This window comes from Cyrtonyx montezumae, unplaced genomic scaffold (genome assembly GCF_038088225.1).
Source record: "Cyrtonyx montezumae isolate F1298 unplaced genomic scaffold, pur_monq_1.0 scaffold_40, whole genome shotgun sequence".
Lineage (NCBI taxonomy): Eukaryota > Metazoa > Chordata > Aves > Galliformes > Odontophoridae > Cyrtonyx > Cyrtonyx montezumae.
This window is the reverse complement of record NW_027072046.1, coordinates 465,796-537,884: the sequence shown is the minus strand read 5'-3', so window position 1 is coordinate 537,884 and position 72,089 is coordinate 465,796.

The following is a 72,089-nucleotide window of genomic DNA, read 5'->3' as shown; positions in this document are numbered from 1 at the left end:
CTAGAAGAATGGGAGAACAATAGCTTTATTTTAGTTTAGCTCCAGTTCTTTCCTCCATCTGCCTGCCTCTGGCATTCCTCAGTTCTATAGGGTTGGAGGAGGCTGGCTGTTACACTGTTGAGATGGCTTTCATGGAGAGTAAGCTCTTTAATTCAGATGTAACTGAGTGTACTGCCAATGAAAGGTGAATGTCTGTAGCCCATTGAATATAACTCTTCTACCAAGTAAGTAGATTTTGGATAATTTCTATTTCTATAAAAGGGGAAATGCCTGTTGATGTGAACTGGTGCATCTCTCGTGGGAGCAGAACTGTAAATCAGGATTATTAACAAGAGAAATAGTAAATTTTATTTCCCTGCTTCTTTTTCAAATGTAGCTAATGCAGAAATTTCCATGGTGATAGTTGTGTGGAGGATGTGGAGAGGTCATGGCAAGAAGTTATTGATGGGACATAAAGGAGCATTAGGAACATGCCTCCTGTCTTAAATCAGGACAGTTTTTAATGACTCTTTAAACAGACTCCTTGCTTAGTCAGAATGGTTAGGTCTCTTCTTTAGGAGATTGGTGGTGGTTTGTTAACCATACTTTGTGCATTATAAGAAAGGAATATTGTTGATCTGCAGAGAACATAAGAACTCGGAACCAGAAAAGAGATGGAAGATAAGACCCTTTTCAAGTTGCTTATTTTAAAATGTATTCATGTGCAATTCATTTTCCACAGAGATCTTTGTTATTATATAGAAACTAAAGTGTCTGAAAGCATCTTTCTCTTAGATGCTCTGGGTGTGTTGGGTTTTTTTTTGATGCAAAGGTGTAATCTGACTGTTCTGTGCAACATAGCTGTGATGATAACTTCTTGACAGAATTTTCCTGGAACCACGTAGAAGAGATTTGTGGAGCAAAGAGAGCCAGTACAGTGTATGAGGCTTCAAGAGATTGTGCGATTCCAAGAGAGGACATTGCCACAGTCACTGGTTCTTGGTGCTGGAAGATATTGGCAGAGTGGCATCCTTATAAATTCAGTAACATTTGTGGAAAGTAAGCCCACAAAAGCTAAATTATTTTGTCTCATCCTGACTCTGAAAGCCTCTGCAGGTGAGGGATTACGGATTTATGCCCCTTCATCCATGTAGTTTCAGCTTCAGCAGGTTTTGCTCAAGACAGTTTGCTCATTGGTGGTTATTGAATAAAATGCCTTTTTGTGTGGACTTTCTCTTGTAAACCTTGAAATTGGAGAACCTATCTTCACCTCAACCCAACAGAAGAAAAAACAGGGTTGAGTTGAGAGTCATGTCACTGTCTGTGTCTTGTCGTACGTAGCTATGGAATTCTGTCCGATATAGTCTTCAGGCTTTCTTCTTCCATATTCCAGAAAGCTGTTAAAGATTCCATTGATGAGACCATCCCCTGCAATTGACACTACGAACGTGTGATGTTGAAATCAGTACAAGCATCATTCTCTTAGGGTCGTGTTTGGAACAAGATTCAACTAAAAAGTGAGTCCGAGCACACATTCAACATGTACCAACATCCCTTTGGAGGAATTTCCCAATAATGTTCATAAAAGTAGGATTGCCTCTATAATTCATAGTTTAATTCAGTACCTCAACAACAAGGTAATTGGACCTTTGATTACTCATGCTCTATCTTCTTCAGCTGCAACTGGCTTGTTTTTACTACAGTGAGATTTTGTACCATGACCACGACAAAACATCAAGAAAGAGAAAATAAGAAGGAGTCAGTCAAGATAATTTAAATAGCTTTTCAGGTCTGTTGACTGCCCTGACACCCAGCAGAAATATTCTCTTTAATCTGTCGGGAAAATTTCAGATCATTCTGTTTCCATGTGCATTGATAAGAAGTTGCAGTAAGGTTCTTCTTAAACAACAGAAACTGATTACATCTTCATTTTCAGAGAAGCTTGAATCAGCCTTCTTGAAAAGGTAAAGAGAAGGTAAAAAAAGAGGAACTGAAATTCAGAGCTGGCATGCAAAAGAACGTTTGAAATCAACGGCTACACAAAGGAACTGAATGTGCAAGCCATTCTGTATTTTATGATTTGATGTAATAGAAGCTGCAAAATTCCATTCCTAGGTGATCTCTTCAGGAAGCTGGTTCTGATATCTGTCTATTAAATGATGATACAAGTTCTTGAAAAGAAAACTTCCAGGAGAACCCCTGATAGGATATTTGGTCTAGAATAGTCCCCAGGCACATGAACACATGGGGTACAGTCCATATAGCTAGAAGAGGTAACCACAGGCAACTAGCATATCACAAACTATTTTTAAGTAAAACATCTTTAAAAAACCTGCATAGTGAATGCTCCACAGCTTGTTTGCTGCAGTGGAAAAAGAGAATTCTTGTTAGTTGTTTGAATCGTTTGGTATAAATGACCAGAGGAGAGAAGCTACCTGAACAGAATTAAGACTGGCTAGGCAGCTGCATATTCATCAGCTCTTAATCATTGCCAGCACTGATGGACAGTTCATAATTCAGTATCCATTCAAGAAAGCTATTAGCACTTTGAGGGGAAAAAAAAGAAATTTTCCAAATGCAGAAATAGGGTTTTCCATTTTGCATGTTTCGTGTTCAGAAGCAGGAACATGTACCCTTGGTAGGAGAAGTTCTGTTCAGAGAATACTTACATAAGCAAAACCGTGGGCCCAGATGGGATTCTTCATGCTATTGACACTGTTATTTCCTACTGCCATGGAAGAGAAGAGGGTTTGTAGTGCAGAAGCTGAGTTGTTAAGCACAGGAAGATTTGTCATCTCTAGGTACTTTTTCCTAGTTATACAGATATTTTTCTTTGCATTGTTTCACTTTGAAAGAGTGAAGGAGCACAGCTGGCATAAGTCCTTATGATTAAGTATCTAGTTGTTGTGCCCTAATTTTCCCACAGTTTGGCTTGCCATAGGAAAAACTGAAGAACATTCTTCCAATAAAGACCAAGTAGCCTCCTGTTTCTTATGGACATTTCTTTTACATAATACACATAGTCTTCGTCCTGATCCTGAGCCGAGTCCTTAGTTCAAGTGAGTGCCTTATATGCACAACATCAAAACTGAACAGCATTTCACAGAAACACAGGATGCCAGAGATTGGAAGGGACCTCCAAAGGTTATCTAGTCCAATCCTCCTGCCAGAGCAGGAGCACCTGAAATAGGTCGTATGTCCACATGGGATAGGGGCACGATGTTCCCAGTGTTACCCATCAGTCTCTTTGCACCCCTGTGTCCATAACATCACCCAGATGTCCCTGTGGGACCCCGGTGTCACCTAGATTTAGGTCTTACCATCAGCGTGGCACTCTGCATAAGCTTCAGGTAAGGCAAAAAACAATGGCAGGGATCACAGCTGCCTCTGCAAGCACTGACAAAGCAGGATGTGGTATTTCCAAACTCATTCAACACCGAACAGAGCTCAGGCCTGTATAATATACAAGACTCACTGTTTCTGCTGCAAGGTTTTGTACTTGATTTTCTCTCACCTGATACTTGTGCTGTGACTCAGAATTGTAGGAGGAAACTGTTATGTACTACACAATGTTTTGCACTGTTACTGTTCTGTTTTGGGCTGAATCTTTATTTTTTCCTCTTGCAGAGCCATAGCCCTGCCTCTCAGTGCCAAACTGGGTGTGAAGGACAAGCTGAGACCTAAAGCTCAGCCCATCTCTGTTCTGGAAACATTCTACACTACGAATTGTAAGAACCCTAAAGAGGTGAGTCTCCAAACTCCTGTTTCCTCTTGTTTGCCTTGTACAGGGCTTTTTCTTCATGTATTAGCAAATCACTGTCAGATCAGGTCACTTGGAACTGACTGCCCATTGTGAATCCTTGCAGCTTAGCACATGTGGATTGCATGATTCTTTTAGGTCTGGGAGGCAGAGCATTCTGTTGCTGTACAATCAACAGGTTTTTGGTTGGTCTTTAAGGAAGCCTGTTAAAATCTTCTCTGTCATCAGAGACACAATAAGGACCATCAGAATACTGCAAGCACAAATAGTAGGTAGTTTTCCCATGAGGGAGAAGAAGAGTGATCTTGAAGATCTTGGCAGGATAATTTGGAGTTATAATGGCTGCTGCAGAGGGAAAAAGCAGGACTGTAGATATTCTGTATTGGGATTTAACCTTGTCAGTTAAGTCCCTGGATGCGACCCTGTTATAGGTAAGGGAATCACTGTGGTTGTTTCAAATAGATGGCTAGCAAAAGTTACCCACACCACTGTCTCACTCTCCCTCATCAGAAGAATGGGAAGAGAAAATGCATCAGAAAAGGGGTCAAGGGTGAGAAAAGGACAGGGAGAGCACTCAGGAATTACAATTGCAGGCAAACTAGTCAGCGTAGGGAGATAAATATATTTTATTGCTTATTACTAACAGCATAGAGCAGGGAGATCTAAAAGCAAACTATAACACCTTTCCTCAAATAAACACTCCTCTACCTGCTCCCCCCAAGTGGCACAGGGAGACAGGGAATGGGGTTCTGATCACTCCACAACACTGTCTCTACCCCTCCTCCTTGATCATTCTCTGCCCCTGCTCCATGTCAGTCCCTCCCATGGACGCTGTCCTTCCTGAACTGACTCTGCGTGGCCTTGCCACAGGCTGCAGCTTTCCAAGCATTGCTCAAATACAGGGCTGCATGGGCTGCAGCTCCCCCAGCTGTCCTGCTGCACTGCAGACCACTCTGCACAGGTTGAGCTGCTCCTGCTGGGTTCCATGGGCTGCAGCCTCCTCCAGGCCACATCCACTGCTGCACTGTGGGCTCCATGGCTGCATGTGGAGATCTGCTCCACACGGTGCCCATGGGCTGCAGGGAGACAGTGTGCCACACCATGGGCCACTCTTGGGCTGCAGGGATCTTCTGCTCCACACCTGGATCTCCTCCTGCCGTCCTTCTGCACTTAACCTTGATGGCTGCAGAACTGCTTCTCTCTCTGTTCCTCACTCCTCTCTTTCAGTAACAGCAGTTTTTCCCTTTCTTCAGTGTGCGTAGCGAGCAGTGTTCACAGCTCAGCTCTAGCAGTGGCAGGTCCCTTTTGGAGCAGCTGGAGTTGGGGCTGAACTGACAAGGGGCAGCTGCTGGGATCTGCTCACAGAAGCCAGCGCTGCTAACAAAACCTTGTTGTGTATGCCCAATGCAGCATTACCCTTTGTCTCCTTTTTGCACGCCTTGAAGCAAAAGCTGATAGCAGTACCAAGGAGTAGGGATTCCAGTTCCACTGGACAGTCCTAGTGCAAGCAAGCTAATGCCTTGTCAAGGCTGTTACAGCATGTTTCGTACTACTGTGGGGCATATGGAACCCCAGGACATTCAGCAGCAGCTTGACAGTGCAAGAGTAGAGGCTAAAATAAGAATGCAGGCATTCATCTGGGTTGTGCAGCCAGCCTCTTTCCCTAGCAATGGGAAGGAGTGTTCTCAGGAACACTTGCCATGGTCCCTGACCTTCTTGCCTATCAGAGAAATTTGCACATTTCTCAGTAAAACTCCCATTGCAGATACAGAACTCAAGGGCTGCCTCATAGTCAGACTTTCTATGCAGCTGTCACTACACCCTGAATGCAATGAAGGAGTAGAAATCCGCACTTTTGTCCTAGAAAATCTGGGATATCAGAGTGTATCTTGGCCGTGTGATGGCCTTCTGATATCAGTGTGACACAGAGCAAGAACTCAGCAGCTGGCCAGAGCCTTACTCTCTTGTTCGTGACTTGCACCTCAGCCAGTCTTTTGGATTCCTTCCCCTCTTGTGAGCTCTCAAAATTTTGCTTATGAGGCAGCTTTTACAAGATGTAATTTTGCTGTTCTCAGCAGCCCTCACCTTGGGAGGGATATCACCCGGCGGAGCAATTGGAGAATTGAAATCACAGTTATCTGTATGACACCAGCCCAAGAACAGAAGTCACTAGGTAAAAATAGAAATAAATGTATCTGAAAATGGCTAATGGACACAGATTTTTACAACGCTCTCGGGGTATGTAAATCACTGTCACATGATACCTTTAAGGTGAACACATTCAATGAAAACCTTTACTAAACTATCCGTGATGACACTTTCAAAAGGTTTATAGAAAATGATGGACTTCCTCTGTGTCACACAGCAAACTCTTCAAGAGTTTTAAGGGCAAGAAGAAATGTAATTCCAGTATTTCTGTGAGTAATCTATTCTTTGTTTCTCCCCTTTATTTTCACTTCCAAGACTCCTTTTACTCCTCTCTCACTTCATTCCTTATAGGGTGCCTGTTTTTGACTTTGAAAGACTCCACTTTGAAACATGATAACTGGATATTCAGTATTGTTTTGCTTCCCACCGCTTCCTACTGCTTAGTTGCTACTCTTGTGACTCCAGAACAGCCTACCATTGCCTCTGTGTTTCCTTCCTATTTGCTTCATTGCAAGCTGATACCTTCTGCTGCATCTTTCCTGCAACTGTTCTCCACAGTGCTGCTTTCAAAAGTCATAGACTTGTATTCCTTGAAAGCCAAAAAATAGAACCCTTTTATAATGTCGGGCCTATGTGAAAGCTGTTCTAAGGAGGCTCAAGCAGATCTGGCAAAGGAGAACTCCACTTTTTAGGTACTTCAACTAATGCAGATTGAAGCTGTAGCAGAGCAATAGCCCCGATAGACTTGAGCTGGCTGCACACTTACGTATTCACTGCTACACTTAGAGGTGCTGGTGACCTGGCCTGTGGCAACCTGTTGCACAGCTGAGGCCAGGAGTTGTACAACTCTTGGAGCTCCATGACTGTCCATCCTTGCCCCCATGCCTAGAAAGACTTTCTTGGCTGGGACTGCCTCCTTGCCAGAATCTAGGTGAATTGTCGTCACAGCCATTTTACACCAAAAAGTCATACTGTAAAACTCTTAAAGAAACCGTTCTACACTAATGCCCACACCCTCGTGAGCATGCCCCAGCTATTCTCCTAGTCTATGTCTTTGTGATTCCTTATGGGAACTCCACTTGGTCTTCATGCTTGTGCAGAGGCTGTAGAAATCTCAGCCTGAGGTTGTTAGAGATGTTAAGATCTGAGAGGTTATGCTCTGTGACAGTACATGGCAGACCATCACTCAGCGATTGATTGCACATAAATTCCTGTATATTGGGGTTTCGTAGGAGTAGAAACGAACCCAGATCCCAGAATTGTATTTAGAGGAATACCAAGAATATTTTGGTAAAACATTAGAAATTAGCCCTCTTAGAAATGTTAGCTTTGGCTCAGCTTTCCCCAGTGAAGAACTCTCCTGAGCTTGGGTGAAATGCCTGGTTACTGAGTGTCTGTTCTGCTTGGCTTGTGGAGAAGTAGGTTCTTCCAGGAAGGCTGCAGAGATGAAAGAGAAAATAAATACCAACAGTGACATTCATCTAACTAAAAGTGTGTGTCTGTAGGGTAGGCATCACCTCTGAGCTGATCACAATCCGTTTAACATTCAACCTCTAATTCAAAACTCCTACCCCAAATGTAGAAAACAAAACAAAAAGGGTGCATATTATTTATTTATGGCATTTCAGATCGTTACAGTTAGAAAGATTTACAGAATTGTGGACAAAGAGCTGTAAAACAAACATGCTTAATTCACTTCTATCAAGATGAAATCCAAGCTCTTCCTGCACTCGGCTGCCTTGCAGTAAATAGTACCAGTAAACACTAGACAGTAAATAGGTTTCTAACTCAGCTCACTGACAGTAATGTCTTTCTGCCTGCCCTCTGTTGCCATTTGCAGTCTACAGATCGAATGCCCTTCTAACATAAAATAGTAGCTTGTCTTCCTTGGAATCCTGGGTGGTTCGTTAACAAATGGAATCTTTCAAAACATAAAGCTGCTTCCAGTTTGTTACAGATATGTTTGGTAATTTAAGAGCTGTTGTAGGCAGTTTGACTCCTTTGCAGATTTTCTGTGTTCAGTCTATTAGCTACTAATTTGTTCTTCTGGGATGAAATTTCCCTCATTTCTTACTGTAGGTGTAAATATTCAGTATGACATTTCTATTTTATACATATCTTATATGTACTTCGCTGTTGGTTTAACGTGGGTAAGTCATTAGCAGCTCTCACAGAGACTGAACATGTTTTGTTTTTTCTTTTTCATTTGCTTTACATGATAATGAACTTAGCATACCTAATCTTCAAAAGCCTAAGAAGGAGATAGGTACTGTTTGAGTTTTACGCATGCCTCTAGTTGGGCTTGGAAGGTTTGGGATGATTATCTGGGCAATTTCCAAGTAATCATCCAGAAAACGATTATCTGGGAAATGATTATCACCTAGATGGTTATCTGGGTGATTTCAACAGCCCTTGTGACCTCTGTTGAATTTGCTAACTATACAAAATCTGTTAGGATCTAGGCAAACCTTGATGTTTTTGTTTGCTTTAATGGCATAATTCTCTGAATGAGTGGGACTGATACACAGAAGTGAATCTTGGTGGTTAATGGGTTACTGACATGCTTCTTTCCTTCTTTGTAGCTGGAGGTTTACGTTTTGCGTCCTTTCGTTCTTCACTGGGCTTGCTGGACTCTACGATGTGAGTATACAAGCAGTGCCACCTGCTGTCCTATCTAGGGAGTGCCTCAGAATGGCAGATGTGGGTGCCAAACCTGTGTCTTCAAACCTGATGACTTTCCCGTCAGATATATCAGCTGCACAGCACACTTCTGAGAACACAAAAATAGGGAATCATGCTCACCTTAACACAACTTCAGCAAGAGAAGGCTGAGACTTAAATGTTATGAGTTGGAATAACTGAGACAGAAGAGGTAGTGGAAGTCATGCCATACACTCTCATCCTGACTTGATCATGAGGGGCACCTGTCCTCTGTCTGTGGGATGAAGTTTCCCCTGGCTCTTGTGCTGTTTCCTTTGCAAAATGTTCTCCCCTGTGATCTTCTGGAGTGTCGAGGAATGGGAGATCTTCAAATCTCAAGTCAGTGGGCACAGACTGTGCTAGGGCTGCTTGTTATAAAAACTGAAGAGCAACGAAACTTAACTTTCAAGGCAGAATGTAAGATACCTGACATGTATGGGGATTGCAAGATGAACTAGCATAGGAGTGGAGGCGTCTAAATCCTAACTACACTGTTTTGTGGTTCTTTACATCAAAATAGAAGGGTGTTCTGTGAAGCCAGCTCTGAAAGTTTAGAATTAATGACCTGTTCAGCATAGCTCAAGATCCCAGTGGTGACAGAAGGGACAAAATCCTGTTCTGAATGTAACCTTCCCATTCTGGGAATGAGACTACCTGTACTTTTCATGAAAGTTTTTCTTCATTCATGAGATGTTTTCCAGTTTCCACAAAATAAATTGTTTTGTGAAATACTTTGGTTTGTCTAAAAAAAGAAAAACAACAAACGTTGAAGTTTAAATTCAATAGTATATATTGTTGCTAAAGAGCTGGAATTTGGCATTCCTAAAATTAAGTTTCCTGGTTTTATTCTTTGTCCAATATCAGTCATGAGTGTGAACTCCTCCATTGCATGGTCACTGCAGCCAGGCAGCCTCCAATTCTGATGTCACCAGTCAGTTCACGCACACTGGTGAGCAACTGGTCTGGCATTGCATCACCCTTGCTGGGGCTGTCTATCACTTTACTCAGGAAGCTGTCCTCAGTGCATTCCAGGAACCTCCTGGATTGCCTACAGATCGTTATCCTATTTTTCCAGCAGATGTCCAGGTGGATGTGGTCCCCCAGCAGGATGAGAGCCCGCAATCACAATACTTCCTGTAGCTAGAGGAAGAAGGCTTCATCAACAGGCTCCTCTTGATCAGATGGCCTGTAGTAGATACCAACCACAAGGCTCCCTTTGTTGCCTCAGTCTCTAACTCTCACCCGAAGACTTTTGACTTGCCTTTGTCCCTTCTTCAAGGACAGCTCTTCACACTGTATTCCTTTTTTTTTTTTTTTTTGATGTAAGGGCAATGCCTCCTACTCTCCTTCCTTGCCTGTCCCTTCTGAACAGCTTGTAGCCATCAGGAGCCACTTTGCAATCATGGAATCATCCCGCTGCTTTCAGTGACAGCAATTACATCATGGTTTTCCAGTGGCATGGTGGCTTCCAACTCCTGTTTCTTTCACAAGCTGCATGCATTTGGTGTAGATGCAGTCCAGATGGGCAACTGGTCTTGTCACCTTGAAGGATAAGTCCTTAATTCCTTTGATATTTTTACCTTGAGTATCCTTGTTGCCTTCATCATCATAAGATGCAGAAGGTTGAGAGCCCCCACTAGCACCTTGTCCCTCTGAGCTATTCCATCCCACACCTTGTTGTGCGCAGACTTTACCCCTTCAAACCTCATTTAAAGCCCTGTGAAACTACAAGTTCTACATTACAGTTTTCTTTGAAGTGTAAGCAGCGCTTTGAAGCGGTTGTCTTTTCAGAGATTCATTACTTACAGCCTGCAGCATGAAAAAGACATATTCCTGACAGGGGTGCTTAGCCTTTTTGCAGTACTCAACAACTGTTGTACGATCCATAGCAATACATAATGACATACTTTTCAAAATACTTCAATATATTCAAAATATACCCCCTAGAAATCTTTCCTAGGCTGTTTTATTTGGAAATGAGCTGAACAACATATAACATTTCAGCTGGGCGGCAGTTCGTTGGTAGCATAAGAACAACTGCAAGCTGTGCAGTAGAAGTTTCTTGACAACCAAATTTCAGACAGCACAACCAGCACTGTGATAACATGCAGCAAATCTGTGATAGCCAACAAGTAAAAGATTTAGTTTGTTGATAAGAAAAGACTTTCTTCGGCATCCTCCCATTCATGTTGCTTTTTCTTTCCAGAAGCCTTGGCTTTGGGACCACAGAGAGTGCTGGACAGGATACCCACAACACGTGAGTCATCCAGGAGTGAAAATTGCTGTTATAAATCGTGTATTGTCCTGGTATATCTTTTGAACGTCAGATTTCATTACAGATACAAGAGGTAGTGCTGAACACAATTCAGACGGATGAGCCTTAGGAATTCAAATCCAATCCTTGTCAGTAGATAACATCTCAATATCTGTCTTAATCTAAACACGATAGGAGTCAGTATAGCAGAAGAAAACTTCTATAAGGAAGGGGAAAGTGACACTTTGGACCAGGTAAGCAAAGAACTGAAAAATAAGCATGCTCCTTGTTTAGTTTATAGAGGAGACTGAGGTTAGACACTTAGCCAAAGGAGGAGAAAACTTCAGTGTAGAGCAGAGGACATGCTCTGAGAAATACACTCCTTCCGCTACACCAAAGAATCCTGTCCACAGTGCTCTCCCATGAGCTCGTTTCCCAGAGGAACTGGCAATATGGCCAGTAGCAATAAAGCACAATTTCCATTAATTTTGGAGGTTGTTATTTTACAGTTCTACAATGTATATTCTGTGCTTTTTTCCCACAACAGCGCTGTAAGAAGCTATCCCAGGGGATGGAGAGTATGCATCTCTTACCTGCTAAGGGCAAAGTAACCTCAAAGAAAATTGTCAGTTAAACACAAAATTTGTTCCTTGGTTACCAGGTACACAAGGAGCAAGGATGGCCACAATAAAACAAGTATACTCGTGCTTATCTGCCTCCCCAGATATTCATAAGTTCCTAAGTTGAGAAGCTGAAAGAGTTAGAATGGGGCTTCACCCACTGAGCTTGTGAACCATTGACTATTCCACCCTTCCCCTTAAGTTTTTATGACTGTTCTGTAGCAGCAGCCTTCGTATATACAGGCTTGATTAGCGTTATGAACTAATTAATGAGACACCTGGGTATCATTCCTTCTCTAAGAGTGAACAATTTTTGGTTTGCTGTAGGACAGTGTCCTTGTCAGTGAAAGGCAAGAATCACCACAGAGCTGACAAAGCCTTTGCAAACTACACAAATCCCACAGAGATCTTTAATACTCCCTTGCCTTCATCTCCTGGAAAATATTTTCAGAGTGCGGTGGCAAAACTAGAGGAGTCTGAACTCATGCCAGAGCTAAGAAGAAAAAAGCAAGCACTTTCCAGTCTGTAAGTGACCAAGTGCTGGAACCCTCTGCCCAGAGTGCTGTAAGCCAACTGAACGTGGTACTGCACTGCTCTGGGTGGCCCTGCTTGAGCAGGGGTTGGTCCAGATGGCCTCCAGATGTGCCTGATAACCTCAGCCTTTCTGAGATTCTGTCAAGCGTAGTTCAGTATCTTTAGTTAAGCTACTTCTTCCTAAGCAGACAAAACCTGCCTTCTGCGTGCCAAAAGGAGTGTGTTGCCCTACAAGGGAAACCTACTGCAAGAAAAGGGTGACAGCAGCAGTCAGCTGACAAGAGGAAAAGAACAAGAGCAGATACAGCTGGGATCAGCTGAGGATTCAGGTCACCAGACAAGTCTGCAGTTAGATGACAGGTCCAAAATCAAGTGGGAGGATCCAGGAAGTAAAGTACAGCAGCACACACAACGTATCTATAACATTGTTCAACCGTCCCTGCTGGTGCTCCTGCGACTGCCCGGAGTGCCATCCGGGCCTCGTCTTTGCTCTGGGCGTTCAGTTTGGGCCTGAAAGGGAAACTGCTGCGCTGAGCTCTCCGAGTGCGTGCCCGTGACCTTTCCGTCCTGTGTAGCTGCTGGATTTCCTATGCGTTTGCAGCACTTGTTACGGTCTCCTTCTGGCTCTGGGTCCGTTTGTGGCGTCCCCATCCCCGACTCTCTGCTCGGCGTCTTTTTTTCTTTAGGAACTCTTCTTTTCCTTCTTTTCTTGAGCAGAGCGTCTCTTTGTGGCCCATAGGGGCACTGCTGACTGCCTGTGCTTCTGTTTTGGAGTGAGGATGCTCAGCTTTTGGGTGCCTGAGCCATCCTCGCTGCCCGTAATCGGGCTCTGTGCTCTGGTGATGGCCACTGGTTCTGCTGGGGTCCGGGATGTTGCTGGGACCCCGTCGCTCCTCCATGTCCTGGGGCTGGCGATGGGGACACCAAGAGCTCGAGCGTGGCCGAGTGGTGGCACTGTGGCCTGAAGGTGCTGTGTTGGCTGCATTGCTATGAAGTTGAGGAGCTCAGATGTGAAATGCTCAATAAAGAGAGGTGAAGTTTTCCGGCGCTTTCTGGCTGCGAAGGTGATGTTATTTTTCCTCTGGTACTGTGGCTTTATGTTGGGTGGAAGATGGGAGTGGGGTAGTGTCCTGCCAGCAGCTCCCTCCCTTACTTTTCTTTGGGATATTTGGAGTTCTTTTGCTGCAGCAGGGAGAACAACCCAGGCTCGGGAGTGGGCCCCCCCTTGGAAGGCACTGGCTCCCCCCTCCTCCCAGAAGTGACCCCATCTGCCTTAGAGGAAGGCTGCAGTGCCCTTCATCCTTGCCCTTGATCTGAGCTTCGCTTCTGGGCTGGGGACACCACTTTCTGTGTCTGTCCCAGCTTCCCCCCCCCACGGGCTGTTTCAACCCCCAGCAAGACGTGGAGCGGGTCAGAACAAACAACATTTATTAGGAAACGAGAAAAACTGTACAACAATAGAACACTATCCTCATCCCATCCCTTCCCTCCCCCAGTTCTGAACAAATAACAGTTATTAGGAAATGAGAAAAACTGTACAACAATATATCACTAACCTCATCCCACCTTTCCCTCCCCCCTGTCCTATAAGAATGGCTCTAACCCTTCTCTTCCACCCCACTGCTGCAGGCCCCATCGACACTAAGGACTGGAAGGTTACATCGTCTCCAGGAGAACTGAAAATACGAATTCAACGATAACGTTCATGCAAGGGACTAAATCGCCCCCTTTAAGGATAAGTGTGGATGTTACCTTGTTGCATGACTTGTATGTGTTATTATTGTAAGGAGAAGTGGTGATACCACTGCAGGGGGGGGTGTCTGCAAAAGGGAAAAATTTGCAATGAGTAATTGAAGGTAGGACGATTATATATATATATAGGGAGGGAGGTAACCGCTCAGGGAACTCAGGCTCCTGACAGAGAGGGTGAGAGCTCTTCATTCACAGGACCAAGGAACAGGAAGCAGAAAATATAGAGGACTACCAACAAAACTGGGTGCCCTGTAGTGTTCGACTTGTGAGAATACAAATTGGGAAATTTTGGGCAGGGGTGCGCAGGATATGACTGCTCGTATGGAGCCCCTGAAGACTATCCTTGCTGCCGAGAAGATGGTTTACCCCGCTGCCGGATGCAACCCGGTAGGCGGAGGAGGCAGAGGGATGAGAGAACGGTGGGGTATAGTGATGCTCTTAACCATACTGAGCTATCCTGGCAGTGGAACTGCAAACCCATGCTCAAAGTGCTACCAATACGTTAAATACGGTCGAACCACGGAATGGGCATTATCATTCCATACCCACATAAACACGGCCTGTTATGATAGGAACGCATTATAATTGCTAGGCATGACCTCTGGGTGGCAGCTAACAAAGGAAAAAGTGGATTTATAAATGGCCGTGCTTGTCCACTGGGAGAGGAAAACATCTGTTTCACTAAATCAGGGATGTGGGGATATTCTGATGGCGGGGGGGGTCCAAGATCAATACAAGGAAGAGCTAGTGAGAAATGTTACCAAGCAACTGCAGGTCAAGCAAAAAATGCAGGAAAACAAAATACAGAAGAACAAAATGCAGGAAAACAAAATACAGAAGAACAAAATGCAGGAAAACAAACAGTCACCCCTCTATGATGAGGTGAGAAAAATCCTAGGGGAATCTGGACCTACCAAGGGGGTTAACCTGTTCATTAACCTTATGCAAGAAATTGCCACTGAATTAAATATATCCTCATGTTGGATATGCGGGGGGTCTCAGATGACAGAACAATGGCCCTGGAGAGGGGAGGGACTAGAACCATGGCAATTACTAAATTGGAATCATACTCACAGGTCAACTGAAATGAGACCAGAGGGATGGATACTTAGTCATGAAGTTATTGGACAAATCTGTATATCAAGGGAAGGAAGGCAATTTAAACGACATTTGGGAGTTACCCCCTGCAAAATGGTATTAACCACAAACTCCACGGAGGGAGCGGGACATTGGTGGCCCGGCCCTCCCCAGGGATACTGGACAAATAATTGTACATCTCTTACTAAGCACTCCCTATGTTGGAAGAATGAGAGCAATGAAAATCCCTTCAGGGAAATAGAAGCCTTAAAGGAATTTTGGGAAGAGCCGGGAAGGAATGTCTCAGATTGGAGATCTCCTGACGGACTATTTTGGATCTGTGGAAGACGGGCATTTAATAAATTGCCAAAAGACTGGAAAGGCACTTGTACTATTGGGATAATACAACCAGCCTTTTTCCTATTACCTAGACAACGGGGGAAAACTCTGGGAGTGCCACTATACGAAACTCTGGCTAGACAAAAACGAGAATTAAAAATAGGAGGGACTCAAACCTGGAAGGATGATGAATGGCCTCCACAGAGAATAATAGAATACTACGACCCAGCTCTGTGGGCCCAAGATGGTAGTTGGGGATATAGAACTCCCATCTATATGCTGAATCGAATTATTAGGTTACAAGCCGTGGTAGAAGTAGTAACAAACCAAACAGCAGAGGCCTTAAAATTAATAGCCCGACAACTCTCACAAACCAGGGCAGCAGTATATCAAAATCGGTTAGCTCTAGATTACTTACTGGCGGAGGAAGGAGGGGTCTGTGGAAGGTTTAACACCTCCGAATGCTGTCTCACAATAGACGAGAGCAGACAAGCCATAACAAATATTGCAGAAGAGATAAAAAGAATTGCCCATGTTCCGGTCCAGAGGTGGAATTCAATTCTAAACGAGGATTGGTGGAATCAATTATTTGGGGGCGCGTGGTGGAAACGACTGGGTTTCATGATACTGTGTGGGATGATTGGACTAATATTTATACCTTGTATAATTCCATGCCTCATTCGGATAATACCTTCCGTGATACAAGGAATGCAGATTTCTGCAATGCCAATAGATCCAGAAGAAGCAAAGTCTGGAAGGACCCACAAATTGATGGTAGTAAAAACTGAAGCGGCTCCATTTTTGCAAGCTGCTAGGAAAGCAGTATTGAATTTAGAATACCGGACACGAATCACTGATGGGGATCAAAAAGGAAATGGGGGATTGTGAAACATGTAAAGGTGATTCGTGTCAAAGATAAAAAGTCAAAGCTGCTGACACAATACCTTCGGACTGGCATTAATTCCAATTGGTATACAAAGTTACTTGAAGGAGTAAAATGTCCTTGTGAGACATGGAAGGATAGAACTTTATCTGCATTTCAAACACCAGTCTTGTGTAACAAAAAGCGTATTCCTCACACCAAGGGGTGAAACTAACACAGACCTTGGAAGATGAGCCTGGAATGCACCGAGAGATGGGGCCAGTGGCCCTTTTCGGGGTACTTAGCTTGGGGAAGCTGATCCCTGGAAAAGGACCACATGGCGCCAAAGGTGCTCCTCCCTTACTGATTTATCTGTTGGGCCAGCTGTGTTAAGCTTATCGCTACCCCTCCTAACAAAATACCAGTGAGGGGCTCTTCCCCTTCAAGGTTTGAAGATTTACATCAAAATCAACCCTTAAGTGTAATCCTCTCTATAAATCAGAGTTTGGAATGTGATGAATATGTATGAACTATACTTTTAAATAGGTATTCTTTCTTTCTTTGCGGTGTGTCGTTGGGGGAGCGAGACTCCCCGGCACACCCAGTGCTGCTTGCTTATTGCTTTTCACCTTTTGATTATAATAAAATATTCTAAAAACTCAGATCGGACTCTGAGCGTTTATGACAGTGTTGAATGGCAGGGAAGGTGGAAAAAATTAGGAAAGAAATTAGAAGCGTGGGGACCCCCGGTGTTATGCAATTTTGATCTTGAGCACCTGTGGGACCCTGAGAAATTCAGTGAGTGTTTAGGTAAGGAGTCATGGGACTCGGGACGATCTGAGAAGGAATGTATTGTTTGGGGTCTGGCTTGTGCTTATCGAGCCATAATTGATATTCTGGAGAGAAATGGTTTCCAAACCAAGGTCCAAAGCAAAAATGAAAACCTCGAAGCTAGACCTGACCAATCACAGGAAGCACCGGTATCAGTGTCGGTTGCCCCTGTGGAAGGCCAGAAATGGACACGGCCGTCCTCGCGCCTAGAACGGAAAGAAGAAGAAGCAGAGAAAAAAAAGGAAGATCCAGGCGAGGGGCCCTCCTCAGCACCACCACCACCACCACCACCACCACCACCTAAAAAGGCCACTAAGAAAAGTGAGAGACATGGAGAAGACAGCGATGATGATGGAGTCACTGTTACCACTACTCGTCGGCCCCTAAAGATGACTGAAATACAAGGTTCAAGAAAGGAGTTTGTACGGCGCTCGGGTGAATCTATTGTCACCTGGTTGCTGCGGTGTTGGGACAGCGGTGCCAGCAGCGTGTCCCTAGATGGCAGCGAAGCCCGCCAACTGGCAAGCATTGCCCGAGACCCAGCTATCGACAGAGGAATTGGCAGATGTCTGAATGGAGTCGCTACCCTCTGGGAACGAGTACTAGTGGCTGTAAAGGATAGATACCCTTACAAAGATGATCTGGAGCCTAAGGTGGAAAGATGGAACACCGTGGAGAAAGGCATCCAGTTTTTGAGAGAAACAGCCGTAGTAGAGATGCTGTATGATCCCAATTTCGTCCCTAACAATCCACACCAGGACCGTGATCCTGATAGAGTAAGGTGCACACCTGATGTATATCGCAAGCTCTCAAAAACAGCACCAGAGAGGTACGCAAGTACACTGGTAGCAATGATCCATAGATTCGAGGATCAAGACAGAAGACTCCCAGTTTATGAATTGACTATTACACTCCAAAACTTTGAACAGCAGTTTCCACCATCACGTGCTTCCATTGCAGCTATAGTAGCAGAAGAAGTAGGTGAGATTAAGGAGACACAGAAAACTATACTGGAGGAACTGTCATTACTGATGAATAGGGATGAACCTGTGTCAGTATTGGAAACACCTGATGAAGACGAGCATGACCCAAAGAATCTGATGAAGCAATTGATCAAACTGTTGAAAGTCTCGGCCACCAAAGGCAACCGCATCTCTGCACGAGCAAATGACGGCAGTAACATCATGTCACGTGTGGCCATGTGGAGCTTCTTACGAGAAAACGGAGAGGACATGAGGAAGTGGCATAAAAAACCCACTCCTGCACTGCGAGCACGGGTGAGAGAACTACAGCAGAGATCAGCCACCAATGAAATTGCTCCCGTCACTGCAGGTAACCAATAGAGGGGCCCTGCCCTCAGCCAGGGGAGGTGTCATGGTTTTATGATTTTTGGTACTGGTATTCCACATCATAACATCATGTAGTGCATTTAGAGTTAAAGAGTTAATGCTCCAGCTCCGTGGATCATCAATAGTTCCAGGTATGCCTGTCTCAGAAGAGAAGAAGAACTCCATTCCCCAGAGGACTTTGCGATGCTTTGCGTTCTTACGTGTTTACGCTCAGAGGGAAAGATAAAAACTGTCTGCGGTCACGGGACACTCTCTTTCCTTTGGGATCGACTCAGCAGTGGGTGCTCGCTGCCGTCCGCCTTCAGCATTAGCGTAAGGCCTTCGGTTTATCGGACACTCTCTCTTGCTCATTTTATTTGATTTATTAGCTTTAATTCCAATTATATTGTATTATATTGTGTTATTTTGCTTTCTGATATCTTATTTAGTAAATTAGCTTTCCTCCTCAGATCATTGCCGCTGTTTTGTTTCTAGGCCCATCTTCCTTTTCCCTTTTCCCTTTCCCCCTTCCCCTTTCCTGGGGCGTGGGTCCGTGGGTCCCCCGCACCAATCGTCACGGAACCGGGCCGAACCTGCCCGTAAACCGTTGACATTTTTGGCGCCCAACGTGGGGCAAAACCATCTGCCTTAGCCGAGCAGAGACATACTTTTAGAGTGAATCTCTGTCTCTCGTTAGCAGGCTTATCTGTACTGCAGGTGCTGTACGGCAAAACACGACCTTGAAGTCTGGGCGTACTGCCAGTTGTCCTGGGATATTTGTAAACTTTTTGGGTACTGCCAGCTAGTTTTAGAAAAGAAAAAAAAAAATGCTTTCTCTTTTTAAACTGGTCTTAAAGGGACTGCATTTCATCGGTTTTTCCCTTGTAATGCTCAGAACGTACTGGGACTTAATTAAGTTTGCCAGTCTGATCCATGGAGCTTGGTCTCTGTATGATAAACTAAAAACACTGATGGAAATACCTACCTGGCTTTTGTATATGATGTGGCATTCAGTTCCAGAGGGAGTAACTCCAGATGGAGTTGCTAACTCTATGGAACTTGTGATTTTTAAACAGACTCCTGGCCTCTCCTTTGAATTCATTATGCGTTTTCTGAATGCCCATCCAATGCTTGTTATGATTGTGGTGTCAGTCTCCCTGAATGTACTTTTACTCAGTATTTGTATTTATAATATTTTGAGAAAACCCTCTCCAGAGCCAGAGAATACTGACTGGCAGGGAGTTTGGAGGGACTTAGGAGAGACTTTAGAGAAATGGGCATCACCGGTGTCATGGAACTTTTCTCCTGAACACCTGCAAGATCCTGAGAACTTAAGCAGATATTTGAGACAGGGATGTTGCGGCTCAAACAGATCTGAGGAGGCCCAAATTATTTGGGGTCTGGCTTATGCTTACCGGGCCTTATTCAATACTATCCCAGAGAGGCATAGAGTTTCTGAAATAGAGCGAGAGAGTCTCCGAGCCGAAAGGGACAGTCTCCTGATCCAGAAAGAGAGTCTTTTAACTGACAATCAGACTCTCCAGTCCAATCTAGACGCCCTCCAGACCGAGAAAGACACCCTCCAGTCTCAACAAGAAGTCCTCCAGGCCGAGAGAGATGCCCTCCAGGCCGAGAGAGACGCGCTCCAGATTGAGAGAGACGCCCTCCAGACCGAGAAAAACGCCCTCCAGACTGAGAAAGATGCCCTCCAGTCTTAACAAGGAGCTCTCCAATCCGAGAGAGACGCCCTCCAATCCGAGAGAGACACCCTCCAGTCTCAACAAGATGCCCTCCAATCCGAGAGAGATGCCCTCCAATCTGAGAAAGACACCCTCCAGTCTCAACAAGACGCCCTCCAATCTGAGAGAGACACCCTCCAGACTGAGAGAGACGCCCTCCAATCTGAGAGAGACACCCTCCAGACTGAGAGAGACACCCTCCAATCTGAGAGAGACACCCTCCAGACTCAACAACAAGCTCTTCAATCCAACATGGACACCCTCCAGACCGAGCGAGACAACCTCCGTTTTCAACGAGATGCTTTCCAATCCAATATGGATGCTTTTCGGTCCCAGCGAGATGTCCTCCAATCTGAATTAGACACCCTCCAATCTGACCAAAAACACCTCAAAGCTGAGTATCTTTCCTGCCAAGGTACATTACGCCATTACGAAAATGAACTGACCCATGTTCGGGCTCAACAAGACAAGCTCCAAGGTGAACTAAATTCCCTCATAGCTCAGCGAGATGAACTTCGAGCCGAGCTAGAGAGAATGATCATTAATACTAAACAATATGATCAACCACAGGTGACACCAGAATCGATGTCAGTTGCCCCTGTAAGAGGACGGAAAATGAAAAAAGTCTCAACTCCCTTAGAAGAGAAGAAAGAGGAGGAGCTGAGAGTGGAAGAAGCAGACTCTGGAAGAGAAGAAGAGAAAGTAGAGGAATCAGACACTGCAAGAGAAGAGGAGAAAGGAGGTCCAGAGGAGTGGTTCAGAACTCTAGATTTTCCAGTAGGAGGGCAGAGTCACCCAACAAGATCACGGTCACCAATGCCTAGAAGGGCAATGAGTCCTGATAGAGTAGGAGATGGAGATGAAAGAGAAATTGTTACTGATGTTACTCGACCTCTGAAAATGAATGAAATTCGAAGTTTGAGAAAAGACTTTACACGCCACGCAAGTGAACCTATTGTCACCTGGTTACTACGCTGTTGGGACAGAGGGGCCAACAGTGTGTGGCTAGATGGTAACGAAGCTCGCCAATTGGGTAGCATTGCCAGGGACTCTGCCATTGATAGAGGCATTAGTACATGCCACAACAGACCCTTCACTCTCTGGAAGCGGATGCTGATAGCCGTGAAAGAAAAATATCCCTTCAGAGATGATCTGTTGCCTGAGAAAAAGAAATGGTCTGATATGGAAAAGGGCATACATTATTTCAGAGAATATGCTGTGGTGGAAATGTTACATGACCCTGCATTCATTCATGATGAACCAAACCAAGACCATGACCCTGAGAGAATCAGATGTACACCAATTATGTGGCGTATATTCACGAGGACTGCACCAGACAGGTATGCCAGTACATTAGCAGCAATGTATGGCAGAAGACAAAGAAGACCCCTTATAAATGACCTGATTAACAAACTTCAAGACATTGAGTTACATTTAACCCCTCTACGAGCTTATGTTTCAGCCTTGGTAAAGGTAACTGAAAGACTGGACAGACTAGAGAGCAATCAAGAAGATATAATGGACGAACTGACTACTGTGCTTGATTCTGACGAAACTGATAGATTTGATGGGAACCAGGATCCCCAAAACAGTAACGTCTCAGCTATCAAAAGAGGACGTTCTCCTGCTCGAGGAAGTGACAAGAGTAAGACTATGTCACGTATTGCCTTATGGCGCTACCTACGTGACCAGGGGGAAGATATGAAGAAGTGGCATAAAAAACCCACATCTGCACTTCAGGCACGGGTAAAAGAGTTACGAAACAGATCAACCATCAGGGTGAACTTCTCCAAGAAGGTGACTGCTCCAGTGACTGCCGGACACGGCAGTAGCCGTAAAAATAACAGAGGTAACAAATAGAGGGGCCCTGCCCCCAGCCAGGGGGGGGAAAGGGATAATAGAGTGTATTGGACTGTGTGGAAAAACATAAGGCCCTGGTGGACACTGGTGCACAGTGCACTCTAATGCCCTCGAGTCACCAAGGGACAGACTTAATCTATATTTCTGGGGTGACTGGGGGTTCCCAAGAGTTAACCATGTTGGAGGCTGAAATAAGCCTCACTGGTAAAGACTGGCAAAAACATTCTATTGTGACTGGCCCAGGGGCTCCATGTATACTTGGTATTGATTACCTCAAAAAGGGGATATTTTAAGGATCCCAAAGGGTATCGATGGGCCTTTGGAATAGCTGCTGTGGACGCAGACAACGTTAAGCAGCTGTCTGCTTTGCCTGGCCTATCAGAAGATCCGTCTGTTGTGGGGTTGCTCCAAGTGGAGGAGCAACAGGTACCGACTGCTACAAAAACGGTGCACAGACAACAGTACCGCACCAACAGGGATTCCTTGCTCCCCATTCATAACCTGATTCGACAGCTAGAGAACCAGGGAGTGATCAGCAAAACTCACTCACCTTTTAACAGCCCCATATGGCCGGTGCATAAAGCCAGTGGAGAATGGAGGCTGACGGTAGATTACCGTGGCCTGAATGAAGTCACACCCCCACTGAGTGCTGCTGTGCCGGACATGCTACAACTCCAGTATGAACTGGAGTCAAAAGCAGCCAAGTGGTATGCCACCATTGACATTGCTAATGCCTTCTTCTCAATTCCATTGGCCACAGAATGCAGGCCACAGTTTGCTTTCACCTGGAGGGGCGTTCAATACACCTGGAACCGTTTGCCCCAGGGGTGGAAGCACAGCCCAACCATTTGTCATGGATTGGTCCAAACTGCATTGGAACAGGGCGGTGCTCCTGAGCACTTACAATACATTGATGATATCATTGTGTGGGGCAATACAGCAGGAGAAGTTTTTGAGAAAGGAGAGAGAATAATCCAGATCCTTCTGCGAGCTGGCTTTGCTATCAAGCGAAGCAAAGTGAAAGGGCCTGCACAGGAAATTCAGTTCCTAGGTATAAAGTGGCAAGATGGACGTCGTCACATCCCTACAGATGTGATTAACAAAATCACTGCCATGTCTCCACCCACTAGTAAGACGGAGACCCAAGCTTTTCTGGGTGTAGTGGGCTTTTGGAGAATGCATGTTCCAAACTACAGCCTCATTGTGAGCCCTCTCTATCGGGTGACGCGGAAGAAGAATGATTTTGTGTGGGGCCCTGAGCAGCAGCAGGCTTTTGAGCAAATTAAGCAGGAGATAGCCCGTGCCGTGGCCCTGGGGCCAGTGCGGACGGGACAGGATGTAAAGAACATCCTCTACACTGCTGCTGGAAAGGAAGGTCCCACTTGGAGTTTGTGGCAAAGAGCTCCTGGAGAGATCCGAGGCCGACCCCTTGGATTCTGGAGTCGGGCGTACAGGGGGTCTGAGGAGCGCTACACTCCAACTGAGAAGGAGATCTTAGCCGCGTACGAGGGGGTTCGAGCTGCTTCCGAAGTAATCGGTACTGAAACGCAGCTCCTTCTGGCACCTCGATTGCCAGTGCTGAACTGGATGTTCAAGGGAAAGGTTCCCTCTACCCATCATGCTACTGATGCCACTTGGAGTAAGTGGATTGCGCTGATTACACAGCGAGCTCGGATGGGGAACCTCAGTCATCCAGGAATCCTAGAAGTGATCATGGACTGGCCTGAAGGTAAAAAGTTTGGAACAACACCAGCAGAGGAGGTATCACGTGCCAAAGAGGCCCCACCATATAATGAACTACCAGACAATGAAAAGAGATACGCCCTGTTCACAGATGGATCCTGTCGCATTGTGGGTAAGCACCGCAGATGGAAATCTGCTGTGTGGAGCCCCACACGACGAGTTGCTGAGGCCACTGAAGGAAAAGGAGAATCAAGTCAATTTGCAGAGGTAAAGGCTGTCCAGCTGGCCTTAGATATTGCTGAACGAGAGAGGTGGCCAGTGCTTTATCTTTACACTGACTCATGGATGGTGGCAAATGCTTTATGGGGGTGGTTACAGCAATGGGAACAAAATGGTTGGCAACGGAGGGGTAAACCTATTTGGGCTGCTGAACTGTGGAGAGACATTGCTGCCCGAATAAAGAATATGGCTGTAAAGGTGCGCCATGTAGATGCTCATGTTCCTAAGAGCCGGGCAACTGAGGAACAACAAAATAACCATCAGGTAGATCGAGCTGCCAAAGTCAAGGTGGCTCAAGCAGACTTGGACTGGCAACACAAGAGTGAATTATTTTTAGCTCGATGGGCCCATGAGACCTCTGGCCATCAAGGAAGAGATGCAACATATAAATGGGCTAGAGACCGAGGGGTGGACTTAACTATGGATGCTATTGCACAGGTTATCCATGACTGTGATACATGCGCCACAATTAAACAAGCTAAGAGAATGAAACCTCTTTAAGGGGAAGGGCGATGGCAAAAGTATAAATATGGGGAGGCATGGCAGGTTGATTATATCACCTTGCCACGATCTCGCAGTGGTAAGCGTTATGTGCTCACCATGGTGGAAGCAACCACTGGGTGGCTTGAAACATATGCAGTACCCCATGCTACTGCCCGAAACACCATCTTAGGGCTCGAGAAACAAGTCCTATGGCGACATGGCACTCCAGAGAGAATTGAGTCCGATAATGGGACTCATTTCAAAAATTCTCTTGTAAATACTTGGGCCAAAGATCATGGCATTGAGTGGATTTATCATATCCCCTATCACGCACCAGCTTCTGGTAAAATTGAAAGGTACAATGGGTTGTTAAAAACCACATTGAAAGCAATGGGTGGCGGAACATTTAAGCACTGGGAGAAGCATTTGGCAGAAGCCACCTGGCTGGTCAACACTCGAGGATCCATCAATCGCGATGGTCCTGCCCAATCCAGATCTCTACCTACTGTAGAGGGAGATAAGGTCCCTGTAGTACATGTAAAGAACATGTTGGGAAAAGCAATTTGGGTCCTTCCAGCTTCTGGAAAGGGTAAACCTCTCCGTGGAACTGTTTTTGCTCAAGGACCTGGGTCCACTTGGTGGGTGATGCAGAAGAATGGGGATGTTCAATGTGTACCACAAGGGAATTTGATGTTGGGGGAGTGCGGTCGTTAATTCCATGTATATACATATATATGTTGTGTGTATTTAATGCATGTTAATCATTGTTCTTCTATACGTATATATCAAACATGATGTAGTGATGTGGAATAAGGGGTGGAATGTCATGGTTTTATGATTTTTGGTACTGGTATTCCACATCATAACATCATGTAGTGCATTTAGAGTTAAAGAGTTAATGCTCCAGCTCCGTGGATCATCAATAGTTCCAGGTATACCTGTCTCAGAAGAGAAGAAGAACTCCATTCCCCAGAGGACTTTGCGATGCTTGGCGTTCTTACGTGTTTACGCTCAGAGGGAAAGATAAAAACTGTCTGCGGTCACGGGACACTCTCTTTCCTTTGGGATCGACTCAGCAGGGGGTGCTCGCTGCCGTCCGCCTTCAGCGTTAGCGTAAGGCCTTCGGTTTATCGGACACTCTCTCTTGCTCATTTTATTTGATTTATTAGATTTAATTCCAATTATATTGTATTATATTGTGTTATTTTGCTTTCTGATATCTTATTTAGTAAATTAGCTTTCCTACTCAGATCGTTGCCGCTGTTTTGTTTCTAGGCCCATCTCCCTTTTCCCTTCTCCCTTTCCCCCTTCCCCTTTCCTGGGGCGTGGGTCCGTGGGTCCCCCGCACCAATCGTCACGGAACCGGGCCGAACCTGCCCGTAAACCGTTGACAGGAGGGAGAGGGATAATAGAGTGTATTGGACTGTGTGGATTAGATGGCCTGGCACATTAGAGCCACAAAGATATAAGGCACTGGTGGACACTGGTGCACAGTGCACTCTGATACCCTCGAGTTATAAAGGGACAGAGTTGATTCATATTTCTGGAGTGACTGGGGATTCTCAGGAACTGTCTGTGTTGGAGGCAGAAATAAGCCTCACTGGTAAAACCTGGCAGAAGCATCCCATAGTGACTGGACAGGGGGCTCCATGCATACTCGGTATTGACTATCTCAGAAGGGGACATTTCAAAGATCCCAAGGGGTACCGATGGGCTTTTGGAATAGCTGCTGTAGATGCAGACAACATTCAGCAGCTGTCTGTTTTACCTGGCCTGTCAGAAGATCCGTCTGTTGTGGGGGTACTGAAAGTGAAAGAGCAGCAGGTACCTATCGCTACAAAAACGGTGCACAGACGGCAGTACCGCACCAACAGGGATTCCTTGCTCCCCATTCCATAACTTGATCCGTCAGCTAGAGAGCCAGGGAGTGATCAGCAAGACTCACTCACCTTTTAACAGCCCCATATGGCCGGTGCGTAAAGCCAGTGGAGAATGGAGGCTGACGGTAGATTACCGTGGCCTGAATGAAGTCACACCCCCACTGAGTGCTGCTGTGCCAGATATGTTGGAGCTGCAGTATGAACTGGAGTCAAAAGCAGCCAAGTGGTATGCCACTATTGACATTGCCAATGCATTCTTTTCTATTCCTTTGGCCACGGAGTGCAGACCACAGTTTGCTTTCACCTGGAGGGGCGTTCAGTACACCTGGAACCGTTTGCCCCAGGGGTGGAAACACAGCCCAACCATCTGCCATGGGCTGATTCAAACCACACTGGAACAGGGTGGGGCACCTGAGCACCTCCAGTATATTGATGACATTGTTGTGTGGGGTGATACAGCAGAGGAAGTTTTTAAAAAAGGAGAGCGAATAATCCAAATTCTTCTGGGTGCTGGTTTTGCTATTAAACGGAACAAAGTGAAGGGACCTGCCCAATAAATTCAATTCCTAGGAGTAAAATGGCAAGATGGACGTCGTCACATTGCAGGAGATGTGATTGACAAAATCACCAGCATGTCACCACCCACTAGCAAGAAAGAGACACAGTCTTTTCTGGGTGTAGTAGGTTTTTGGAGGATGCACATCCCAAACTACAGCCTCATAGTAAGCCCCCTCTATCAAGTGACTCGGAAAAAGAATAATTTTGCATGGGGTCCTGAACAGCAGCAGGCCTTTGAGCAAATTAAGCAGGAGATAGCCCGTGCTGTGGCCCTGGGGCCAGTTCGGTTGGGACAGGATGTGAAAAACATCCTCTACACTGCTGCTGGAGAGAAAGGTCCCACTTGGAGTCTGTGGCAAAGAGCCTCTGGGGAGACCCGAGGCCGACCCCTTGGATTTTGGAGCAGAGCGTACAGGGGTTCAGAGGAGTGCTACACTCCAACTGAAAAAAAGATTTTGGCCGCATACGAGGGGGTTCGGGCTGCCTCTGAAGTAATTGGTACTGAGACACAGCTCCTCCTGGCACCTCGACTGCCAGTGCTGAATTGGATGTTCAAAGGAAAGGTTCCCCCCACCCATCATGCTACCGATGCCACCTGGAGTAAGTGGATTGCACTGATTACACAGCGAGCTCGGATGGGGAACCTCAACCGTCCAGGAATCCTGGAGGTGATCATGGACTGGCCTGAAGGCAAGAGATTTGGAACATCCCCATCAGAGGAGATACCACGTGCTAAAGAGGCCCCACCATATAACGAACTACTAGAGAATGAAAAGATGTATGCCCTCTTCACTGATGGATCGTGTCGTATTGTTGGGAAGCATCGCAGATGGAAGGCTGCTGTGTGGAGCCCCACACGACGAGTTGCAGAGGCCACCGAAGGAGAAGGAGAGTCAAGCCAATTTGCAGAGGTAAAGGCTGTCCAGCTGGCCTTAGATGTGGCTGAACGGGAGAGGTGGCCCATGCTATATCTTTATACTGACTCTTGGATGGTGGCAAATGCTTTATGGGGGTGGTTGCAGCAGTGGGAACAGGACAACTGGCAACGGAAGGGTAAACCTATTTGGGCTGCTGAACTGTGGAAAGACATTGCTGCCCGAACAAAAAGGTTGGGTGTAAAGGTGCGCCACGTAGATGCTCATGTGCCCAAGAATCGAGCTACTGAAGAGCAGAAAAATAACCATCAGGTAGATCGAGCTGCCAGAATTGAGGTGTCTCAGATCGATTTGGACTGGCAGAACAAAGGAGAGCTATTTTTAGCTCGGTGGGCCCATGAGACCTCAGGCCATCAAGGAAGGGATGCGACCTATAAGTGGGCTAGAGACCGAGGGGTGGACTTAACTATGGATGCCGTTGCACAGGTTATCCATGACTGTGACACATGTGCCATAATTAAACAGGCCAAGAGGATGAAACCCCTCTGGCAGGAAGGGCGATGGGAAAAGTATAAATATGGGGAGGCGTGGCAGGTTGATTCTATCACCTTGCCACGAACTCGCGATGGTAAGCGTTACGTGCTCACCATGGTGGAGGCGACCACTGGGTGGCTTGAGACATACGCAGTACCCCATGCTACCGCCCGAAACACCATCTTAGGGCTCGAGAGACAAGTCCTATGGCGACATGGCACTCCAGAGAGAATTGAGTCCGATAATGGGACTCATTTCAAAAATTCTCTTGTGGATATCTGGGCCAAAGAACACGGCATTGAATGGATCTACCATATCCCCTACCATGCACCAGCTGCTGGTAAGATCGAGCGCTACAACGGGTTGTTAAAAACCACGTTGAGAGCAATGGGTGGTGGGACGTTCAAGCACTGGGAGAAGCATCTGGCAGAAGCCACCTGGCTGGTCAACACTAGGGGATCAGTCAACCGAGAGGGTCCTACACAGTCCGGCTCCCTACAGACCATAGAGGGAGACAAGGTCCCTGTGGTACATGTGAGGAGCATGTTGGGAAAAGCGGTGTGGGTCCTTCCAGCCTCTGGAAAGGGCAAACCCCTCCGTGGAACCGTTTTTGCGCAGGGACCTGGGTGCACCTGGTGGGTAATGGATAAAAATGGGGACGTCCAGTGTGTCCCACAAGGGAATTTGATGCTGGGGGAATGCAGTCTGTAATTACGTGTGTATGTATATATATATATATATATATGTTTCTATGTAACTTATGTTATTACTGTTTGGTTATGTATAGATGTGTGTTAAGCATGATGTGATGATGTGGAATAAGGGGTGGAATGTTGTGGTTTTGTGGTGTTGATGCCGGTATTCCACATCAGAGCATCACGCAGCAGTGAAGGAGTTAATGCTGTGGGAGCAGCAGAGGGGCGGAGCTCCGCACCGGATGCAGGCGGCGCTCGGTCTGGGCGCGTTGCTCTGGGCTGCCGTGGAGGTTCAGCACGTGTGCTTCCCCTGCAGGTCCTCCTTAACGTAAGCTCACAGCTTTTGGGTTGGAAATTGTTATCTCTCTCTCAATTGTTCAATTTTATTAGATTTAGTAAAGTTCCCGTTCCTTCTCAGATCGTGCCGTTGTCTTCTTGTAGACCCATCTCTTCCCGCCGTTTCCCCCTCCCCCTCCCGGAGCGCGGCTCTGCTCGGGCGGCCGCGCGGCCACTGACGCAGTTTCTTTTTCTCTCCCCTCTCCCTTCTCGGTTTCCCTTGGGTCACTGTCACGGACAACACCGTGACAATTATTAGTGGTCCTCGAGGCAGAACATCACTTACTGGGGAGGGATTTAATAGTGCTATCAGGAATAAACCTTGCCATAAATGAAGGAGAGAGAGTTTCAAGACTGTGTGTTCTCACGCAAAAAGATGAGGAAGAAATCCATCCCCAGCGGTGGCACCCGAAAGGAACCACCGGAAAACTGGGAATTCCACCCATAAGCGTTAAGCTTGGGGAAGTGAGGAACTGTGTAGCTCTCCAAGAAGTTTATTTACTGTAGCTTATGAAAGTGTTGTCTTTAGCTTTCGTCTTTTTGTGTGCTCCCCTCAGCAAGAGGGAGGAGTGATTGGAACAGTATTTACATTTGCTTAATAGCTGTGTTATGCCTTCCTGGATGGGGGTGATGAGGTGTTAATTGAGCTTTTGAGTATGTCCTCTCCCTCAGTGTAGACCTTTTCTGAGTACAGAGAAATGAGCGACAGTGTAGTCACAATGAAAAGTGAAGAGGTATTATTCGACCTCTTAGAAAGGCGTGGTGCCAGACCCTCATTAACAGAGGTAGACTGGGCACGGCAGAACTGGCATAATTTGCAGTGTTTCAGACGGCATCCTGCAGAAAAACGGCCGTACCCGAGCTGGAAAAGGGAAGGTAATTATTTATGCAGTATTAGATTCGGCTCCGGTTGCAGCCATAGAATTCCGTGACCAGCAGTTGAAATCAGAAAGCCAAACTACAGAGTCACTTCAGGAATTGGTTAAAACTCTGCAGAAATAGATAGATGAACTCAAAGGACAATTAGAAAATGAAAAACATAATGCAGCTCTCTTACTAGAGGCTCTGAAGGGTAATTGTATGGATACCAGTGACTGGAAGGAATAAAAGCAAGGCTAGAAAAATTAGAAGCCCCCCCCCCAGCTCAATTGCATCCTTTAATAGAAACTGAGTTAATCGGGCAGATGAGGAGGCAAAAGGGGCAGGCTAACTAGAGAGGAAATAAGAACCCAAGATGACGAAAAGGTAACACCAAAAATCTATTCTCAAAAAGAAAGAGAGCTTTGAGAAATTAGGAGTAAAATGGACTAATAATAAGTGGATTTTGCCCGATGGCCAGGAATTATTACCCAAGAACTTTGCCCAAAGAATTGTGCAGCAAATGCACCAGAGAACCCACTGGGGAAGAAGGGCAATGGCAGATTGTTTCTTAAAATTATATGGGTGCATAGGGATATTTGAAGTAGCAAAGCAAGAAACAAGAGGTTGCTTAATTTGCCAGAAAGTTAACAAAAGAAATCTACGATGTGAAACATGTAAAGGTGATTCGTGTCAAAGATAAAAAGTCAAAGCTGCTGACACAATACCTTCGGAGCGAACTACCGGAGATACCCGCGGACAGTCCCCTGGGGTTAATGATAAAACATTGGGATGATTGTCCATCCCACGAAGGTAAAACCATGGAAAAAATGGTTTATTATTGTATGGAGGTATGGGCTGGAAAACAGATAAGGCCTGACAGTGTGTATTGGCCGATGTTCGGGTCTTTTGAGGATTGGATATGTCGTGCTCTAAACATTTACGTAACTACTACAGAGCCCTTCAGCCAGGAAGAAAGTGATTATGCCAGCCTTTGGAAGGGATCCTGGGCACATGTCTCCCTATATGCAGTAAGGGAAAAAGAGGACAAGAAGGATAAAGGGGTCTCTTGGGACCCCCTCGATAATTTACCTCCCCCATACGAGGGGAGGAGGAGGAAAGTATACCCCTTCTTACCAGGGGAAGAAACTTCTCCTTCGGCGCCACCTAATTCCCCCCCCCGCCTCCCACACTAGGAGCCGGACAAGAGAAAAGCAAAATGCAGGCACTGAGAAGGAACAGGGGGAGGGGACAGCGCTTTTACCTCTCCGAGAGGTTCCCCTTGGAGGGAATATCGGGGGGATAGGATTTGTATCAGTTCCCCTGAACACCGGGGACATAAGACAGTTTAAGAAAGAAATGGGAAACTTGCTAGATGACCCCATAGGTGTCTCAGAAAGGCTAGATCAGTTTTTAGGGCCTAACATCTATACATGGGATGAATTGCATTCGATCCTAGGAATGTTATTTACAGCTGAAGAAAGAGGAATGATTAGGACGGCCGGTATGCAAAACTGGGATAGGAGACATCAGCAAGGTCCGGCCGCAGAGCGTAAATGGCCTAATCAGAAGCCGGTCCATGATAATCAGAATCCACAGCATAGACAGGACATGGCAGATTTGAGGGAAATAATAATTCAGGGAATTCGGGAAGCTGTCCCAAGGGGGCAAAACATAAGTAAGGCTTTTAGTGAACATCAAGGGAAGGATGAAACCCCCACAGACTGGTTGGAGAGATTGAGGAAAAGTTTACAAATGTATTCAGGCGTAGACCCTACTACCCTTGTGGGGCAGGCACTATTAAAAACCCAATTTGTGGCCAGGTCCTGGACGGACATTAGAAAGAAATTGGAAAAATTGGAGGATTGGCAAGAGCGGGGATTAGATGAATTGCTGAGAGAAGCACAGAAAGTCTATGTGAGACGGGATGAGGAAAACCAAAAAGCAAAGGCCCGAATATTTGTCGCGGCGGTAAGAGAGGCAAAAAAGGAGGAGGTATCTAGGAAAAGAGAAAACCCTAGGAATACTAATAAGGGCATTAAAAAGCCTCCTCGAAAAGGATCAGAACAAGGAATAGAATGTTATTATTGTGGGAAGAAAGGACACATGAAGCGAAATTGTCTAAAAAAAAACCGACAGGATGAGGAGGCATTTAAAGAAGAATAGGGGTGTCAGGGGCTATACATCCTGGGGACGAGACAAACTAGAGAGCCCTTGATAAAGTTAAAAATAGGTCCCCAGGGAGAGGAAGCTACTTTTTTAATAGATACTGGAGCTGAAAGGTCCACCATACAGAAACTACCCAAAGGGTGTGTAATAAGCAAAGATACAAGCCTTGTAGTTGGGGCAAAGGGTGAACCCTTTCGGGTCCCAATTGTAAAAGGTGTGATGATTGAAGCTGAAACCAAAATTTGTGTAGGGAATGTATTAGTTGTTCCTGAGGCAGAATATAACTTACTGGGAAGGGATTTAATAGTGGCATTAGGGATAAACCTCGCTGTAAATAAAGGAGAGAGAATTTCAAGACTGTGTGTTCTCACCCAAAAAGACGAGGAGGGAATAAATCCCCAGGTGTGGCATGCAAAGGGAACTATAGGAAAATTGGAAATTCCACCCATAAGAGTTAGGGTACAAGATCCTGAGTGCCCCATTAGGGTGCGACAATATCCTATTTCAAAGGAAGGTAGACGGGGATTAAAGCCTATTATTGAGGATCTGATCCAACAACAAATCTTAGAACCTTGTATGTCCCCCCATAACACCCCAATATTGCCTGTAAAGAAACAGGATGGGACATACAGGTTAGTGCAGGATTTAAGAGCGGTGAATGAACGGACCCTCACCCGGTTTCCAGGAGTGGCTAACCCATATACATTATTGAATCAGGTATCCCCGGAATACACATGGTATAGTGTGATAGATTTAAAAGATGCCTTTTGGGCTTGTCCCTTGGCAGAAGATAGCAGGGATTATTTTGCCTTTGAATGGGAGGATCCAGATACCCTTCGGAAACAACAATATAGGTGGAAGGTTCTACCTCAAGGGTTTACGGAATCTCCACATTTATTTGGGCAAGCATTAGAAAAATTGCTGGAGCAATTTGCCCCACCCGAAGGAACAAAATTAATTCAGTATGTGGATGATTTACTAATAGCTGGAAAATCAGAGAAGGAAGTTAGGAACTGTACCATGGGATTGTTAAACTTCCTAGGGGAAAAGGGGCTGAAAGTATCCAAATCAAAACTACAATTTACAGAGACTAAAGTTAAATATTTGGGACATTGGATTAGTCAGGGATCAAAGAAGCTAGACCCAGAGCGTATTTCAGGGATCCTGGCCTTACCCTACCCTAGAACTAAGAGGGAGGTAAGACAATTATTAGGGCTACTGGGGTATTGTAGACAGTGGATAGAAAACTATAGCAGTAAGGTAAAGTTTTTATACGAAAAACTAACTGCCACCAAGGTCTCATCTTCAAGAAAGGCCGTAAGGAAGACCCGGGGAACTACAGGCCTGTCAGCCTGACCTCGGTATCAGGGAAAGTTATGGAACAGATGATATTGAGGGAGATCACACGACACGTGCATGGCAATAAAGGGATCCGGCCCAGCCAGCACGGGTTCACCAGGGGCAGGTCGTGCTTGTCCAACCTCATCTCCTTCTATGACTGGGTGACCAGACAGGTAGATGAGGGAAAGGCTGTTGATGTAGTCTACCTGGACTTCAGCAAGGCCTTTGACACGGTCTCCCACAGTATTCTCCTAAGGAAACTGGCAGCCCGTGGTGTGGACAGGTTCACTCTTCTCTGGGTGGAGAACTGGCTGGAGGGCCGTGCCCAGAGGGTAGTGGTTAATGGAGTTAAGTCCAGCTGGCGTCCTGTAACGAGTGGTGTCCCCCAAGGGTCAGTTTTGGGGCCCATCTTGTTTAATATCTTTATTGATGACCTAGACGAGGGAATTGAGTGTACGCTCAGTAAGTTTGCAGAGGACACAAAGCGGGGAGGATGTGTCAAACTGCCTGAGGGTAGGGAGGCCCTTCAGAGGGATTTGGATAGGCTGAACAGCTGGGCTGAGCTCAATGGGATGAGGTTCAATAAGACCAAGTGCCGGGTCCTGCACTTTGGCCACAATAACCCCATGCAATGCTATAGGCTTGGGGCAGAATGGCTTGAAGAATGTAGAGAGGAAAAGGACCTGGGGGTGTTGGTGGATGCTCGGCTCAACATGAGCCGGCAGTGTGCCCAGGTGGCTAAGAAGGCCAACAGCATCCTGGCCTGTATTAGAAATAGTGTAGCCAGCAGGAGCAGGGAGGTGATCATCCCCCTGTACTCAGCTCTGGTACGGCCGCACCTCGAGTACTGTGTTCAGTTTTGGGCCCCTCACTACAAGAAGGACATTGAGGCCCTGGAGCGTGTTCAGAGAAGGGCAACAAAACTGGTGAGGGGCCTGGAGCACAAGTCTTATGAGGAGCGGCTGAGGGAGCTGGGATTGTTCAGTCTGGAGAAGAGGAGGCTCAGAGGAGACCTTATTGCACTCTACCACTTCCTGAAGGGGGGTTGTGGTGAGGAGGGGGTGGGCCTCTTCTCCCTGATAAGTAATGACAGGACGAGAGGGAATGGCCACAAGTTGCGCCAGGGAAGATTTAGATTAGACCTGAGGAAGCATTTCTTTTCTGAAAGAGTGGTCAGGCACTGGAATGGCCTGCCTAGGGAGGTGGGTGAGGCACCATCCCTAGCGCTGTTCAAGAAGCGTTTAGATGAGGTGCTAAAGGACTTAATTTAGTAGTTGGGTAGAGATAGTGATAGGAGGATGGTTGGACTAGATGATCTTATAGGTCCTTTCCAACCTTATGAACTTATGAACTTATGAACTTATGTTTGTTGGGATGAGGAGGATGAGAGTAAGCTGGAGAAATTAAAAGGGGATCTAATATCAGCCCCTGTCCTAAGCCTACCAGATATAACTAAGCTCTTTTACTTATTTGTGGAAACCACAGATCATACAGCATATGGGGTATTAGCTCAAGACTGGGCTGGGAGTAAGAAGCCTGTAGGATATTTTTCTAAATTATTGGACCCTGTCAGTAGAGGGAGGCCCACCTGCTTACAAGCAGTGGTGGCGGTAGCTTTGTTGGTGGGGGAGGCAAAAAAGATTACTTTCGGGGGAAAAATAACTGTATATGCTCCCCATGATGTGCGAGGAATCCTACAGCAAAAAGCAGAGAAATGGCTAACAGACAGTAGGCTTTTAAAATACGAGGCAATATTAATTAATTCGCCAGGATTGGAACTTAAAACCACTCAGGCACAAAATCCAGCTCAGTTTTTGTTCGGGGAAAGTGAGGGAAGCCCCAGTCATAGCTGCATAGAAATGGTAGAATTACAGACAAAGATTAGACTTGACCTGGAGGAGGAGGAGTTACTTGAGGGAGAAAAGTTGTTTATAGATGGATCTTCTAGAATACTGGAAGGGAAGCGAAAATCAGGATATGCTATAATTGATGGGAAAAATTGGAAAACAATTGAGGCAGGCCCTTTAAGCAACAATTGGTCAGCTCAGGCTTGTGAACTCTATGCATTACTAAGGGCCCTTATAATATTAAAAGAGAAATCAGGGACTATATACACTGACTCTAAATATGCCTTTGGGGTAGTACATACCTTTGGGAAAATATGGGAAGGAAGAGGGCTTATAAATACCCAAGGGAAAGGGCTTATACATGAAGAACTAATTAAACAAATCTTGGAGGCCATTAGGCTCCCAGAGACCATTGCCGTGCTTCATATAAAAGGACATCCAAAAGGGCTGCAATTCCAAGTAAGGGGAAACAATCGGGCAGATGAGGAGGCAAAAAGGGCAGCACTTCTAATACTCGCTAGAAAAGAAATAGGAGCCCAACATGACAAAAAGGAGACTCTAAAAATTTATACTCAAAAAGAGAGAGAGAGCTTTGAGAAATTAGGAGTAAAATTGAATGATAATAAGTGGATCTTACCTGATGGCCGAGAGTTATTACCAAAGAACTTTGCCCGAAGGATTGTGCAGCAAATGCACCAAAGAACCCACTGGGGAACTAGGGCCCTGGCAGATCATTTCCTAAAATTCTATGGGTGCATAGGGATATTTGAAGTAGCAAAGCAAGAAACAAGAGGTTGCTTAATTTGCCAGAAGGTTAACAAAAGAAATCTACGACAAACACCCTCAGGGGGAAGGCCATTGGCACACAGACCTTTTGAACGAGTACAAATAGATTTTACTGAATTACCAGAGGCAGGAAAGTATAAGTATTTACTAGTAATAGTAGACCAATTAACTCATTGGGTAGAGGCATTTCCCACAACTAGGGCCACTGCTCAAACAGCGGCCAAACATCTCTTGGAAGATATTATCCCCAGGTATGGTTTAATAGGGGTTATTGACTCAGATCAAGGAACTCATTTTACCTCCCGAATTTTGAAAGGCCTAGCAGAAGCCCTGGGGATAAGGTGGGAATATCACACCCCATGGCATCCACAAAGTTCGGGGCGGGTAGAAAGGATGAATGGTACCTTGAAGGCCCAGTTAACTAAGTTAATGTTAGAAACTAAGATGTCTTGGATAAAATGCTTACCTTTAGCCTTACTTAATATTAGGAGTATGCCCAATTCAGAACATGGGATATCCCCCTATGAGATGCTATATGGAATGCCTTATATTCAGGGAATACCCATCGATCATCCCAGATTGGGAGAGAGTACTGTACAGCAATATATAACAACTCTGACTAAGAACTTGGAAGAACTAAGGGAAAAGGGGCTGTTAGCTCAAAGTACCCCCTTAGAATTTACAATACACAAGATAAAGCCAGGAGATAAAGCGTTAATAAAAACCTGGAAAGAAACTTCGTTAACCCCATGTGGGGAGGGACCTTTTCTCGTTCTCTTAACTACAGAAACAGTGTGCGCACGGCAGAGAAGGGCTGGACTCACGCCTCCCGTGTAAAAGGCCCCATCGACACTAAGGACTGGAAGGTTACATCGTCTCCAGGAGAACTGAAAATACGAATTCAACGATAACGTTCATGCAAGGGACTAAATCGCCCCCTTTAAGGATAAGTGTGGATGTTACCTTGTTGCATGACTTGTATGTGTTATTATTGTAAGGAGAAGTGGTGATACCACTGCAGGGGGGGGTGTCTGCAAAAGGGAAAAATTTGCAATGAGTAATTGAAGGTAGGACGATTATATATATATATATAGGGAGGGAGGTAACCGCTCAGGGAACTCAGGCTCCTGACAGAGAGGGTGAGAGCTCTTCATTCACAGGACCAAGGAACAGGGAGCAGAAAATATAGAGGACTACCAACAAAACTGGGTGCCCTGTAGTGTTCGACTTGTGAGAATACAAATTGGGAAATTTTGGGCAGGGGTGCGCAGGATATGACTGCTCGTATGGAACCCCTGAAGACTATCCTTGCTGCCGAGAAGATGGTTTACCCCGCTGCCGGATGCAACCCGGTAGGCGGAGGAGGCAGAGGGATGAGAGAACGGTGGGGTATAGTGATGCTCTTAACCATACTGAGCTATCCTGGCAGTGGAACTGCAAACCCATGCTCAAAGTGCTACCAATACGTTAAATACGGTCGAACCACGGAATGGGCATTATCATTCCATACCCACATAAACACGGCCTGTTATGATAGGAACGCATTATAATTGCTAGGCATGACCTCTGGGTGGCAGCTAACAAAGGAAAAAGTGGATTTATAAATGGCCGTGCTTGTCCACTGGGAGAGGAAAACATCTGTTTCACTAAATCAGGGATGTGGGGATATTCTGATGGCGGGGGGGGTCCAAGATCAATACAAGGAAGAGCTAGTGAGAAATGTTACCAAGCAACTGCAGGTCAAGCAAAAAATGCAGGAAAACAAAATACAGAAGAACAAAATGCAGGAAAACAAACAGTCACCCTCTATGATGAGGTGAGAAAAATCCTAGGGGAATCTGGACCTACCAAGGGGGTTAACCTGTTCATTAACCTTATGCAAGAAATTGCCACTGAATTAAATATATCCTCATGTTGGATATGCGGGGGGTCTCAGATGACAGAACAATGGCCCTGGAGAGGGGAGGGACTAGAACCATGGCAATTACTAAATTGGAATCATACTCACAGGTCAACTGAAATGAGACCAGAGGGATGGATACTTAGTCATGAAGTTATTGGACAAATCTGTATATCAAGGGAAGGAAGGCAATTTAAACGACATTTGGGAGTTACCCCCTGCAAAATGGTATTAACCACAAACTCCACGGAGGGAGCGGGACATTGGTGGCCCGGCCCTCCCCAGGGATACTGGACAAATAATTGTACATCTCTTACTAAGCACTCCCTATGTTGGAAGAATGAGAGCAATGAAAATCCCTTCAGGGAAATAGAAGCCTTAAAGGAATTTTGGGAAGAGCCGGGAAGGAATGTCTCAGATTGGAGATCTCCTGACGGACTATTTTGGATCTGTGGAAGACGGGCATTTAATAAATTGCCAAAAGACTGGAAAGGCACTTGTACTATTGGGATAATACAACCAGCCTTTTTCCTATTACCTAGACAACGGGGGAAAACTCTGGGAGTGCCACTATACGAAACTCTGGCTAGACAAAAACGAGAATTAAAAATAGGAGGGACTCAAACCTGGAAGGATGATGAATGGCCTCCACAGAGAATAATAGAATACTACGACCCAGCTCTGTGGGCCCAAGATGGTAGTTGGGGATATAGAACTCCCATCTATATGCTGAATCGAATTATTAGGTTACAAGCCGTGGTAGAAGTAGTAACAAACCAAACAGCAGAGGCCTTAAAATTAATAGCCCGACAACTCTCACAAACCAGGGCAGCAGTATATCAAAATCGGTTAGCTCTAGATTACTTACTGGCGGAGGAAGGAGGGGTCTGTGGAAGGTTTAACACCTCCGAATGCTGTCTCACAATAGACGAGAGCAGACAAGCCATAACAAATATTGCAGAAGAGATAAAAAGAATTGCCCATGTTCCGGTCCAGAGGTGGAATTCAATTCTAAACGAGGATTGGTGGAATCAATTATTTGGGGGCGCGTGGTGGAAACGACTGGGTTTCATGATACTGTGTGGGATGATTGGACTAATATTTATACCTTGTATAATTCCATGCCTCATTCGGATAATACCTTCCGTGATACAAGGAATGCAGATTTCTGCAATGCCAATAGATCCAGAAGAAGCAAAGTCTGGAAGGACCCACAAATTGATGGTAGTAAAAACTGAAGCGGCTCCATTTTTGCAAGCTGCTAGGAAAGCAGGATTGAATTTAGAATACCGGACACGAATCACTGATGGGGATCAAAAAGGAAATGGGGGATTGTGAAACATGTAAAGGTGATTCGTGTCAAAGATAAAAAGTCAAAGCTGCTGACACAATACCTTCGGACTGGCATTAATTCCAATTGGTATACAAAGTTACTTGAAGGAGTAAAATGTCCTTGTGAGACATGGAAGGATAGAACTTTATCTGCATTTCAAACACCAGTCTTGTGTAACAAAAAGCGTATTCCTCACACCAAGGGGTGAAACTAACACAGACCTTGGAAGATGAGCCTGGAATGCACCGAGAGATGGGGCCAGTGGCCCTTTTCGGGGTACTTAGCTTGGGGAAGCTGATCCCTGGAAAAGGACCACATGGCGCCAAAGGTGCTCCTCCCTTACTGATTTATGTGTTGGGCCAGCTGTGTTAAGCTTATCGCTACCCCTCCTAACAAAATACCAGTGAGGGGCTCTTCCCCTTCAAGGTTTGAAGATTTACATGAAAATCAACCCTTAAGTGTAATCCTCTCTATAAATCAGAGTTTGGAATGTGATGAATATGTATGAACTATACTTTTAAATAGGTATTCTTTCTTTCTTTGCGGTGTGTCGGTGGAGAGAGACTCCCCGGCACACCCAGCACTGCTTGCTTATTGCTTTTCACCTTTTGATTATAATAAAATATTATAAAAACTCAGATTGGACTCTGAGCGTTTATGACACCCCCTTTCCCTCCCCCCTGTCCTATAAGAATGGCTCTGACCCTTCTCTTCCACCCCACTGCTTTAGGGGGAGACTGAGCTGCTCTGTGCTCAGCATCATGCTGGAGGCTTCAGGGGTGCTGTAGTCGCAGGAGAGAATCTCTTGGGGCAGCGAGAGAGAGCTCATGCTGTGAGAGGTGATGATCTCATCGAGGTCACAGATCCCCGAGGTCTTGGAGCACGGGGATGCTGCTGGGGAGGCCGTGGTTGATCCCCTGGGGCTCAGGATCAGATCCGCTCAGCTCAGGGGAGCAGTTGAAGAGCCTCATGGCCTCCTCCAGCAGCACCTCTTCGGGCAGATCTCTGTCTAGGCTCTCCAGGCTGTTCTGTGCCACTTGATGAGTGGGGTCAGCAAAGGTGCCCGCTGGGATGTTGCTGTGGTGGGGGACGGTGTCACCCGTGGGGATACCACTGCTGCCACCTGGGGCTGCCTCTGAGATTTCCAGCTGCTGCATCTGCCCCTCCTGCTGCTGGAAGCTGGGGACTGAGGGCACCACTGGGGCCACAGCTATGCCCTGCTCCTTTTAGGGCATGAATTGCTCCGGGGGGGCTGCGGGGTCGCCCAGCTCTGCGGAGCTGCTCAGCCATCGCTGGGCATCCAAGGTTCTTCTTGTAGCTCTGCTGTGAACCTGCCCTCAGCTCCCTTCTCCTGGGAGGTCACTCTGGTGCATCTTTGCCTCCCGTCACTCTGGGGTGTGCTCTCCTAACTAGAAAAATTAAGAAACCCACCAAGAGCAAAGCAGAGCATCACACTCCATGTAATACCTGCGGCTCTTCTCGTAGTGGTTGGGCTTCATGAAGGGCCTGCTCTTGTTCTGCCCCCGGGCTCGTTTGCGCTCCATGGGCTCCTTCTCCCCATCCTCAGTCACCCGTTGCATTTCTCTGTCCTGGCCCTGTGCATCCAATCTCCCCCTCTTGGCAGGGAGCTCGCTCTGCTCGCTGACAGCCTCCTTCTCCTTCTCCTCCTCCTCCTCCTCACCACCCCCTCGGCTGCCAGGCTCCCCGTTGGCTCTCAAGGAGGCGTGGAACTGTTCCTTGGAAGCAACGAACCTGCAGAAGAACCATGAGGCTGTGAAGAGCTGCACTGCCAGCACCACAGAGCCCTGGAGTGCCCCCATCCTCATCCCCTCCTTGACCTCATTCGCATTCCCAACTCTATCCCTGACCCCAACCCCAACCCCAGTTCAATCCCTATCCCCATCCTTGATCCTATCCCCCCATGAGCTCATCCTCGTCCCCCATCCTCATCCTCATTTCCACCCCCTCCTCGACCTCACGTCCATTCCCAACTCCATCCCTGCCCCCCTCCCTGAGCCCATCCCCACTCCCAACCCCAAGCAAAGCCACTTCCCAATCTCCGATCCCATCCCCACCCCCATCCAGCCGCATCCCGGGACGCGGCCGCGCCGTCCCCGGTGCCCCCCTGTAGGCCGCAGCCCCTGAGCGAGGAGCACCAGCATCTCCCGCTCGCTGCCCCCAACGCAGCCCAGGCCCAGGGACGGCCCCGTGGGGCGGCCGATGTCGCAGGGATCGGGGGGAGCACACGTGAGCCGCCGGGCCCCGCACTCACCGCTCCCGGACCGGCGCCACTGCCGCCATTGCTGCCGCACGCGGCGATGACGTCACTCACGCGACGGGACGGGGCCGGGCCGGGCCGGGGCGGCTGGAAAAGGGCGGGCGGAGAGCGGGCCCCCTCAGAGCGGCGGGAGGAGCGGGCCGAGGCGCTGTGGCTGTGCTGCAGCGCGGCTGTGTTGGGCTGCTCGCTTTGCCAGCCGGGAGCGCTTGTGCTGCTGCTGAGGACTCCGAAAGGCCGTGGGCTCCCTCAGCTCCGCCCTCTGTGCGGAGCGGGGCCGGAGCTGCCCGGGCTTCTCTTGGGAGCTGCCCCGGCTTCTCTTGGGAGCTGCCCCGTGGCCTCGTCGTGCCCTATGGGCTTTCTGGCTGTGGCTTCCCCACAGCTGTGGGCTGTTCGGATGGAGGCCCCACCGTGGCACCGTGGATCTGCGCTGCTTCCCCGACTTGCCACTCTGGAGCTCAGGACGGGGACCGTCCCTGCTGCTGCTCCTGCGACTGCCCGGAGTGCCATCCGGGCCTCGTCTTTGCTCTGGGCGTTCAGTTTGGGCCTGAAAGGGAAACTGCTGCGCTGAGCTCTCCGAGTGCGTGCCCGTGACCTTTCCGTCCTGTGTAGCTGCTGGATTTCCTATGCGTTTGCAGCACTTGTTACGGTCTCCTTCTGGCTCTGGGTCCGTTTGTGGCGTCCCCATCCCCGACTCTCTGCTCGGCGTCTTTTTTTCTTTAGGAACTCTTCTTTTCCTTCTTTTCTTGAGCAGAGCGTCTCTTTGTGGCCCATAGAGGCACTGCTGCTGCCTGTGCTTCTGTTTTGGAGTGAGGATGCTCAGGGCAGGGCAGCACCCCGGGCTTTTGGGTGCCTGAGCCATCCTCGCTGCCCGTAATCGGGATCTGTGCTCTGGTGATGGCCACTGGTTCTGCTGGGGTCCGGGATGTTGCTGGGACCCGTCAAAGGGTCTTTGACACCCCCTCCCCCGGAGAGCTCCCACTGCGGGTAGGGGCACGTCTAACCTGGTGGGAGAGCCTCGGCTGCGCCGGTTGCCATCGGTGTCACCGTGAGCGGGGCTGCCAGCGGGGGCTGCTGCATCGCAGGGGGCTGGCAGGGTTTGGCTGAGCCTGGAAGAGATGAGGGAAACGGCGTCGATCCCCTCCCCAACCGCCAGGAGGAGCCCGGAGGGGGACGGAGAAGGGACGGCAGCGCCGGCGTGGGGCGAGCGGGGCTGCTGCTCACCTGCGCTGTTGAGGAGCTCAGGATAGATGAGCATCGGAGGTGCCAGGGAGAAGTAAGAAGCAGAGAAGTAAGCAGCAGAGAGCTGCGTCTGCTGCTCTTGAGCAGCGGCTCCAACTGCCAACGGTTGGGGTCTCCTGCCGGTGGTCGTTACTGGGGGTCCTCGTGCTCTGTCCCCGCCCACCACGTCCTCCTCACCTCCAATGAGCTTACAGGGTTAACCGCGAGGTGCAGCCACCTCACCGTGGCCGTTAGGAGATGGGAAGGGGTCAGAGCTCCCATCACTGCAGCCCAGGGGGGATTTCTGTGGCTGTGGAGAGAGCAATGTGTGCTGGGGCCATCCGTGCGCCCACCATAGGGACGTGTGAGCTTGGGGCTGCACGTGGAGCCCCGTTCGGGGTTCCCGTTGTGTTTGGGGCTGGTGGAGATGCTCTCTGCTGAGGCTCCGGCTCCGGATGCCTGACTCTCATGGCTGACTTTCATGATGCACTGCAGGGAGTTTTCGTTTTCGTGCAGTGTCACGCTGCCCTGGAGAGCTGCCCGGGGGCTGCACCGTGGGCCACCCATCCTCTCCCCCCCGTGTCCCTGCCCTTGAACCCACCGCCCTTAACCACATCTGTTCCCCACGTGCTCCCGTATCCATCTCAAGCCAGGCCTGGCTGAAAAGCTGTGGCTTTTACGGGTAATTTTTGGACATCCCCTTCTGGATCTTTCTGTGCAGCCACGCTGTACCCACGGTGTATGGGAACTGTTGAATCACGGCCTGAACCACTGATTGATCACCTGAGCTGAGCACCGAGGCAGCCACAGGGGCACAGCTAAAGGCGATATACCTGTGTGATTGGAACGGGTGGAGCCTGGCTCCACATCTCCCAAACCCCATTTGAGGGCAGACCACCACCGGGGAAGGATCTCTTCTTGGAGATCCCTCCTGCGTGGCGTCCACGGCAAGCCTCTTTCATCCTGAAGCCGAGCCACCATCCTTTGCTGGCTGTCTGTGCACCATCTATATAAGCCTACTAAATATACCATCTTCCATACTATTTTCACTGAGTACCATCCTTGGGGGTTATTTACCATACATAAGGTGATGTTATTTTTCCTCTGATATTGTGGCTTTATGTTGGGTGGATGAGGGGAGTGGGGTAGTGTCCTGCCAGCAGCTCCCTCCCTTACTTTTCTTTGGGATATTTGGAGTTCTTTTGCTGCAGCAGGGAGAACAACCCAGGCTCTGGAGTGGGACCCCCTTTGGAAGGCTGTGCACCCCCGTCCCCCAGAAGTGACCCCATCTGCCTTAGGGGGGTGAAGGCACTGCAGCCTTCCTCTGCCCTTGATCTGAGCTTCACTTCTGGGCTGGGGACACCACTTTCTGTGTCTGTCCCAGCTTCCCCCCCCCCAAGGGCTGTTTCAACCCCCAGCAAGACGTGGAGCGGGTCAGAACAAACAACATTTATTAGGAAACGAGAAAAACTGTACAACAATAGAACACTATCCTCATCCCACCTTTCCCTCCCCCCTTTCCTATATGACTGGCTCTAACCCTGCTCTTCTACACCACTGCTGCAGGGGGAGACCCTCTCTTTGTGGCTTTTTCTCATCAGGAAGCTGCTTCGCTCCTTTTTCCCCCTCTTTTCTGATTTGGCCTTCAGCTGGAGCTCATCACCCCGGGGCAGTGCCAGCAGCATTTCTGACAGTGTCAGATCCTGTCGCGCCTCCTTGGGGCACATCCAAACGTGGTTGAGCTGCTCCGTGCTCAGCTTCATGCTGGAGGCTTCAGGGACGCTGTAGTCGCAAGAGAGAATCTCTTCGGGCAGTGAGAGTGAGCTCATGCTGTGAGAGGTGATGATCTCATCGAGGTCACAGAGATCCCCGAGGTCTTGGAGCATGGGGATGCTGCTGGGGAGGCTGTGGTTGATCCCCTGGGGCTCAGGATCAGATCCGCTCAGCATCTCAGGGGAGCAGTTGAAGAGCCTCATGGCCTCCTCCAGCAGCACCTCTTCGGGCACATCTGTGTCTAAGCTCTCCAGGCTGTTCTCTATCTCTTGGGGACTGGGGGCAGCAAAGGTACCCGCTGGGATGTTGCTGTGGAGGGGGACAGTGTCACCCGTGGGGATACCACTGCTGCCACCTGGGGCTGCCTCTGAGATGTTCAAGTGTTGGATCTGCCCCTCCTGCTGCTGGAAGGTGGGGACTGAGGGCACCACTGGGGCCACAGCTATGCCCTGCTCCGTGTAGGGCACGAATTGCTCCGGGGGGGATGCGGGGGTCGCCCAGCTCTGCGGAGCCGCTCAGCCATTGCTGGGCATCCAAGGTTCTTCTTGTAGCTCTGCTGTGAACCTGCCCTCAGCTCCCTTCTCCTGGGAGGTCACCCTGGTGCATCTTTGCCTTCCATCACTCTGGGGTGTGCTCTCCTAACTAGAAAAATTAAGAAACCCACCAAGAGCAAAGCAGAGCATCACACTCCATGTCATACCTGCGTGACTGATGGGCATAACCGGCTCTTCTCGTAGTGGTTGGGCTTCATGCAGGGCCTGCTCTTGTTCTGCCCCTGGGCTCGTTTGCGCTCCATGGGCTCCTGCTCCCCATCCTCGGGCTCCCCTTGCCTCTCTCCGTCCTGTCCCTGTGCATCCAACCTCCCCCTCTTGGCAGGGGGCTTGCTCTGCTTGCTGACAGCCTCCTTCTCCTTCTCTTCCTCCTCCTCCTCCTCCTCACCACCCCCTCGGCTGCCGGGCTCCCCGTTGGCTCTCAGGTAGGCATGGAACCGCTCCTTGGAAGCAATGAACCTGCAGAAGAATCAAGAAGCTGTGAAGAGCTGCACTGCCAGCACCACAGAGCCACAGAGTGCCCCCACTCTCATCCCCTCCTCGACCTCATCCCCATTCCCAACTGTATCCCATACCTCAACCCCAGTTAAATCCCTATCACCATCCTCGATCCGATCTCCTCCTTGACCTCATCCCTGTCCCCATCCTCAAACCCATCCTCATCTTCATCCCCACCCCCTCCTCAACCTCATCTCCATTCCCAACTTCATCCCTACCCCCCTCCATGACCCCATTCCCAACTAAATCCCCATCCCAAACCCCAACTAAATCCCATTCCCATCCCTGATCCCATTCCCTCCTCGAACTTCATCCTCATCCTTGTCCCCATCTCCTTCTCGACTTCATCCCCGTTCCCAAATCTATCCCTGAACCCTACCCCAATTAAATCCCTATCCCCATCCTTGACCTCATCCTCATCGTCGGCCCCATCCTCAAACACATCCTCATCTTCGTCCCCACCCCCTTCTCTACCTCATCTACGTTCTCAAATCTGTCCCTGTCCCCCTCCATGGCCCCATTCCCAACTCCATCCCACTCCCAACCCCAACTAAGTCCCCATCCCCATCCTTGATAATCCTCGAACCCGTCGTCATCCCAAAACCCTCATGTCCATGCCCAATTCCATCCCTGCCCCCCTCCCCGAGCCCATCCCCACTCCCAACCCCAAGCAAAGCCACTTCCCAATCTCCGATCCCATCCCCACCCCCATCCAGCCGCATCCCGGGACGCGGCCGCGCCGTCCCCGGTGCCCCCCTGTAGGCCGCAGCCCCTGAGCGAGGAGCACCAGCATCTCCCGCTCGCTGCCCCCAACGCAGCCCAGGCCCAGGGACGGCCCCGTGGGGCGGCCGATGTCGCAGGGATCGGGGGGAGCACACGTGAGCCCCCGGGCCCCGCACTCACCGCTCCCGGACCGGCGCCACTGCCGCCATTGCCGCCATTGCTTCCGTACGCGGCGATGACGTCACTCACGCGACGGGACGGGGCCGGGCCGGGCCGGGGCGGCTAGAAAAGGGCGGGCGGAGAGCGGGCCCCCTCAGAGCGGCGGGAGGAGCGGGCCGAGGCGCTGTGGCTGTGCTGCAGCGCGGCTGTGTTGGGCTGCTCGCTTTGCCAGCCGGGAGCGCTTGTGCTGCTGCTGAGGACTCCGAAAGGCCGTGGGCTCCCTCAGCTCCGCCCTCTGTGCGGAGCGGGGCCGGAGCTGCCCGGGCTTCTCTTGGGAGCTGCCCCGTGGCCTCGTCGTGCCCTATGGGCTTTCTGGCTGTGGCTTCCCCACAGCTGTGGGCTGTTCGGATGGAGGCCCCACCGTGGCACCGTGGATCTGCGCTGCTTCCCCGACTTGCCACTCTGGAGCTCAGGACGGGGACCGTCCCTGCTGCTGCTCCTGCGACTGCCCGGAGTGCCATCCGGGCCTCGTCTTTGCTCTGGGCGTTCAGTTTGGGCCTGAAAGGGAAACTGCTGCGCTGAGCTCTCCGAGTGCGTGCCCGTGACCTTTCCGTCCTGTGTAGCTGCTGGATTTCCTATGCGTTTGCAGCACTTGTTACAGTCTCCTTCTGGCTCTGGTTCCGTTTGTGGCGGCACTGTGGTGGCACTGTGGCCTGAAGGTGCTGTGTTGGCTGCATTGCTATGAAGTTGAGGAGCTCAGATATGAAATGGTCGATAAAGTGAGGTGAAGTTTTCTGGCGCTTTCTGGCTGCGAAGGTGATGTTATTTTTCCTCTGGTACTGTGGCTTTATGTTGGGTGGAAGAGGGGAGTGGGGTAGTGTCCTGCCAGCAGCTCCCTCCCTTACTTTTCTTTGGGATATTTGGAGTTCTTTTGCTGCAGCAGGGAGAACAACCCAGGCTCTGGAGTGGGCCCCCCTTGGAAGGCTCTGCTCCCCCCTCCTCCCAGAAGTGACCCCATCTGCCTTAGAGGAAGGCTGCAGTGCCCTTCATCCCTGCCCTTGATCTGAGCTTGGCTTCAGGGCTGGGGACACCACTTTCTGTGTCTGTCCCAGCTTCCCCCCCCCAAGGGCTGTTTCAACCCCCAGCAAGACGTGGAGCGGGTCAGAACAAACAACATTTATTAGGAAACGAGAAAAACTGTACAACAATAGAACACTATCCTCATCCCATCCCTTCCCTCCCCCACTTCTGAACAAATAACAGTTATTAGGAAATGAGAAAAACTGTACAACAATATATCACTAACCTCATCCCACCTTTCCCTCCCCCCTGTCCTATAAGAATGGCTCTAACCCTTCTCTTCCACCCCACTGCTGCAGGCCCCATCGACACTAAGGACTGGAAGGTTACATCGTCTCCAGGAGAACTGAAAATACGAATTCAACGATAACGTTCATGCAAGGGACTAAATCGCCCCCTTTAAGGATAAGTGTGGATGTTACCTTGTTGCATGACTTGTATGTGTTATTATTGTAAGGAGAAGTGGTGATACCACTGCAGGGGGGGGTGTCTGCAAAAGGGAAAAATTTGCAGTGAGTAACTGAAGGTAGGACGATTATATATATATATAGGGAGGGAGGTAACCGCTCAGGGAACTCAGGCTCCTGACAGAGAGGGTGAGAGCTCTTCATTCACAGGACCAAGGAACAGGGAGCAGAAAATATAGAGGACTACCAACAAAACTGGGTGCCCTGTAGTGTTCGACTTGTGAGAATACAAATTGGGAAATTTTGGGCAGGGGTGCGCAGGATATGACTGCTCGTATGGAGCCCCTGAAGACTATCCTTGCTGCCGAGAAGATGGTTTACCCCGCTGCCGGATGCAACCCGGTAGGCGGAGGAGGCAGAGGGATGAGAGAACGGTGGGGTATAGTGATGCTCTTAACCATACTGAGCTATCCTGGCAGTGGAACTGCAAACCCATGCTCAAAGTGCTACCAATACGTTAAATACGGTCGAACCACGGAATGGGCATTATCATTCCATACCCACATAAACACGGCCTGTTATGATAGGAACGCATTATAATTGCTAGGCATGACCTCTGGGTGGCAGCTAACAAAGGAAAAAGTGGATTTATAAATGGCCGTGCTTGTCCACTGGGAGAGGAAAACATCTGTTTCACTAAATCAGGGATGTGGGGATATTCTGATGGCGGGGGGGGTCCAAGATCAATACAAGGAAGAGCTAGTGAGAAATGTTACCAAGCAACTGCAGGTCAAGCAAAAAATGCAGGAAAACAAAATACAGAAGAACAAAATGCAGGAAAACAAAATACAGAAGAACAAAATGCAGGAAAACAAACAGTCACCCCTCTATGATGAGGTGAGAAAAATCCTAGGGGAATCTGGACCTACCAAGGGGGTTAACCTGTTCATTAACCTTATGCAAGAAATTGCCACTGAATTAAATATATCCTCATGTTGGATATGCGGGGGGTCTCAGATGACAGAACAATGGCCCTGGAGAGGGGAGGGACTAGAACCATGGCAATTACTAAATTGGAATCATACTCACAGGTCAACTGAAATGAGACCAGAGGGATGGATACTTAGTCATGAAGTTATTGGACAAATCTGTATATCAAGGGAAGGAAGGCAATTTAAACGACATTTGGGAGTTACCCCCTGCAAAATGGTATTAACCACAAACTCCACGGAGGGAGCGGGACATTGGTGGCCCGGCCCTCCCCAGGGATACTGGACAAATAATTGTACATCTCTTACTAAGCACTCCCTATGTTGGAAGAATGAGAGCAATGAAAATCCCTTCAGGGAAATAGAAGCCTTAAAGGAATTTTGGGAAGAGCCGGGAAGGAATGTCTCAGATTGGAGATCTCCTGACGGACTATTTTGGATCTGTGGAAGACGGGCATTTAATAAATTGCCAAAAGACTGGAAAGGCACTTGTACTATTGGGATAATACAACCAGCCTTTTTCCTATTACCTAGACAACGGGGGAAAACTCTGGGAGTGCCACTATACGAAACTCTGGCTAGACAAAAACGAGAATTAAAAATAGGAGGGACTCAAACCTGGAAGGATGATGAATGGCCTCCACAGAGAATAATAGAATACTACGACCCAGCTCTGTGGGCCCAAGATGGTAGTTGGGGATATAGAACTCCCATCTATATGCTGAATCGAATTATTAGGTTACAAGCCGTGGTAGAAGTAGTAACAAACCAAACAGCAGAGGCCTTAAAATTAATAGCCCGACAACTCTCACAAACCAGGGCAGCAGTATATCAAAATCGGTTAGCTCTAGATTACTTACTGGCGGAGGAAGGAGGGGTCTGTGGAAGGTTTAACACCTCCGAATGCTGTCTCACAATAGACGAGAGCAGACAAGCCATAACAAATATTGCAGAAGAGATAAAAAGAATTGCCCATGTTCCGGTCCAGAGGTGGAATTCAATTCTAAACGAGGATTGGTGGAATCAATTATTTGGGGGCGCGTGGTGGAAACGACTGGGTTTCATGATACTGTGTGGGATGATTGGACTAATATTTATACCTTGTATAATTCCATGCCTCATTCGGATAATACCTTCCGTGATACAAGGAATGCAGATTTCTGCAATGCCAATAGATCCAGAAGAAGCAAAGTCTGGAAGGACCCACAAATTGATGGTAGTAAAAACTGAAGCGGCTCCATTTTTGCAAGCTGCTAGGAAAGCAGTATTGAATTTAGAATACCGGACACGAATCACTGATGGGGATCAAAAGGGAAATGGGGGATTGTGAAACATGTAAAGGTGATTCGTGTCAAAGATAAAAAGTCAAAGCTGCTGACACAATACCTTCGGACTGGCATTAATTCCAATTGGTATACAAAGTTACTTGAAGGAGTAAAATGTCCTTGTGAGACATGGAAGGATAGAACTTTATCTGCATTTCAAACACCAGTCTTGTGTAACAAAAAGCGTATTCCTCACACCAAGGGGTGAAACTAACACAGACCTTGGAAGATGAGCCTGGAATGCACCGAGAGATGGGGCCAGTGGCCCTTTTCGGGGTACTTAGCTTGGGGAAGCTGATCCCTGGAAAAGGACCACATGGCGCCAAAGGTGCTCCTCCCTTACTGATTTATGTGTTGGGCCAGCTGTGTTAAGCTTATCGCTACCCCTCCTAACAAAATACCAGTGAGGGGCTCTTCCCCTTCAAGGTTTGAAGATTTACATCAAAATCAACCCTTAAGTGTAATCCTCTCTATAAATCAGAGTTTGGAATGTGATGAATATGTATGACCTATACTTTTAAATAGGTATTCTTTCTTTCTTTGCGGTGTGTCGTTGGTGGAGCGAGACTCCCCGGCACACCCAGCGCTGCTTGCTTATTGCTTTTCACCTTTTGATTATAATAAAATATTCTAAAAACTCAGATTGGACTCTGAGCGTTTATGACAGTGTTGAATGGCAGGGAAGGTGGAAAAAATTAGGAAAGAAATTAGAAGCGTGGGGACCCCCGGTGTTATGCAATTTTGATCTTGAGCACCTGTGGGACCCTGAGAAATTCAGTGAGTGTTTAGGTAAGGAGTCATGGGACTCGGGACGATCTGAGAAGGAATGTATTGTTTGGGGTCTGGCTTGTGCTTATCGAGCCATAATTGATATTCTGGAGAGAAATGGTTTCCAAACCAAGGTCCAAAGCAAAAATGAAAACCTCGAAGCTAGACCTGACCAATCACAGGAAGCACCGGTATCAGTGTCGGTTGCCCCTGTGGAAGGCCAGAAATGGACACGGCCGTCCTCGCGCCTAGAACGGAAAGAAGAAGAAGCAGAGAAAAAAAAGGGAGATCCAGGCGAGGGGCCCTCCTCAGCACCACCACCACCACCACCTAAAAAGGCCACTAAGAAAAGTGAGAGACATGGAGAAGACAGCGATGATGATGGAGTCACTGTTACCACTACTCGTCGGCCCCTAAAGATGACTGAAATACAAGGTTCAAGAAAGGAGTTTGTACGGCGCTCGGGTGAATCTATTGTCACCTGGTTGCTGCGGTGTTGGGACAGCGGTGCCAGCAGCGTGTCCCTAGATGGCAGCGAAGCCCGCCAACTGGCAAGCATTGCCCGAGACCCAGCTATCGACAGAGGAATTGGCAGATGTCTGAATGGAGTCGCTACCCTCTGGGAACGAGTACTAGTGGCTGTAAAGGATAGATACCCTTACAAAGATGATCTGGAGCCTAAGGTGGAAAGATGGAACACCGTGGAGAAAGGCATCCAGTTTTTGAGAGAAACAGCCGTAGTAGAGATGCTGTATGATCCCAATTTCGTCCCTAACAATCCACACCAGGACCGTGATCCTGATAGAGTAAGGTGCACACCTGATGTATATCGCAAGCTCTCAAAAACAGCACCAGAGAGGTACGCAAGTACACTGGTAGCAATGATCCATAGATTCGAGGGTCAAGACAGAAGACTCCCAGTTTATGAATTGACTATTACACTCCAAAACTTTGAACAGCAGTTTCCACCATCACGTGCTTCCATTGCAGCTATAGTAGCAGAAGAAGTAGGTGAGATTAAGGAGACACAGAAAACTATACTGGAGGAACTGTCATTACTGATGAATAGGGATGAACCTGTGTCAGTATTGGAAACACCTGATGAAGACGAGCATGACCCAAAGAATCTGATGAAGCAATTGATCAAACTGTTGAAAGTCTCGGCCACCAAAGGCAACCGCCCCTCTGCACGAGCAAATGACGGCAGTAACATCATGTCACGTGTGGCCATGTGGAGCTTCTTACGAGAAAACGGAGAGGACATGAGGAAGTGGCATAAAAAACCCACTCCTGCACTGCGAGCACGGGTGAGAGAACTACAGCAGAGATCAGCCACCAATGAAATTGCTCCCGTCACTGCAGGTAACCAATAGAGGGGCCCTGCCCTCAGCCAGGGGAGGTGTCATGGTTTTATGATTTTTGGTACTGGTATTCCACATCATAACATCATGTAGTGCATTTAGAGTTAAAGAGTTAATGCTCCAGCTCCGTGGATCATCAATAGTTCCAGGTATGCCTGTCTCAGAAGAGAAGAAGAACTCCATTCCCCAGAGGACTTTGCGATGTTTTGCGTTCTTACGTGTTTACGCTCAGAGGGAAAGATAAAAACTCTCTGCGGTCACGGGACACTCTCTTTCCTTTGGGATCGACTCAGCAGTGGGTGCTCGCTGCCGTCCGCCTTCAGCGTTAGCGTAAGGCCTTCGGTTTATCGGACACTCTCTCTTGCTCATTTTATTTGATTTATTAGCTTTAATTCCAATTATATTGTATTATATTGTGTTATTTTGCTTTCTGATATCTTATTTAGTAAATTAGCTTTCCTCCTCAGATCGTTGCCGCTGTTTTGTTTCTAGGCCCATCTCCCTTTTCCCTTTTCCCTTTCCCCCTTCCCCTTTCCTGGGGCGTGGGTCCGTGGGTCCCCCGCACCAATCGTCACGGAACCGGGCCGAACCTGCCCGTAAACCGTTGACATTTTTGGCGCCCAACGTGGGGCAAAACCATCTGCCTTAGCCGAGCAGAGACATACTTTTAGAGTGAATCTCTGTCTCTCGTTAGCAGGCTTATCTGTACTGCAGGTGCTGTACGGCAAAACACGACCTTGAAGTCTGGGCGTACTGCCAGTTGTCCTGGGATATTTGTAAACTTTTTGGGTACTGCCAGCTAGTTTTAGAAAAGAAAAAAAAAAATGCTTTCTCTTTTTAAACTGGTCTTAAAGGGACTGCATTTCATCGGTTTTTCCCTTGTAATGCTCAGAACGTACTGGGACTTAATTAAGTTTGCCAGTCTGATCCATGGAGCTTGGTCTCTGTATGATAAACTAAAAACACTGATGGAAATACCTACCTGGCTTTTGTATATGATGTGGCATTCAGTTCCAGAGGGAGTAACTCCAGATGAAGTTGCTAACTCTATGGAACTTGTGATTTTTAAACAGACTCCTGGCCTCTCCTTTGAATTCATTATGCGTTTTCTGAATGCCCATCCAATGCTTGTTATGATTGTGGTGTCAGTCTCCCTGAATGTACTTTTACTCAGTATTTGTATTTATAATATTTTGAGAAAACCCTCTCCAGAGCCAGAGAATACTGACTGGCAGGGAGTTTGGAGGGACTTAGGAGAGACTTTAGAGAAATGGGCATCACCGGTGTCATGGAACTTTTCTCCTGAACACCTGCAAGATCCTGAGAACTTAAGCAGATATTTGAGACAGGGATGTTGCGGCTCAAACAGATCTGAGGAGGCCCAAATTATTTGGGGTCTGGCTTATGCTTACCGGGCCTTATTCAATACTATCCCAGAGAGGCATAGAGTTTCTGAAATAGAGCGAGAGAGTCTCCGAGCCGAAAGGGACAGTCTCCTGATCCAGAAAGAGAGTCTTTTAACTGACAATCAGACTCTCCAGTCCAATCTAGACGCCCTCCAGACCGAGAAAGACACCCTCCAGTCTCAACAAGAAGTCCTCCAGGCCAAGAGAGATGCCCTCCAGGCCGAGAGAGACGCGCTCCAGATTGAGAGAGACGCCCTCCAGACCGAGAAAAACGCCCTCCAGACTGAGAAAGATGCCCTCCAGTCTTAACAAGGAGCTCTCCAATCCGAGAGAGACGCCCTCCAATCCGAGAGAGACACCCTCCAGTCTCAACAAGATGCCCTCCAATCCGAGAGAGATGCCCTCCAATCTGAGAAAGACACCCTCCAGTCTCAACAAGACGCCCTCCAATCTGAGAGAGACACCCTCCAGACTGAGAGAGACGCCCTCCAATCTGAGAGAGACACCCTCCAGACTGAGAGAGACACCCTCCAATCTGAGAGAGACACCCTCCAGACTCAACAACAAGCTCTTCAATCCAACATGGACACCCTCCAGACCGAGCGAGACAACCTCCGTTTTCAACGAGATGCTTTCCAATCCAATATGGATGCTTTTCGGTCCCAGCGAGATGTCCTCCAATCTGAATTAGACACCCTCCAATCTGACCAAAAACACCTCAAAGCTGAGTATCTTTCCTGCCAAGGTACATTACGCCATTACGAAAATGAACTGACCCATGTTCGGGCTCAACAAGACAAGCTCCAAGGTGAACTAAATTCCCTCATAGCTCAGCGAGATGAACTTCGAGCCGAGCTAGAGAGAATGATCATTAATACTAAACAATATGATCAACCACAGGTGACACCAGAATCGATGTCAGTTGCCCCTGTAAGAGGACGGAAAATGAAAAAAGTCTCAACTCCCTTAGAAGAGAAGAAAGAGGAGGAGCTGAGAGTGGAAGAAGCAGACTCTGAAAGAGAAGAAGAGAAAGTAGAGGAATCAGACACTGCAAGAGAAGAGGAGAAAGGAGGTCCAGAGGAGTGGTTCAGAACTCTAGATTTTCCAGTAGGAGGGCAGAGTCACCCAACAAGATCACGGTCACCAATGCCTAGAAGGGCAATGAGTCCTGATAGAGTAGGAGATGGAGATGAAAGAGAAATTGTTACTGATGTTACTCGACCTCTGAAAATGAATGAAATTCGAAGTTTGAGAAAAGACTTTACACGCCACGCAAGTGAACCTATTGTCACCTGGTTACTACGCTGTTGGGACAGAGGGGCCAACAGTGTGTGGCTAGATGGTAACGAAGCTCGCCAATTGGGTAGCATTGCCAGGGACTCTGCCATTGATAGAGGCATTAGTACATGCCACAACAGACCCTTCACTCTCTGGAAGCGGATGCTGATAGCCGTGAAAGAAAAATATCCCTTCAGAGATGATCTGTTGCCTGAGAAAAAGAAATGGTCTGATATGGAAAAGGGCATACATTATTTCAGAGAATATGCTGTGGTGGAAATGTTACATGACCCTGCATTCATTCATGATGAACCAAACCAAGACCATGACCCTGAGAGAATCAGATGTACACCAATTATGTGGCGTATATTCACGAGGACTGCACCAGACAGGTATGCCAGTACATTAGCAGCAATGTATGGCAGAAGACAAAGAAGACCCCTTATAAATGACCTGATTAACAAACTTCAAGACATTGAGTTACATTTAACCCCTCTACGAGCTTATGTTTCAGCCTTGGTAAAGGTAACTGAAAGACTGGACAGACTAGAGAGCAATCAAGAAGATATAATGGACGAACTGACTACTGTGCTTGATTCTGACGAAACTGATAGATTTGATGGGAACCAGGATCCCCAAAACAGTAACGTCTCAGCTATCAAAAGAGGACGTTCTCCTGCTCGAGGAAGTGACAAGAGTAAGACTATGTCACGTATTGCCTTATGGCGCTACCTACGTGACCAGGGGGAAGATATGAAGAAGTGGCATAAAAAACCCACATCTGCACTTCAGGCACGGGTAAAAGAGTTACGAAACAGATCAACCATCAGGGTGAACTTCTCCAAGAAGGTGACTGCTCCAGTGACTGCCGGACACGGCAGTAGCCGTAAAAATAACAGAGGTAACAAATAGAGGGGCCCTGCCCCCAGCCAGGGGGGGGAAAGGGATAATAGAGTGTATTGGACTGTGTGGATTCGATGGCCTGGCACATCAGAACCACAAAAACATAAGGCCCTGGTGGACACTGGTGCACAGTGCACTCTAATGCCCTCGAGTCACCAAGGGACAGACTTAATCTATATTTCTGGGGTGACTGGGGGTTCCCAAGAGTTAACCATGTTGGAGGCTGAAATAAGCCTCACTGGTAAAGACTGGCAAAAACATTCTATTGTGACTGGCCCAGGGGCTCCATGTATACTTGGTATTGATTACCTCAAAAAGGGGATATTTTAAGGATCCCAAAGGGTATCGATGGGCCTTTGGAATAGCTGCTGTGGACGCAGACAACGTTAAGCAGCTGTCTGCTTTGCCTGGCCTATCAGAAGATCCGTCTGTTGTGGGGTTGCTCCAAGTGGAGGAGCAACAGGTACCGACTGCTACAAAAACGGTGCACAGACAACAGTACCGCACCAACAGGGATTCCTTGCTCCCCATTCATAACCTGATTCGACAGCTAGAGAACCAGGGAGTGATCAGCAAAACTCACTCACCTTTTAACAGCCCCATATGGCCGGTGCATAAAGCCAGTGGAGAATGGAGGCTGACGGTAGATTACCGTGGCCTGAATGAAGTCACACCCCCACTGAGTGCTGCTGTGCCGGACATGCTACAACTCCAGTATGAACTGGAGTCAAAAGCAGCCAAGTGGTATGCCACCATTGACATTGCTAATGCCTTCTTCTCAATTCCATTGGCCACAGAATGCAGGCCACAGTTTGCTTTCACCTGGAGGGGCGTTCAATACACCTGGAACCGTTTGCCCCAGGGGTGGAAGCACAGCCCAACCATTTGTCATGGATTGGTCCAAACTGCATTGGAACAGGGCGGTGCTCCTGAGCACTTACAATACATTGATGATATCATTGTGTGGGGCAATACAGCAGGAGAAGTTTTTGAGAAAGGAGAGAGAATAATCCAGATCCTTCTGTGAGCTGGCTTTGCTATCAAGCGAAGCAAAGTGAAAGGGCCTGCACAGGAAATTCAGTTCCTAGGTATAAAGTGGCAAGATGGACGTCGTCACATCCCTACAGATGTGATTAACAAAATCACTGCCATGTCTCCACCCACTAGTAAGACGGAGACCCAAGCTTTTCTGGGTGTAGTGGGCTTTTGGAGAATGCATGTTCCAAACTACAGCCTCATTGTGAGCCCTCTCTATCGGGTGACGCGGAAGAAGAATGATTTTGTGTGGGGCCCTGAGCAGCAGCAGGCTTTTGAGCAAATTAAGCAGGAGATAGCCCGTGCCGTGGCCCTGGGGCCAGTGCGGACGGGACAGGATGTAAAGAACATCCTCTACACTGCTGCTGGAAAGGAAGGTCCCACTTGGAGTTTGTGGCAAAGAGCTCCTGGAGAGATCCGAGGCCGACCCCTTGGATTCTGGAGTCGGGCGTACAGGGGGTCTGAGGAGCGCTACACTCCAACTGAGAAGGAGATCTTAGCCGCGTACGAGGGGGTTCGAGCTGCTTCCGAAGTAATCGGTACTGAAACGCAGCTCCTTCTGGCACCTCGATTGCCAGTGCTGAACTGGATGTTCAAGGGAAAGGTTCCCTCTACCCATCATGCTACTGATGCCACTTGGAGTAAGTGGATTGCGCTGATTACACAGCGAGCTCGGATGGGGAACCTCAGTCATCCAGGAATCCTAGAAGTGATCATGGACTGGCCTGAAGGTAAAAAGTTTGGAACAACACCAGCAGAGGAGGTATCACGTGCCAAAGAGGCCCCACCATATAATGAACTACCAGACAATGAAAAGAGATACGCCCTGTTCACAGATGGATCCTGTCGCATTGTGGGTAAGCACCGCAGATGGAAATCTGCTGTGTGGAGCCCCACACGACGAGTTGCTGAGGCCACTGAAGGAAAAGGAGAATCAAGTCAATTTGCAGAGGTAAAGGCTGTCCAGCTGGCCTTAGATATTGCTGAACGAGAGAGGTGGCCAGTGCTTTATCTTTACACTGACTCATGGATGGTGGCAAATGCTTTATGGGGGTGGTTACAGCAATGGGAACAAAATGGTTGGCAACGGAGGGGTAAACCTATTTGGGCTGCTGAACTGTGGAGAGACATTGCTGCCCGAATAAAGAATATGGCTGTAAAGGTGCGCCATGTAGATGCTCATGTTCCTAAGAGCCGGGCAACTGAGGAACAACAAAATAACCATCAGGTAGATCGAGCTGCCAAAGTCAAGGTGGCTCAAGCAGACTTGGACTGGCAACACAAGAGTGAATTATTTTTAGCTCGATGGGCCCATGAGACCTCTGGCCATCAAGGAAGAGATGCAACATATAAATGGGCTAGAGACCGAGGGGTGGACTTAACTATGGATGCTATTGCACAGGTTATCCATGACTGTGATACATGCGCCACAATTAAACAAGCTAAGAGAATGAAACCTCTTTAAGGGGAAGGGCGATGGCAAAAGTATAAATATGGGGAGGCATGGCAGGTTGATTATATCACCTTGCCACGATCTCGCAGTGGTAAGCGTTATGTGCTCACCATGGTGGAAGCAACCACTGGGTGGCTTGAAACATATGCAGTACCCCATGCTACTGCCCGAAACACCATCTTAGGGCTCGAGAAACAAGTCCTATGGCGACATGGCACTCCAGAGAGAATTGAGTCCGATAATGGGACTCATTTCAAAAATTCTCTTGTAAATACTTGGGCCAAAGATCATGGCATTGAGTGGATTTATCATATCCCCTATCACGCACCAGCTTCTGGTAAAATTGAAAGGTACAATGGGTTGTTAAAAACCACATTGAAAGCAATGGGTGGCGGAACATTTAAGCACTGGGAGAAGCATTTGGCAGAAGCCACCTGGCTGGTCAACACCAGAGGATCCATCAATCGCGATGGTCCTGCCCAATCCAGATCTCTACCTACTGTAGAGGGAGATAAGGTCCCTGTAGTACATGTAAAGAACATGTTGGGAAAAGCAATTTGGGTCCTTCCAGCTTCTGGAAAGGGTAAACCTCTCCGTGGAACTGTTTTTGCTCAAGGACCTGGGTCCACTTGGTGGGTGATGCAGAAGAATGGGGATGTTCAATGTGTACCACAAGGGAATTTGATGTTGGGGGAGTGCGGTCGTTAATTCCATGTATATACATATATATGTTGTGTGTATTTAATGCATGTTAATCATTGTTCTTCTATACGTATATATCAAACATGATGTAGTGATGTGGAATAAGGGGTGGAATGTCATGGTTTTATGATTTTTGGTACTGGTATTCCACATCATAACATCATGTAGTGCATTTAGAGTTAAAGAGTTAATGCTCCAGCTCCGTGGATCATCAATAGTTCCAGGTATACCTGTCTCAGAAGAGAAGAAGAACTCCATTCCCCAGAGGACTTTGCGATGCTTGGCGTTCTTACGTGTTTACGCTCAGAGGGAAAGATAAAAACTGTCTGCGGTCACGGGACACTCTCTTTCCTTTGGGATCGACTCAGCAGGGGGTGCTCGCTGCCGTCCGCCTTCAGCGTTAGCGTAAGGCCTTCGGTTTATCGGACACTCTCTCTTGCTCATTTTATTTGATTTATTAGATTTAATTCCAATTATATTGTATTATATTGTGTTATTTTGCTTTCTGATATCTTATTTAGTAAATTAGCTTTCCTACTCAGATCGTTGCCGCTGTTTTGTTTCTAGGCCCATCTCCCTTTTCCCTTCTCCCTTTCCCCCTTCCCCTTTCCTGGGGCGTGGGTCCGTGGGTCCCCCGCACCAATCGTCACGGAACCGGGCCGAACCTGCCCGTAAACCGTTGACAGGAGGGAGAGGGATAATAGAGTGTATTGGACTGTGTGGATTAGATGGCCTGGCACATTAGAGCCACAAAGATATAAGGCACTGGTGGACACTGGTGCACAGTGCACTCTGATACCCTCGAGTTATAAAGGGACAGAGTTGATTCATATTTCTGGAGTGACTGGGGATTCTCAGGAACTGTCTGTGTTGGAGGCAGAAATAAGCCTCACTGGTAAAACCTGGCAGAAGCATCCCATAGTGACTGGACAGGGGGCTCCATGCATACTCGGTATTGACTATCTCAGAAGGGGACATTTCAAAGATCCCAAGGGGTACCGATGGGCTTTTGGAATAGCTGCTGTAGATGCAGACAACATTCAGCAGCTGTCTGTTTTACCTGGCCTGTCAGAAGATCCGTCTGTTGTGGGGGTACTGAAAGTGAAAGAGCAGCAGGTACCTATCGCTACAAAAACGGTGCACAGACGGCAGTACCGCACCAACAGGGATTCCTTGCTCCCCATTCCATAACTTGATCCGTCAGCTAGAGAGCCAGGGAGTGATCAGCAAGACTCACTCACCTTTTAACAGCCCCATATGGCCGGTGCGTAAAGCCAGTGGAGAATGGAGGCTGACGGTAGATTACCGTGGCCTGAATGAAGTCACACCCCCACTGAGTGCTGCTGTGCCAGATATGTTGGAGCTGCAGTATGAACTGGAGTCAAAAGCAGCCAAGTGGTATGCCACTATTGACATTGCCAATGCATTCTTTTCTATTCCTTTGGCCACGGAGTGCAGACCACAGTTTGCTTTCACCTGGAGGGGCGTTCAGTACACCTGGAACCGTTTGCCCCAGGGGTGGAAACACAGCCCAACCATCTGCCATGGGCTGATTCAAACCACACTGGAACAGGGTGGGGCACCTGAGCACCTCCAGTATATTGATGACATTGTTGTGTGGGGTGATACAGCAGAGGAAGTTTTTAAAAAAGGAGAGCGAATAATCCAAATTCTTCTGGGTGCTGGTTTTGCTATTAAACGGAACAAAGTGAAGGGACCTGCCCAATAAATTCAATTCCTAGGAGTAAAATGGCAAGATGGACGTCGTCACATTGCAGGAGATGTGATTGACAAAATCACCAGCATGTCACCACCCACTAGCAAGAAAGAGACACAGTCTTTTCTGGGTGTAGTAGGTTTTTGGAGGATGCACATCCCAAACTACAGCCTCATAGTAAGCCCCCTCTATCAAGTGACTCGGAAAAAGAATAATTTTGCATGGGGTCCTGAACAGCAGCAAGCCTTTGAGCAAATTAAGCAGGAGATAGCCCGTGCTGTGGCCCTGGGGCCAGTTCGGTTGGGACAGGATGTGAAAAACATCCTCTACACTGCTGCTGGAGAGAAAGGTCCCACTTGGAGTCTGTGGCAAAGAGCCTCTGGGGAGACCCGAGGCCGACCCCTTGGATTTTGGAGCAGAGCGTACAGGGGTTCAGAGGAGTGCTACACTCCAACTGAGAAGGAGATTTTGGCCGCATACGAGGGGGTTCGGGCTGCCTCTGAAGTAATTGGTACTGAGACACAGCTCCTCCTGGCACCTCGACTGCCAGTGCTGAATTGGATGTTCAAAGGAAAGGTTCCCCCCACCCATCATGCTACCGATGCCACCTGGAGTAAGTGGATTGCACTGATTACACAGCGAGCTCGGATGGGGAACCTCAACCGTCCAGGAATCCTGGAGGTGATCATGGACTGGCCTGAAGGCAAGAGATTTGGAACATCCCCATCAGAGGAGATACCACGTGCTAAAGAGGCCCCACCATATAACGAACTACTAGAGAATGAAAAGACGTATGCCCTCTTCACTGATGGATCGTGTCGTATTGTTGGGAAGCATCGCAGATGGAAGGCTGCTGTGTGGAGCCCCACACGACGAGTTGCAGAGGCCACCGAAGGAGAAGGAGAGTCAAGCCAATTTGCAGAGGTAAAGGCTGTCCAGCTGGCCTTAGATGTGGCTGAACGGGAGAGGTGGCCCATGCTATATCTTTATACTGACTCTTGGATGGTGGCAAATGCTTTATGGGGGTGGTTGCAGCAGTGGGAACAGGACAACTGGCAACGGAAGGGTAAACCTATTTGGGCTGCTGAACTGTGGAAAGACATTGCTGCCCGAACAAAAAGGTTGGGTGTAAAGGTGCGCCACGTAGATGCTCATGTGCCCAAGAATCGAGCTACTGAAGAGCAGAGAAATAACCATCAGGTAGATCGAGCTGCCAGAATTGAGGTGTCTCAGATCGATTTGGACTGGCAGAACAAAGGAGAGCTATTTTTAGCTCGGTGGGCCCATGAGACCTCAGGCCATCAAGGAAGGGATGCGACCTATAAGTGGGCTAGAGACCGAGGGGTGGACTTAACTATGGATGCCGTTGCACAGGTTATCCATGACTGTGACACATGTGCCATAATTAAACAGGCCAAGAGGATGAAACCCCTCTGGCAGGAAGGGCGATGGGAAAAGTATAAATATGGGGAGGCGTGGCAGGTTGATTCTATCACCTTGCCACGAACTCGCGATGGTAAGCGTTACGTGCTCACCATGGTGGAGGCGACCACTGGGTGGCTTGAGACATACGCAGTACCCCATGCTACCGCCCGAAACACCATCTTAGGGCTCGAGAGACAAGTCCTATGGCGACATGGCACTCCAGAGAGAATTGAGTCCGATAATGGGACTCATTTCAAAAATTCTCTTGTGGATATCTGGGCCAAAGAACACGGCATTGAATGGATCTACCATATCCCCTACCATGCACCAGCTGCTGGTAAGATCGAGCGCTACAACGGGTTGTTAAAAACCACGTTGAGAGCAATGGGTGGTGGGACGTTCAAGCACTGGGAGAAGCATCTGGCAGAAGCCACCTGGCTGGTCAACACTAGGGGATCAGTCAACCGAGAGGGTCCTACACAGTCCGGCTCCCTACAGACCATAGAGGGAGACAAGGTCCCTGTGGTACATGTGAGGAGCATGTTGGGAAAAGCGGTGTGGGTCCTTCCAGCCTCTGGAAAGGGCAAACCCCTCCGTGGAACCGTTTTTGCGCAGGGACCTGGGTGCACCTGGTGGGTAATGGATAAAAATGGGGACGTCCAGTGTGTCCCACAAGGGAATTTGATGCTGGGGGAATGCAGTCTGTAATTACGTGTGTATGTATGTATATATATATATATATGTTTCTATGTAACTTATGTTATTACTGTTTGGTTATGTATAGATGTGTGTTAAGCATGATGTGATGATGTGGAATAAGGGGTGGAATGTTGTGGTTTTGTGGTTTTGATGCCGGTATTCCACATCAGAGCATCACGCAGCAGTGAAGGAGTTAATGCTGTGGGAGCAGCAGAGGGGCGGAGCTCCGCACCGGATGCAGGCGGCGCTCGGTCTGGGCGCGTTGCTCTGGGCTGCCATGGAGGTTCAGCACGTGTGCTTCCCCTGCAGGTCCTCCTTAACGTAAGCTCACAGCTTTTGGGTTGGAAATTTTTCTCTCTCTCTCAATTGTTCAATTCTATTAGATTTAGTAAAGTTCCCGTTTGTATGGGAACTGCTGAATCACGGCCTGAACCACTGATTGGTCACCTGAGGTGAGCACCAAGTCAGCCATGGGGGCACAGGTGAAGGTGATATACCTGTGTGGGTGGAAGGGGTGGAGCCTGGTTCCTCCTCTCTCAAACCCCATTTAAGGGCTGACCACCACCAGGGAAGGATCTCTTCTTGGAGATCCCTCCCATGTGGAGTCCCCTGCGAGCCTTGTCATCATAAAGGTGAGCCATCTTCTCTTTTGTATTTTCTGTATGCTGTTTATATAGAACTACTTAAAATATACCATTCTATATACTATTCCCTGGTGAAGTATCATCATTAGAAGTTATTTACCTTACATTTGGCGAGCCAGGCAGCTCTAACTAAATCCATAATGTCCTTTATTTGGAGTATGTTTAAATGGGCCAAGGGGGAGAACGTTACCCCCCTAGAACAGACAATCCCTGGTCTAATTCCAGGATTCATGGGGTCACCCTACTATGGATTGGCGTCTGTTATTGAGAAATGGGGACCCATGCGGGTTCCAGGGACTGCCTCTCTCTCTCCATCTTATTTGACTGACTACTTCGTAGGATTAGATAAAGATATACTTGTTACCAAGGAGCGGCGGTTAGCTGCCTCCGCAGTAGCCTGGCCATTAGTAATGGCCATACTCAAGTTAGATATTGCAAATGTTAATATGGAGACTGAAAATCAGTTATTACGAGACCGTATTGAGAAACTGGAACAACAGCTGGGTACATTAACAACCAAAAAGCCTGGCCTAAATGTCCCCACGAGACAAATACGGAATATATTGGTAGAAGACACCCCAAAATCAGAGGAAGAAGACTCTGATATGACAGGGGAAAAGATCTCTAAGGCAGATCTCGAAACTCCATCTATGATGGACCCATTCGAGATTCGGCCTATTATAACTCAAAAAACAAAAAAGGTACAGGATAGACCAGCAGGGGTGCCTCCTGACCAATGGCCCCCTGCAGAAACCTGCCTCCATGTGACCGCTCGTCCGTATACAGCTAATGAGTTGATGGACCTAGTACAACGGTTCCATCAGAAACCAAGGGAAAGCATACCATCATGGCTCCTAAGGTTATGGGATGCAGGAGCTGAAAGTGTTTTAGTAAATGGAACAGAAAAGTCAAAATTAGCATCTATAACGATAAACCCGGCCTTAAGACAAAGATTATATGCAGCTGTCCATTATAATGAGGAAAACCATTCTATTATAGATTGGTTGATGGCTGCATGCCGCTTAACATGGCCCAACAAAACCGATATCCCTCTTAATACTGGTTTGTGGTCCTCTATGGAGGACCTCCAGACCTATATCAGAGAACTAGGTATGAGGGAGGCTCTGTATGCAGACACTTTTGAAAGCCCCGATACGGAAAAATTTACAGCGGGCATGAGAGATCTGATACTACAGCAGGCCCCCTCCCACCTATATGGGATGTTGGTTTCCATATTAAATCCGTTGGTGGCATCAGAGGCCATCGTACAGCAGGCAGCCCAGTTAGTGGCAGACTTAGGGGAGACGGAGCGCGTAAGAACCAGGCGTAATGTTCGTATAGTGGAAGATGCTGAGGCCTTCCCTATTAGAACTAAAAAGCCTGCTCCACGGATGCCCCGATCAGGCCCCGTACGGGTATCCCAGAGGACTATGTTTAATGATCTCATACGGGCTGGGGTTGCATTTACCAAAATTGATGGGCAACCCAACCATGTTTTGTTACAGCTGTGGAAACAGCTTAGAAATGATCAGAAATTTCAGAGTGCTCCCAGAAAATCGGGAGTACGAATTATAGAAAAAACACCAACAACAACCTGGAATTTGGCTGACTTTATAATACCGAACAGAAGGAAAAAATATCCGCAGGTGTCACAGGCTACAGTGCCTGAGCCACCTGTGGCAAAAGATTTAGATCTGGCAAAATTCATGGATTAACGGAAAATTCTGGTCCCCATAGGGCCTCCAGCTGTGACCAGAGGCCCTATGTAGAACTAACAATATTCTGGTCCAGGACAAATGTGCAGAAGGTGATGGCTCTAGTGGATACTGGCGCGGAAACATCGATTATATATGGAGACCCAACGAAATTTAAGGGTAATAGAGTGATGATTGGTGGGTTTGGGGGACAGACTATTCCAGTCACCCAGACGTGGTTGAAATTGGGGGTTGGGTGTCTCCCGCCCCGGGAGTATAAGGTGTCGATTGCCCCAATTCCAGAATATATCTTGGGCATAGACATTCTATGGGGTCTGGCTCTCCAGACAACTGTGGGAGAGTTCAGACTACGGCAGAGGTACATTAGTATCCGGGCAATACGGTGTAGGGTAAATAACTCCCAATGACGATACTCCACCAGGGAATAGTATAGAAGATGGTATATTTTAAGTAGTTCTATATAAACAGTTATACAGGTAATACAAAAGAGAAGATGGCTCACCTTTAAGATGACAAGGCTCGCAGAGGACTCCACATGGGAGGGATCTCCAAGAAGAGATCCTTCCCTGGTGGTGGTCAGCCCTTAAATGGGGTTTGAGAGAGGAGGAACTAGGCTCCACCCCTTCCACCCACACAGGTATATCACCTTCACCTGTGCCCCCAGGGCTGACTTGGTGCTCACCTCAGGTGACCAATCAGTGGTTCAGGCCGTGATTCAGCAGTTCCCATACATACGGACAATATTGAGGGGCCATGCGAAACATGAGCCCATTTGTTTGCCAAAACCACGCCGGATTACTAATGTAAGACAGTACAGACTCCCGGGTGGGCAAGAAGAAATATCAAAAACAGTGCAGGAATTAGAGAAAGTAGGTATTATAAGGCCTGCACACAGCCCATATAATTCCCCCATATGGCCAGTACGGAAGTCGGATGGAACATGGAGAATGACGGTGGATTATAGGGAACTGAATAAGGTCACGCCGCCCATCCATGCGGCCGTACCCAATATTGCCTCCTTAATGGACACTCTTAGTAGGGAAATTAAAACCTACCATTGTGTCCTGGATTTAGCGAATGCGTTTTTTAGCATACCTATTGCTAAAGAATCACAAGATCAATTTGCATTTACGTGGGGAGGCAGGCAGTGGACCTTTCAGGTCTTGCCACAGGGGTACGTGCACTCACCAACATACTGTCATAATTTGGTGGCACGTGACCTGGCTGATTGGAGGAAACCAAACAGTGTGAACCTATACCACTATATTGATGACCTCCTGTTAACATCCGACTCACTGGAAGCAGTAGGGGAGGCAGCAGATTCATTAACTGCCTACCTAAGTGAAAGAGGATGGGCTATCAATCCTCAAAAAGTGCAAGGTCCAGGACTGTCCGTAAAATTTCTAGGGGTAGTCTGGTCAGGAAAGACCAAAGTATTACCTGATGCCGTCATAGATAAGGTTCAGGCATTTCCAGTCCCTACAACACCAAAGCAGCTGCAGGAATTCCTGGGTATATTGGGATATTGGCGTTCCTTTATACCTCATTTGGCGCAGCTGCTGAGACCTTTATATAGACTTACCAAAAAGGGCCAATTATGGGACTGGGGGAGAACAGAACAGGATGCTTTTCAACAGGCGAAACAGGCAGTTAAACAAGCCCAGGCACTGGGTATATTTGATCCTACCCTTCCAGCTGAGCTAGATGTTCACGTAACTCAAGATGGCTTTGGCTGGGGCCTGTGGCAATGTCAGAGTTCTGTTCGGACCCCCATTGGATTTTGGTCTCAGGTGTGGCATGGAGCAGAGGAAAGATATAGTATGATTGAAAAACAGTTATTGGCTGCCTATTCTGCATTACAAGCGGTAGAGCCAATAACCCAAACGGCCGAAGTTATAGTCAAGACTACATTGCCAATCCAGGGGTGGGTAAGAGATCTGACCCACCTTCCTAAGACGGGGGTGGCCCAGGTGCAGACGGTGGCACGATGGGTTGCCTATCTCAGTCAGAGGAGTAGTCTGTCTTCCTCACCGTTGAAAGAAGAGCTTCAGAAGATTCTTGGCTCAGTAACGTATCATAGTGATGCACCAAAACAAACTTCGGTTGCTCCACCGCAGAAGAGTCCCATCCAGGAAGGAAAATATCCTATTCCTGAAGATGCCTGGTACACGGATGGGTCCAGCAAGGGCAACCCAAGTAAGTGGAGAGCAGTAGCGTACCATCCTGCCACAGACACAATCTGGTTCGAAGAGGGGGATGGTCAAAGCAGCCAGTGGGCAGAGCTGCGGGCGGTGTGGATGGTTATAACCAAAGAACCTGGTGATGGTATCCTGAATATCTGCACAGATAGTTGGGCTGTGTATCGGGGGCTCACTCTTTGGATCGCACAGTGGGCCACCCAGGATTGGACTATCCACTCCCGACCGATCTGGGGCAAAGATATGTGGTTAGACATATGGAATGCAGTCAAACACAGAACTGTGTGTGTCTACCATGTTTCTGGTCATCAACCCCTACAGTCACCAGGAAATGATGAAGCCGACACACTGGCCCGAGTTAAATGGGTTGAGAACTCGCCATCTGAGAATATCGCTTACTGGCTACATCAAAAGCTGCGGCATGCTGGGCAGAAGACCATGTGGGCAGCCGCTAAAGCGTGGGGACTGCCCGTACAACTATCGGACATCGCTCAAGCATGCCGAGACTGTGACGCCTGCTCTAAGATAAGACCGAGGTCGTTGCCTGAAACTACAGCCCATCTTGCTAGAGGACACAATCCTCTACAGAGGTGGCAGGTTGATTATATTGGGCCCCTCCCTCGGTCTGAGGGGGCGAGATATGCCCTAACCTGTGTCGACACTGCGAGTGGGCTAATGTAGGCCTATCCAGTACCAAAAGCCAACCAGGCATACACTATAAAGGCACTCACAAGGTTGATGGCTGCCTACGGGACACCGCAAGTCATCGAGAGCGACCAAGGAAGTCATTTCACGGGTGCAATGATACAACGCTGGGCAGAAGAAAATAATATTGAGTGGCGATTCCACCTGCCATATAATCCAACGGGGGCAGGCCTTATCGAACGTTACAATGGTATTCTCAAGGCTGCCCTGAAGACAGACTCTCAGTCCCTGCAGGGGTGGACAAAGAGACTCCATGAGACCCTGCGGGACCTGAATGAAAGACCTAGAGATGGCAGACCCAGTGCCTTGAAAATGTTACAAACAATATGGGCCTCCCCACTTAGGATCCAAATTACGGGCACCGATAATGAAGTGAAACCTCAGATTGGTAATGAGAACAACCTTCTGCTCCCTGCCCCTGAGGACCTAAAACCAGGTACCAATAGAATAAAATGGCCCTGGAAGGTGCAGGTAGGACCACGATGGTGCGGCCTACTTGCACCTTGGGGGAGATTATTGGAGGTGGGGGGTTCGGTAGCTCCTCCGGTTATAGGTACATGGCCTACTGAAATAATGGTTAACACTCCAGTCTTCATTGCTAAGGGGACCCCTATCATGTCTCTGTGGCAGATCAGGACACCCCCTTTGGTGCCTGATATAGTCGTACAGCCACAGACATCGGGTCAAAGGGTTTGGTACAGGCGACCAGGGCGTGCCCCTGTACAAGCTGAAGTGTTAACCCAAGACAGGAATACGGCCTGTATCTTGCCCTGGAAAGCGGATCTTCCCCTCTTGGTACCTCTAAAACACTTGTATTACTCCCCATAAGTCTATGAGTCACCAGAAGGAATCAAAACAATACTGCAGTGTTCCAGAGTTGTAATAAGACCATGTGAAGCATCTGGTGATGGTCTAACCGGGACTGATGACACGTAAGATGGACCTGCACTGTATGATTACATGCTTCCAGTAGATACCACCGAGCACTGGCCCAAAGAAGAGTTCGACGGATGCGCCAATCATCACTCATCTCAGATTACATCACCATGAGTTGCGACAGGCAATTATGTAAGCGTCGCGATGTATTGGGTCTCTGTATCAAGGGGAACTCACCTTATGGTTACTTGATCAGTGGTTCATGTCGTGAAGGGGTGGAATGTATGGGAACTGCTGAATCACGGCCTGAACCACTGATTGGTCACCTGAGGTGAGCACCAAGTCAGCCATGGGGGCACAGGTGAAGGTGATATACCTGTGTGGGTGGAAGGGGTGGAGCCTGGTTCCTCCTCTCTCAAACCCCATTTAAGGGCTGACCACCACCAGGGAAGGATCTCTTCTTGGAGATCCCTCCCATGTGGAGTCCCCTGCGAGCCTTGTCATCATAAAGGTGAGCCATCTTCTCTTTTGTATTTTCTGTATACTGTTTATATAGAACTACTTAAAATATACCATTCTATATACTATTCCCTGGTGAAGTATCATCATTAGGAGTTATTTACCTTACACCGTTCCTTCTCAGATCATGCCGTTGTTTTCTTGTAGACCCATCTCTTCCCGCCGTTTCCCCCTCCCGGAGCGCGGCTCTGCTCGGGCGGCCGCGCGGCCACTGACGCAGTTTCTTTTACTCTCCCCTCTCCCTTCTCGGTTTCCCTTGGGTCACTGTCACGGACAACACCGTGACAATTATTAGTGGTCCTCGAGGCAGAACATCACTTACTGGGGAGGGATTTAATAGTGCTATCAGGAATAAACCTTGCCATAAATGAAGGAGAGAGAGTTTCAAGACTGTGTGTTCTCACGCAAAAAGATGAGGAAGAAATCCATCCCCAGCGGTGGCACCCAAAAGGAACCACCGGAAAACTGGGAATTCCACCCATAAGCGTTAAGCTTGGGGAAGTGAGGAACTGTGTAGCTCTCCAAGAAGTTTATTTACTGTAGCTTATGAAAGTGTTGTCTTTAGCTTTGGTCTTTTTGTGTGCTCCCCTCAGCAAGAGGGAGGAGTGATTGGAACAGTATTTACATTTGCTTAATAGCTGTGTTATGCCTTCCTGGATGAGGGGTGATGAGGTGTTAATTGAGCTTTTGAGTATGTCCTCTCCCTCAGTGTAGACCTTTTCGGCCGCACCTCGAGTACTGTGTTCAGTTTTGGGCCCCTCACTACAAGAAGGACATGGAGGCCCTGGAGCGTGTTCAGAGAAGGGCAACAAAACTGGGGAGGGGTCTGGAGCACAAGTCTTATGAGGAGCGGCTGAGGGAGCTGGGATTGTTCAGTCTGGAGAAGAGGAGGCTCAGAGGAGACCTTATTGCACTCTACCACTTCCTGAAGGGGGGCTGTGGTGAGGAGGGGGTGGGCCTCTTCTCCCTGATAAATAACGACAGGACGAGAGGGAATGGCCACAAGTTGCGCCGGGGAAGATTTAGATTAGACCTGAGGAAGCATTTCTTTTCTGAAAGAGTGGTCAGGCACTGGGATGGCCTGCCTAGGGAGGTGGGTGAGGCACCATCCCTAGCGCTGTTCAAGAAGCGTTTAGATGAGGTGCTAAAGGATTTAATTTAGTAGTTGGGTAGAGATAGTGATAGGAGGATGGTTGGACTAGATGATCTTATAGGTCCTTTCCAACCTTATGAACTTATGAACTTTTCTGAGTACAGAGAAATGAGCGACAGTGTAGTCACAATGAAAAGTGAAGAGGTATTATTCGACCTCTTAGAAAGGCGTGCTGCCAGACCCTCATTAACAGAGGTAGACTGGGCATGGCAGAACTGGCATAATTTGCAGTGTTTCAGACGGCATCCTGCAGAAAAACGGCCGTACCCGAGCTGGAAAAGGGAAGGTAATTATTTATGCAGTATTAGATTCGGCTCCGGTTGCAGCCATAGAATTCCGTGACCAGCAGTTGAAATCAGAAAGCCAAACTACAGAGTCACTTCAGGAATTGGTTAAAACTCTGCAGAAATAGATAGATGAACTCAAAGGACAATTAGAAAATGAAAAACATAATGCAGCTCTCTTACTAGAGGCTCTGAAGGGTAATTGTATGGATACCAGTGACTGGAAGGAATAAAAGCAAGGCTAGAAAAATTAGAAGCCCCCCCCCCAGCTCAATTGCATCCTTTAATAGAAACTGAGTTAATCGGGCAGATGAGGAGGCAAAAGGGGCAGGCTAACTAGAGAGGAAATAAGAACCCAAGATGACGAAAAGGTAACACCAAAAATCTATTCTCAAAAAGAAAGAGAGAGCTTTGAGAAATTAGGAGTAAAATGGACTAATAATAAGTGGATTTTGCCCGATGGCCAGGAATTATTACCCAAGAACTTTGCCCAAAGAATTGTGCAGCAAATGCACCAGAGAACCCACTGGGGAAGAAGGGCAATGGCAGATTGTTTCTTAAAATTATATGGGTGCATAGGGATATTTGAAGTAGCAAAGCAAGAAACAAGAGGTTGCTTAATTTGCCAGAAAGTTAACAAAAGAAATCTACGATGTGAAACATGTAAAGGTGATTCGTGTCAAAGATAAAAAGTCAAAGCTGCTGACACAATACCTTCGGAGCGAACTACCGGAGATACCCGCGGACAGTCCCCTGGGGTTAATGATAAAACATTGGGATGATTGTCCATCCCACGAAGGTAAAACCATGGAAAAAATGGTTTATTATTGTATGGAGGTATGGGCTGGAAAACAGATAAGGCCTGACAGTGTGTATTGGCCGATGTTCGGGTCTTTTGAGGATTGGA